At 45.7% G+C, this 64,173-nt stretch overlaps 3 protein-coding genes and 1 long non-coding RNA gene across 5 annotated transcripts; 3 read left to right on the forward strand and 1 right to left on the reverse strand.

Moving 5' to 3' along the window:
* The first annotated feature begins 12,092 nt into the window (after positions 1-12,092).
* gpr45 (G protein-coupled receptor 45) lies at positions 12,093-20,000 on the forward strand. Its single transcript, XM_024410152.2, has 2 exons — positions 12,093-12,817; positions 16,682-20,000. The coding sequence occupies exon 2, from the start codon at positions 16,809-16,811 to the stop codon at positions 17,997-17,999; it is 1,191 nt and encodes a 396-aa protein (XP_024265920.1). The 5' UTR covers positions 12,093-12,817; positions 16,682-16,808; the 3' UTR covers positions 18,000-20,000.
* lg03h2orf49 (linkage group 03 C2orf49 homolog) lies at positions 19,823-24,436 on the forward strand. The gene is made up of 4 exons (XM_024410164.2): positions 19,823-20,000; positions 20,701-20,864; positions 22,104-22,410; positions 23,017-24,436. The coding sequence occupies exons 1-4, from the start codon at positions 19,872-19,874 to the stop codon at positions 23,062-23,064; spliced, it is 648 nt and encodes a 215-aa protein (XP_024265932.2). The 5' UTR covers positions 19,823-19,871; the 3' UTR covers positions 23,065-24,436.
* A 2,108-nt stretch (positions 24,437-26,544) lies between these two features.
* Positions 26,545-39,904, reverse strand: fhl2a (four and a half LIM domains 2a). 2 transcript variants are annotated; one of them, XM_042319886.1, is made up of 6 exons: positions 35,239-35,261; positions 32,504-32,679; positions 31,070-31,244; positions 27,894-28,063; positions 27,364-27,550; positions 26,545-26,893 (listed from the first exon to the last, which is right to left on the reverse strand). In XM_042319886.1, exons 2-6 carry the CDS (start codon positions 32,657-32,659, stop codon positions 26,742-26,744), a joined length of 840 nt encoding a protein of 279 aa, XP_042175820.1. In that variant the 5' UTR covers positions 32,660-32,679; positions 35,239-35,261; the 3' UTR covers positions 26,545-26,741. The 2 variants fall into 2 exon arrangements, with proteins under 2 accessions (XP_042175820.1, XP_042175819.1); XM_042319885.1 differs by lacking the exon at positions 35,239-35,261 and adding an exon at positions 39,756-39,904 and having other exon boundaries at positions 26,546-26,893.
* Positions 26,795-48,051, forward strand: LOC121846211. The gene is made up of 4 exons (XR_006083132.1): positions 26,795-26,935; positions 27,026-27,103; positions 47,307-47,481; positions 47,659-48,051. It is a non-coding gene; the product is annotated as an uncharacterized LOC121846211 (long non-coding RNA).
* Positions 48,052-64,173: the final 16,122 nt, after the last annotated feature.

Consider the following 64,173-nt stretch of genomic DNA (forward strand, 5'->3'; position numbering starts at 1 on the left):
ACACACACACGCAAGTCCTTGGTCTGTGGTGTTAATTATTTCCACATTGCAGAGGCAGGTTTACCACCAGAGACTAACACTAATTAACACATTACTGCTCCCTCAGAGGGATCCTCCCATTGGATGAGTCTGAGGCTGAATTCCCTGGCCCAGCCCACCATACCCTGAGGAGAGAGTCTGACTCCCTGGCCCAGCCCCAGCCCACCATACCCTGAGGAGAGAGTCTGACTCCCTGGCCCAGCCCCAGCCCACCATACCCTGAGGAGAGAGTCTGACTCCCTGGCCCAGCCCCAGCCCACCATACCCTGAGGAGAGAGTCTGACTCCTGGCCCAGCCCCAGCCCACCATACCCTGAGGAGAGATGCCTACAGAGGGAAGCAGCAGTCTGACTACCAACATGGTCTGCTTTCACCATCTTGCCCCGTCTGTTGAATGCAGCGGTCATGAGAAGAAAGTGGAAGAGCAACACTGGTCATACAAAAAAACACAGACAGAAGTCCATCCCCGTCCACACAGGAGTACAATAGATGGGAGGAGCGCTAAGTAAAATCTGTAATGTTCTCCCTCCATTAGACAGGAGAAGGAGGTTTCCTAAGACCTGCACTGCTCTGCACTGTGGGATAAATCAAAAGTGTTAGGGATAGAAAAGGGAGGAGATGATATGGGGAAAGATACAGAGGGAGAGAGGAGAGACAGATAAGGATATATAGAGGTAGAGAGTGGTAAGATGTAAGAGAGCAAGAATAGGTTTGCTTTTTATTCTAGTTTTAGCAGCACCACAGGGAGCCTCTCAGTCCTCACGATGGATCCTCGCTTCTGCAGACAGACTGGAGGAAGATGGAAAAGAGAGGGATAGAAAGGGAGGGGGGGTTGAAGGCCTTGAAATAATTTAAATGTGAAATAGAGGCTCACCCTGACTTTGAAAGGCTGAGGTTGTTTGAGCGTAATGCTTCAATGTTGATGTGTGTGTGTCAGTGTGTTATCCTTGACAAACCAGTAAAGAAAGGTTTTTTTCAAACCAATACTCAATTATACTCAATTATTTCAATATATTCAGATTCAGTGTTTAATTTTTTTTCTTCTCTAGCCTACTCGGTTTGCTCTCGTGGTGAGTGATGTCAAGTATCCAGCTCTCTCCATCAGGAGGGAAAGAAGGAATCTAAGCAAACATCTGTGGAATAATGGTGGGGGAAATTAATTCTCTCACTAGTGTGCGAGAAGCGTAACGTGCCGTGTGGGTGCCACGGAACGTGACCAGAATGCATGTGCCCGGCCAACGGCGTGGAACGCGTTTGATGGGTACATTCGACATGTGGGCGCGATGCCAATTTAGACAAGCATGCATGCCCACTTGGTATCTCGCTCTGCATGGCAAGTGTGGGGGGAGGGGGTTGTGTGTGCGTGTCCGTGTGTGTGAGAGAGAGAGACAGAAAGAGAGAGAGAGAGAGAGAGAAAGATAGATAGTCTCTATTCCTTTGGAACTTTTGTGAGTGTAATGTTACTGTACATTTTTTATTGTTATTTCACTTTAGTTTATTATCTATTTCACCTGCTTTGGCAATTTAAACATGATTACCATGCCAATAAAACCCTTTGAACTGAAAAATTGAATTGAATCGAGAGAGACCAAGAGAGAGAGAGAGATTGGCTGTAGTTAAACACTTTAACATCATCCTCAGCTCTCGCGTCTTCCCCAATACTTAGAAGCAAGGACTGATCACCCCAATCCACAAAAGTGGAAACAAAGTCAACCTTAACTTCTCTAGGGTAGGGGGCAGCAATCGGAATTTTGGATGAAAAGCATGTCCAAATTAAATGGCCTGCTACTCGGGCCCAGAATATATGATATGCATATAACTGGTAGATTTGCATAGAAAACACTCTAAAGTTTCCAAAACTGTTACAATAGTGTCTGTGAGTATAACAGAACTGATTTAGCAGGCGAAAACCTGAGAAATATCCATTCAGGAAGTAAGTTTTTTTGTTTGTTTTGTTTAGCATTATTTGTTTACCTTTTATATTGACAACGTCATTGTCCACTTGAAATATTATAGATCATTTAGGCTAAAAAACAACAACCTGAGGATTGAATATAAACATCGTTTGACATGTTTCTATGAACTTTACGGATCCAATTTGGATTTTTTTAGTCTGATTGTTTTGACTGCGTTTGAGCCTGTGGATTACTGAAGAAAACACGCTAACAAAACGGAGGTTTTTGGATATAAAGAGACTTCATCGAACAAAAGGAACATTTATTGAGTAAATGAATGTCTTCTGATTGCCACCATATGAAGATCATCAAAGGTAAGGGATTAATTTGATCTCTATTTCTGAGTTTTGTAACGCTTCTGCTTGGCTGATTACTGTTTGTAATAATTTGTCAACTGGGCTATGATCTGGGCTAGGTATGTTCTGGGCTAGGTATGCTTTTTGCTGAAAAGCATTTTATTTAATATGACACTGTGGTTGGTTTAACAAGAAGATCATCTTTAAACCTATGTCAAATATGTTTTGTTTTCTGAATTTTTATAATGAGCATTTCTGTAATTGAATTTGGCGCTCTGCAATCTCACTGGATGTTGGCCAGATGGGATGCTAGCGTCCCACGTACCCTAGAGAGGTTAATTTAGGGATAGGCGTCCCGCTAGCGGCACACCTCGAGAACACCCTGTGAAATTGCAGAGCGCCAAATTCAAATTACAGATATAGTAATATTTAACATGCATGAAAATACAAAGTGTCATACAGCAAAATTAAGCTTAACTTCTTGTTAATCCAGCCGCTGTGTAAGATTTCAAAAAGGCTTTACGGCGAAAGCATACCCTGCGATTATCTGAGGACAGCTCCCAGCTTACAAAAGCATACAAATATTTTCAAGCTAAGTAGAGGAGTCACAAAAGTCAGAAATAGCGATAAAATGAATCACTTACCTTTGATGTACTTCATCTGGTTGCACTCACAAGAGACTCTGTTACACAATAAATGTTTGTTTTGTTCGATTTGTTGGCGCGTTTTGTTCAGTAATCCACTGGCTCAAAGGTGGTCACAACAGGCAGACGAATACATCCTAATAGTACCGGTAAAGTTTGTCGAAACATGTCAAACGATGTTTATAATTAATCCTCAGGTTGTCTATTGTCTAAATAATCGATCATATTTCAACCGGACAATAGCGTATTCAATAGAAAGGAAAAACAACGAACGGCGCACAATCGGTCATGCGCTCAAACCAGCTCTGGTTCAAATCAAATCAAATCAAATCAAATCAAATCAAATTTTATTTGTCACATACACATGGTTAGCAGATGTTAATGCGAGTGTAGCGAAATGCTTGTGCTTCTAGTTCCGACAATGCAGTAATAACGAGCAAGTAATCTAACTAACAATTCCAAAAAAAAAAAAAACTACTGTCTTATACACAGTGTAAGGGGATAAGAATATGTACATAAGGATATATGAATGAGTGATGGTACAGAGCAGCATAGGCAAGATACAGTAGATGATATCGAGTACAGTATATACATATGAGATAAGTATGTAAACCAAGTGGCATAGTTAAAGTGGCTAGTGATACATGTATTACATAAGGATGCAGTCGATGATATAGAGTACAGTATCAACGTATGCATATGAGATGAACAATGTAGGGTAAGTAACATTATATAAGGTAGCATTGTTTAAAGTGGCTAGTGATATATTTACATAATTTCCCATCAATTCCCATGATTAAAGTGGCTGGAGTAGAGTCAGTGTCATTGACAGTGTGTTGGCAGTAGCCACTCATTGTATAGTCCACTTACAAAATGGTCTCATTCTTCCTCATTGTTCAGAAAACAAGCCTGAAACAATGTCTAAAGACTGTTGACATCTAGTGGAAGCCAAAGGAACTGCAATCTTGACCCATTACATACTGTAAAGGCAGGCAATTGAAAACTACACACATCAAAAATGTCCCACTTCCTGGATGGATTTTCCTCATGTTCTCGCATGCCATATCAGTTCTGTTATACTCACAGACAATATTTTAACAGTTTTGGAAACTTCAGAGTGTTTTCTATACAAATCCAATTATATGCATATCCTAGCTTCTGGGCCTGAGCAACAGGCAGTTTACTTTGGGCACCTCAATCATCCAAACTTCCGAATACTGCCCCCTATCCCAAAAAAGTTTTAATAACTACCATGGGATTTGCGTCAACAGCAACCTCGGGAAAATCCTCTGCATTATCATTAACCTCCGACTCGTACATTTCCTCAGTGAAAACAATGTACTGAGCAAATGCCAAATTGGCTTTTTACCAAATACCAAATGACAGACCACGTGTTCACCCTGCACACCCTAATTGACAAACAAACGTACCAAAAGCAAAGTCTTCTCATGCTTTGTTGATTTCAAAAATCAAAAATTTGACTCAATTTGGCATGAGGGTCTTGCTATAAAAATTGATGGAAAGCGGTGTTGTGGTAAAACATATGACATTATAAAACCCATATACACAAACAACAAGTGAGCAGATGGTTAAAATTGGCTGGATGGTGAGACAGGGATGCAGCTTGAGACCCAACCTCTTCAACATTCATATCAACAAATTGGCAAGGGCGCGAGAACAGTTTGCAGCATACAGCCTCACCCTACAAGAATCTGAAGTCAAATGTTGTCTGTTTTCTGATGATCTGGTGCTTCTATTCCCACCCAAGGAGGTTCTACAGCAGAACCTAGTTCTTCTGTACAGATTCTGTCAGATCTGGGCCCTGACAGGTCATCTCAGTAAGACAGAAATAATGGTGTTCCAAAAAAGGTCCAGTTGCCAGGACCACAAATACAAATTCCACCAAGACATTGTTGCCCTAGAGCGCACAAAAAAATGATACATGCCTCAGACTAAACATCAGCACCACAGATAACTTGTTGCTGCTACCGTCTCTTATGACCAAAAATTGCTTCTGGACATCAGAAACACAATTACTCTGACTGGAAGAAACTTTTTCCTTTAATGAGTCCAATGAGAAGCATATCCTGCTTTCACTGGAACAGGCCCAGATCCACGCCTTTGCATGTAGAAAAGTCGCCAGAAAAGGGGATGCAGATCGGGGATCCTTCTGAGAAGCCAGAGGTGAGCGAGTAAACTCCCAATGCCTTCCATTCTCCTTGCTAATGTGCAATCGTTAGAAAATAAAATTGATGACCTATTATTAAGATTATCCTACCAATGGGACATTAAAAACTGCAACATCTTATGTTTCACCGAGACGTGGCTGAACGAAGAAACGGACAATATAGAGCTGGCGGGATTTTCCATGCACCGGCAGAACAGATACGCTACCTCTGGTAAGACGAGGGGTGAGGGTGTGTGTCTTTTGTCAATAACAGCTGGTGCGTGATGTCTAATATTAACGAAATCTTGAGGTAGATTACCTTATGATAAGGTGTCGACCACACTATCTACCAAGAGAGTTCTCATCTGTATTATTAGTAGCCGTCTATTTACCACCACAAAGTGAAGCTGGCACTGTGACCGCTCTCAACCAACTCTATAAGGCCATAAGCAAAGAAGAAAATGCTCACCCAGAAGTGGCGCTCCTAGTGGCCGGGGACTTTAATGCAGGCAAATTTAAATCAGTTTTACCAAATGTTTACTAGCATGTTACATGTGCAACCAGGGGGGGGGGGAATCCTAGACCTCCTGTACTCCACACACAGAGATGCGTACAAAGCTCTCCCCCGCCCTCCATTTGGCAAATCTGACCACAATTCTATCCTCCTGATTCCTGCTTACAAGCAAAAACTGAAGCAGGAATTACCAGTGACTCGCTCAATACGGAAGTGGTCAGGTGAAGCGGATGCTACATTACAGGACTGTTTTGCTAGCACATACTGGAATATGTTCCAGAATTCATCCAGTTGCATTGACGAATACACCACCTCTGTCATCGGCTTCATCAATAAGTGCATCGATGACGTCGTCCCCCAGTGACTGTATGTACATATCCCAACTAGAAGCCATGGATTACAGGCAACATGCGCATCGAGCTAAAGGCTAGAGCTGCCGCTTTCAAGAAGTGGGAGACTAATCCGGACACTTATAAGAAACACTTAGAAACACGTAGAAACACTTATAAGAACCATCAAACAAGCAAAGTGTAAATGCAGGATTAAGATTGAATCCTACTACACCGGCTCTGACACTCGTCAGATGTGACAGAGTTTGAAAACTATTACGGACTACAAAGGGAAGCCCAGACACGAGCTGCCCAGTGACGTGAGCCTCCAGATGAGCTAAATGCCTTTTATGCTCGCTTTGAGGCAAGCAACACTGAAGCATGTACGAGAGCACCAGCTGTTCTGGATGACTGTGTGATAACACTCTCGTTAGCCAATGTGAACAAAAGCTTTAAACAGGTCAACGTTCACAAAGCAGCTGGGCCAGATAGATTACCAGGACGTGTACTCAAAGCATGATGACCAACTGTCTAGTGTCTTCACTGACATTTTCAACCTCTCCCTGACTGAGTCTGTAATACCTACATGTTTCAAGCAGACCACCATAGTCCCTATGCACAAGGAAGCGAAGGTAACCTGCCTAAATGATTACCGCCCCGTGTCACTCACGTCGGTAGCCAGGAAGTGCTTTGAAAGGCTGGTCATGGCTCATATCAACAGCATCCTCCTGGACACTCTAGACCCATGCCAATTCGCATACCGCCCCAACAGATCCACAGATGATACAATCTCAATCGCACTCCACACCGCCCTTTCTCACCTGGACAAAAGGAACACCTATGTGAGAATGCTGTTCATCGACTACAGCTCAGGGTTCAACACTGTAGTGCCCACGAAGCTCATCACTGAGCTAAGGACTCTGGGACTATACACCTCCCTCTGCAACTGGATCCTAGACTTCCTGACTGGCCGCTCCCAGGTGGTAAGGGTAGGCAACAACACATCTGCACGCTGATCCTTAACATTGGGGCCCCTCAGGGGTGTGTACTTAGGCTGCTCCTATATTCCCTGTTCACCCACGACTGTGTGGCCAAACACGACTCTAACACCATCATTAAGTTTGCTGAAGAAACAACAGTGGTAGGCCTGATTACCGACAATGATGAGATGGCCTATAGGGAGGAGGTTAGAGAACTGGCAGTGTGGCGCCAGGACAACAACCTCTCCTCCAATGTGAGCAAAACAAAGGAGCTGATTGTGGACTACAGGAAAAGGCGGGCTGAACAGGCCCCCATTAACATCTACAGGGCTGTAGTGGAGCGGGTCGAGGGTTTCCTTGGTCACTAATGAACTATCATGGTCCAAACACACCAAGACAGTCGTGAAGAGCGCATGACCAAACCTTTTCCCCCTCAGGAGACTGAAAAGATTTGGCATGGGCCCCCAGATGCTCAAAAGGTTTTACAGCTGCACCATCGAGAGCATCCTGACCGGTTGCATCACCGCCTGGTATGTCAACTGCTCGGCATTTGACCATAAGGCGCTATAGAGGGTAGTGCGAACGGCCCAGTACATCACTGGGGCCAAGCTTCCTGCCATCCAGGACCTATATTATAGGCGGTGTCAGAAGTAAGCCCATAAAATTGTCAGAGACTCCAGTCACCCAAGTCATAGACTGTTTTCTCTGTTACCGCATGGCAAAAGGCTCCTCAACAGCTTCTACCCCCAAGCCATTAGACTGCTAAACAATTCATACAAATCGCCACTGGACAATTAACATTGACCCCCCCTTGTACACTGTTGCTACTCGCTGTTTGTTTGTTACCTATGCATATACACTTCGCCCCCACCTACATGTACAGATTACCTCAACTAGCCTGTACCCCTGCACACTGACTCGGTACCGGTGCCCCCTGTATATAGCCTCCACACCTCCCCCTGTATTTAGCCTCGTTATTTTATTCTTATTGTGTCACTTTTCATTATTACTTTTATTTTAGCCTACTTCGTAAATATTTTCTACTTCTTGAACTGCACTGTTGGTTAAGGGCTTGTAAGTCAGCATTTCACTGTAAGGTCTACACTGTTGGTTAAGGGCTTGTAAGTCAGCATTTCACTGTAAGGTCTACACTGTTGGTTAACAGCTTGTAAGTCAGCATTTCACTGTAAGGTCTACACTGTTGGTTAAGGGCTTGTAAGTCAGCATGTCACGGTAAAGTCTACACTGTATTTGGCACATGTGGCAAATAAAGTTTGATTTGATTTGAATTGATTTGATTTGACTATGTACTGCTTGCTATCAAGAGAGGCCGCTATTGCCCACTGCCCACACAATGAGGTGGAAAGCGAGCTGCACTTCCTAGCCTCCTGCCAAATGTATGAACATATTAGAGACAAGGTATTTCCCTCAGATTACACAGATCCACGAAGAATTTGAAAACAAATCCAATCTTGATAACCTCCTATATCTATTAGGTGAAATACCACAGTGTGCCAACACAGCAGCAATATTTGTGACCTGTTGACACAAGAAAAAGGCAACCAGTGGTGCACAAACACCGTTGTAAATACAACCTTATTTGTTTATTTATTTGCACATTGTTACAATGCTGTACATAGCCAATAATATAACATCTGAAATGTCTATATTATTTCAAACTTCTGTGATTGTAATGTTTACTGTTAACTTTAGATTGTTTATTTCCATTTTGTTCATTGTATATTTCACTTGCTTTGGCCATGTAAACATATGTTTCCCATGCCAATAAAGCTCTTTTAATTGAATTAAATGAGAGAGAGTCAGAGACAGAGTATCTGTTCTTTTGAAACCTTTGTGAGCGTAATGTTGACTGTTCATTTCTGATTGTTTATTTCCCATTTGTTTATTATCTATTTCACTTGCCATGGCAATGTAAACACGTTTCCCTTGCCAATACAACTATTTTAATTTACAGTTTTTCTCAATCGCTAAAACACTAAAACCCATTAGCTGAACAAAATTCTCAGTTACCTGGACTCATTTAGCTAATTATGCAGTCTGTTGTCAATACCTTAAACCATTTCACATGGTAAAACACAATTTGCAGATCTCACTTAAACTTTTCAGCAAAACTCTAAACACATTCTCATTCTCAAAACACATTCTGCACTCTAATGCACATGTCATCCATACTGGTAAACACAAGTGGCAACAATCAAATACAGATAGAGAACATATGTCATTGACTGAACACAACCACCCAAAATTGATTTAACCTGTTTCAAATGATGCGACAACCAATATAAGCCCGTTCAGATAGCAAAAAGGTTGTTGAAGGTGGGAAGGAGAAGTCTGAGAATGGATACTGTAGTACAGAGCATTGTAGGCTGTATACTGTACAATGGACAAATTGTATGGCCCTGAACATTGTGCTTTCCATTTATTAACAGTACTGACTGCTCAATAGATTTTGACTGGTTGCAGGTTCATATCAACAAAGAACAAGAATTACAGTATCACAGAGACAAAGGACAAGTTTGTGAAATGCAGGGTACAGTACTGTAAAAGTAGAGGTACAAGGAGGAGGAAGAACAAAAAACTAAATTGCAAAGAGCAAAGCAGAGTAGTAATTTCTGATCAATTTTGAGCTACTATGATAGAACATGTTTTCGCTCATCAAAAGACAATGATGGAAAAATATGAATATTTTTTTAGATTAAAAATGTACTTCTCCCTGAGGATTGTAGGTTTTGAACAATGTGTTTTCTATTTTTCGGTGTATTGTTTACTGACTGCTTGAGAGTGTATATCATTTTGATCACTTTGTTTATGATTTGAGAGCCGTGTTTGATTTTGAACACAGGTAAAACTGTTTTGAGGCGAATGTTTCATTTTGCAAGAGTCAGAGGTTATGTAAATAGTGCTTGAAGATGAGGTTTTGTGTTGAATGTTTTCAGGAAATGGAGCAAGGTTTCAGAAATTGTGTTTTAGCAATTGAGAGAAACTGTAATTGAATTGAGAGAGAGAGAGAGAGAGAGAGAGAGAGAGAGAGAGAGAGAGAGAGAGAGAGAGACATGGTCAACTAGCTGACATCACTGTGTCAGGTCAGGAGCATGTAAACAGAGTAACACTAGATTGTCATTCAGAAATACCATAGATCAGTGGTATGTCATCAAAGTATCTACATCTCTCAACTACATCTCAAGACGACATACTGTAGATTTCTCCATGAACAGGGAGATGGTGATATAACAACCTTTATACAAAACACATAATGGGATGCCTACTGTATTTGCATTTATTAAGGATCTCCATTAGCTGTTGCCAAGGCAGCAGCTACTCTTCCTGGGGACCAAACAAGATGAAGGCAGTTACATCACACAAATAAAACAGTGCATCATGCAACACCTTGTTACACGACTACTCTGCCATGACATATCTACAATACAACATTACTGTCTGAGGAGCTGTTGCAAATGAACATTTGGATTGTGTGTGTGTGTGTGTGTGTGTGTGTGTGTGTGTGTGTGTGTGTGTGTGTGTGTGTGTGTGTGTGTGTGTGTGTGTGTGTGTGTGTGTGTGTGTGTGTGTGTGTATTTGCACATGTTCTTCCTCTCACATGTGCACATTTGGACTGTGAGAGGCTCCTGAGTGAATCTGCAAATATAGTAAACACTATGACAATGCTGCCATCTACTGGAAGTAATACAGTCTTGCTACATGTCAATTACATTATTATTGTTACAGTTCTCTTCTCTGTCTGTCTGAGTATCCCACAGTATGAATGTCTCTCGTGTGTGTGTGTGTGTGTGTGTGTGTGTGTGTGTGTGTGTGTGTGTGTGTGTGTGTGTGTGTGTGTGTGTGTGTGTGTGTGTGTGTTGGTTCTTCTATCCTTGTGGGGACTTAAAATCCCCAAAATTCTCCCTCGTGGGGATTTTTCCCATTAGGACAAAGGCTATTTTAAGTTTAGGGTTACAATTAAGGTTAGGGTTAGAATTAGGGTTAGGGTAAGAGGTTAGTTAGTTAGGTTTAGGGTTAGGAGTTAGGTTCACGGGTTAAGGTTAGGGTTAGAATTAGGGTTAGGGTAAGAGGTTAGTTAGTTAGGTTTAGGGTTAGGAGTTAGGTTCACGGGTTAAGGTTAGGGTTAGAATTAGGGTTAGGGTAAGAGGTTAGTTAGTTAGGTTTAGGGTTAGGAGTTAGGTTCACGGGTTAAGGTTAGGGTTAGAATTAGGGTTAGGGTAAGAGGTTAGTTAGTTAGGTTTAGGGTTAGGAGTTAGGTTCAAGGGTTAAGGTTAGGGTTAGGGTAAGAGGTTAGTGGTTAGGTTTGTCCATTAGAAGACAGTATATCCAGTCAGACATTGTCTGTTCACCTCCCATAACCATATTTATTCATTCAGGCCTGGTCAAATGCATTCTGATCAGAGTAATAATTTCTGATCAATTTTGAGCTACTATGATAGATCATGTTTTCGTTCGCTTTGCTCTTTGCAATATAGTTTTTTTAGGAGTTAGGTTCACGGGTTAAGGTTAGGGTTAGAATTAGGGTTAGGGTAAGAGGTTAGTAGTTAGGTTTAGAGTTAGGAGTTAGGTTCACGGGTTAAGGTTAGGGTTAGAATTAGGGTTAGGGTAAGAGGTTAGTAGTTAGGTTTAGAGTTAGGAGTTAGGTTCACGGGTTAAGGTTAGGGTTAGAATTAGGGTTAGGGTAAGAGGTTAGTAGTTAGGTTTAGAGTTAGGAGTTAGGTTCACGGGTTAAGATTAGGGTTAGAATTAGGGTTAGAGGTTAGTGGTTAGGTTTGGGGTTACAATTAAGGTTAGGGTTAGAATTAGGGTTAGGGTAAGAGGTTAATGGTTAGGTTTAGGGTTAAGGTTAGGGTTAGAATTAGGGTTAGAGGTTAGTGGTTAGGTTTGGGGTTACAATTAAGGTTAGGGTTAGAATTAGGGTTAGGGTAAGAGGTTAGTTGTTAGGTTTAGGGTTTAGGTTAGGGTTAGAATTAGGGTTAGAGGTTAGTGGTTAGGTTTGGGGTTACAATTAAGGTTAGAATTAGGGTTAGGGTAAGAGGTTAGTTGTTAGGTTTAGGTTTAGGTTAGGGTTAGAATTAGGGTTTAGGGTAAGAGGTTAGTTGTTAGGTTTAGGTTAGGGTTAAGGTGAGGGAAAATAGGATTTTGGTCCACATGAAGGTAGAAGAACATAATGTGTGTATGTGACACAGGCAGGGTACTAATCTCCATACATACAGTTGAAATACACATGAACATGTTCTACATATGGTAGCCTAAGTAGGTAAGCATGTCTAAAGAACGGGCTATTATTGACGTCATGTAGGCTAGGCTATAGTGCTACTGAATGCATTGAATATATTGTAGAGGTGATCGTTAAGATGTGTTTAGGCCCAATTGAGTTGCTTATCCATACAGACTGAGGCCTATATATTTTGACTTTTGCCTAGGTAGAGATAGAACATTGTGGGGAGATCAGTTTCATTCTCACTTTATTCCGTTTCAGATGGTTAGCAAATGAGGGTTAGGCTATATCAGGCTATATCCTTTGGAATTACTTGCTTTATTGTAGGCATGTATCGATTTCGTCTTCGATAAGTTTTTTCAATATAAGGTGTGCTTGCTAACTAAATTAAGAATTCTAATCGACAAATCAACACTTTTAAACCAGCGGACCGGTCCGCGCCTTGCGCGTCAGCAGGCGACTGCACAGCACATGTCTTGATTCCCGATTGAGAAAAGCAAAGTGGTTTGGTTTGGGTGGATCCTGGATGGAAGGAGGCGATGGAATGTGTGTTTGCCGTGGACAGTGCGTCTTCCTATACGTCTTGTAATGATAACAGGACAAGAAACCTGAGACTCAACATCAACGGCATTGTGAGTCGCAGTGATCAAAGGTAGGCTGTTTGATCCGTCATTTTGCACCATTTCTCGATTATAATTATGGCGCTCGAAACAATGCGCATTGTGCTACTCTACTTGACGAGAATGGAGAACAATTTGATCATTGTGTAGACTATATTTTTGCTAAATGTGTAACGTAACGAGACTGTTGTGTCATACAATTCAGTCGAATTAGACAATTGACAAAACACAATCCTTAATCAGCTATAAGGGTATTCAGAATTAATGAGGGATAAAAAAAAATCGGTGGGCATATGATAGGGTGGTGTTTAAATATGAAATGTCGATCAGAATGCATTTGACCAGGCCGGAATTAATTAATATGGTTATGGGGAGGTGAACAGACAATGTCTGACTGGATATACTGTCTTCTAATGGACATTGATGTTCTCTGTTGACCCTATCAGTGAGACGTTTTCACAGCACAAAGGATGCAACAAACGGTTCCATGTATCAATAATGAGATTTCTGGTGACTCAAACACATACTAATTCTCCATAAGCACATACACTGCTACTCTCAAATCATTGCAGGTCTGTGTATCCCAACAACCATATATTGACCTGATGAAGAAGAGGGCTATTCTCTCTCTATTGCCTGAATTGTAATCTGCAATCTCATTGGCTAGCGTGCATTGAAGTGGTCTAAGTACACCAAACAGTATTCTGTTATCTCATTGGATAGAGTGAATCAATGTGAGTATCCTCCACCAATCAGTGGATGTCTAAAAACACAGCTATAGATTTACTACACATTGATTGTGTAGCTAGTACTGAGATGCTCAGATTCAGACTGTTGATGTAGTTGATTTGGATCCCCATTAGCTGTTGCATAAAGCCATAGCTTTTCTTCCTGGGGTCCTGGAAGGAGTGCAGGCTAGCAGCATATAGAGCAAAATCCTGATCTGTATCATATTTTTATTTTATTTTTTATTTCACCTTTATTGGACCGGGTAGGCCAGTTGAGGACAAGTTCTCATTTACAACTGTGACCTGGCAAGACAGTCAGCCAGCCAGCGTGTCTGTCTGTCAGCCAGCCAGCCAGCCAGTCAGCCAGCCAGTCAGAAAGCCAGTCAGACAGATAGTCAGCCAGCCAGCCAGCGTGTCTGTTTGCCAGACAGTTAGTCAGCCAGCCAGTCAGCCAGTCAGTCAATCAGCCAGTCAGTCAATCAGCCAGAGAGTCAGCCAGTGGCCTTGTCATCTCTGTGTGACATCCTCCTGGTCATAAGCCTACTCTGTGCCAATCCAGGCCCTGTGTTGAGTACACTTGTACAAATGAACTGCACAAATCAAGAGTTCAACTGTCCTTTAAATCCATCCATCATTCCTTCCTCCCAGCCTTGAAGTAATCACTGATCTAACACAAGTGGATTGATAAAAGCAAAGTTTCCATTTGAAACTTTACACCTATCCATGCACTTTATATCAGTGATTACTCAAAGGAAGGAAGTATCCCTCACTGGGCACATCAATTCAATATCTATTCCACATTGGTTCAACGTAATGTCATTGAAATGATGTGGAAACAACGTTGATTCAACCAGTGTGTGCCCAGTGGGATTCATTAGAGCCTGACGTCCTGGTTTATGTCACTTTAAGACTTTAATACAGGACCTGTTCATTGTGGAGTGAACATGTCAAATCTAATTCATTTGACTCTATATAGAATTTCTGCTCTGTATGCAACTTATCCATTTAAGTTGATTTGATTGTTGTAACACAGGGCACTATTGAAAAAGAGACCCTGGTATCAATTTGGATTCCCTGTATAAATAAAGGTTAAATAAAAATAAATAAATATACAAATCTAAAGTACCACCTTTCCATCTCTGAACAGATAAAGGGCTTTTGAGGAGCGTAATCAACTGTGAGAATGCACTGCTGTCTCTCTCTCACCCCCTCCCTCTCTCGCTCTCTCTCGCTCCGTCTTTCCCTCTCTCTTTCATCTGTCTGTAACATTGCCTCGTTTATTCTCTCCATCGGGACTATGCGTGCACAGAAGTGGGTGAATTTCATCCAATGAGAGATGGAGGGATGGGGAAATGGGGGAGGCAGCCTGGTAGCAGCATAGCTATGTTTCTTCAGAACAGGCTCTTCTCGTTCCTATCTCATGTATTTATACCAGAGTCATTTTACTCCAACACTGGAGGAAATGGACTAGTTAGTGCCGGTTTGATATGTGGGTCGAAACAGCCCCACTCACAGACAGACAATGTAATGTCACAGACATTTGCAGGGAGCAGAGAGATGGGGATGGGGGTGAAGGGGGGGGTTGCCTTGTTACCATGGATGTGATGACCTGGTTGCCTCAGCAACGATCAGTAACACTTTTGACGCAAGGTCTTGTATATGAATCCACAACAGGGATCATTCATCTAGAATTTTCCTTTGTAAAGCTTGAGGCAGAAATATCCATTTTCAAAAGCTTAAAGCACAAAAGCACCCACACACACAACCTCCATATTGATTGGTTGATGAGATCCATAATGTTGAGACAGTGGTCCTCTTCCAGGTCGTCACCTGCCTTTCACAGCTGTGTAGCTGGAGGAAGCACTGTGTTGAGAAGGGCTCGTTTACAGGGTTAAAGGAACCACTAGGTGCATCATGATGGTGCTTAAAGCCACAGTATTCCCCATCCCTCCACCCCACCCCCGGAGCGAGAGAAGGGGTTGCAACCATGGCAACAGCTGTGTCCTGTGAGTGAGCTATTCACTTTCATCTGGATTACATTCTGTAGTGGAGCTGCCCCAGCAGATGATATTTTGCCTCGCCAACAAGGTCTGTGTGTATGTGATGCAGCGCTTCCCAAACTCGGTCCTGCCCCCCTCGTTCATAAAACGGGTGACTGCCTGGGTGTGGAAGTGCGCCGCCCAACCTCTCTGGGTTATATAACAGTCTATAAGCGTCAGAGGCACAGGCAAGTCATTCCCCCTCCACTCCTCCACTAAATGTGATCCATCTCTCCTCTGATTCTAATTCACACTTTGAACAGATAATAACCAGAGCATAGGCCCCAGTGTCTGTGACAAGCTGATGATCCTCGCTCCCAGCCAAACACTAGCTTCCCTCCAGAGCATAGGCCCCAGTGTCTGTGACAAGCTGATGAGCCTCGCTCCCAGCCAAACACTAGCTTCCCTCCAGAGCATAGGCCCCAGTGTCTGTGACAAGCTGATGATCCTCGCTACCAGCCAAACACTAGCTTCCCTCCAGAGCATAGGCCCCAGTGTCTGTGACAAGCTGATGATCCTCGCTCCCAGCCAAACACTAGCTTCCCTCCAGAGCATAAGCCCCAGTGTCTGTGACAAGCTGATGAGCCTCGCTCCCAGCCAAACACTAGCTTCCCTCCAGAGCATAGGCCCCAGTGTCTGTGACAAGCTGATGAGCCTCGCTCCCAGCCAAACACTAGCTTCCCTCCAGAGCATAGACCCCAGTGTCTGTGACAAGCTGATGAGCCTCGCTCCCAGCCAAACACTAGCTTCCCTCCAGAGCATAGACCCCAGTGTCTGTGACAAGCTGATGAGCCTCGCTCCCAGCCAAACACTAGCTTCCCTCCAGAGCATAGACCCCAGTGTCTGTGACAAGCTGATGAGCCTCGCTCCCAGCCAAACACTAGCTTCCCTCCAGAGCATAGGCCCCAGTGTCTGTGACAAGCTGATGAGCCTCGCTCCCAGCCAAACACTAGCTTCCCTCCAGAGCATAGACCCCAGTGTCTGTGACAAGCTGATGAGCCTCGCTCCCAGCCAAACACTAGCTTCCCTCCAGAGCATAGGCCCCAGTGTCTGTGACAAACTGCTGTTTCTAGGATGCAGGTTTTGTTCCAGCATGTATTTGACATGTCAAATGTTGCTTCTGTTTCAGACCTGGCCATGAATGAGGAGACCAGGACGTGTGACTGACGAAGGAAGCTTTGACAACACAACTTTAGACTAAAGAAAAATGATGTGTATCCAGGGTGGAACTGACTGTTAGCCTGATAACCATCGCTATGGCGTTTTGCAACGGCAGCCTGCTGGCTAGGTGTGCCCCCCTGATGGAGCTGGAAGAAGAGGAAGGGGTGGTGATTTCACCACCGCCGCCTCCGCCGCCAGGGGTTGGGACTACTAGTCCCCTGATGCCTGTCACCCTGCGTGTGACGCTGGCCGCTATCATGATCTTCATGATCGCCATCGGTTTCCTGGGCAATGCCATCGTGTGTCTGATCGTCTACCAGAAGCCCGCCATGCGTTCTGCCATCAACCTGCTCCTCGCTACGCTGGCATTCTCTGACATCATGCTCTCGCTGCTCTGCATGCCCTTCACTGCCGTCACCGTGGCTACCGCCGACTGGCGCTTCGGGGGCGGGTTCTGCCGTGCTTCCGTCATGCTCTATTGGCTCTTTGTCCTGGAGGGCGTGTCCATCCTCCTCATCATCAGCGTAGACCGTTTCCTCATTATCGTTCAGCGGCAGGACAAGCTGACGCCACACCGTGCCAAGCTGCTCATCGGCGCTTCCTGGGCGCTGTCCCTCTGCGTGGCCCTCCCGTCCGTGATCGGCTGGCGGGCGGGCGCGGCGGGTGTGACTGGCATTGGGGGGGCCTGGGCACCACAGTGCGTGCTGGGCTACAGTGAGTCGCTGGCCGACCGCTGCTACACGGTGCTGCTGGCAGTGGCTGTATTCTTTGTGCCGTTCGGCATCATGCTCTACTCCTACCTGTGCATCCTTAACACTGTCCGACGCAACGCCCTGCGCATCCACAACCACACCTCCGACCAGGCCAGCCTCCCGGTCCTCAACCAGGTCAGCAAGCTGGGCCTGACTGGCCTGCAACGTCCCCCGCAGGTCAATGTGGACATGAGCTTCAAGACACGGGCCTTCACCACCATCCTCATCCTCTTCATCGGCTTCTCTGTGTGCTGGCTGCCCCACACAGTGGTCAGTTTGCTGGCCGTGTTCAGCCGGAGGTTCTACTTCAGCCCTGCCTTCTATCCGGTCAGTGTGGGGGCTCTGTGGCTCAGCTATCTGAAGACCGTGTTTAACCCAGTCATCTACTGCTGGAGGATCAGGAAGTTCCGGGAGGCGTGTCTGGAGTTCATGCCCAAGAGCTGCAGGCTGTGTCCCAGGGTGCCGGGCCGGAGCCACAGGAGGGTGAGGCCCAGTAACATCTACGTGTGCAGTGAGACCCAGTCAGCTGTGTGACAGTAACATCTACGTGTGCAGTGAGACCCAGTCGGCTGTGTGACAGTAACATCTACGTGTGCAGTGAGACCCAGTCGGCTGTGTGACAGTAACATCTACGTGTGCAGTGAGACCCAGTCGGCTGTGTGACAGTAACATCTACGTGTGCAGTGAGACCCAGTCGGCTGTGTGACAGTAACATCTACGTGTGCAGTGAGACCCAGTCGGCTGTGTGACAGTAACATCTACGTGTGCAGTGAGACCCAGTCGGCTGTGTGACAGTAACATCTACGTGTGCAGTGAGACCCAGTCGGCTGTGTGACAGTAACATCTACGTGTGCAGTGAGACCCAGTCGGCTGTGTGACAGTAACATCTACGTGTGCAGTGAGACCCAGTCAGCTGTGTGGAACTAACGGTCACTCTTGAGGACACGCCATGGTAACCGTGGAAAGCAGTGGTCACCATCTCTGGTCTTGAAGCTACAGGGTGCTCCACTGGTGTAAAGGACATGCTATACTCTATACGATTTGTTAAGACATCAACATGTCAGCAGTATAGACGGCTTGCTGCTGAAACATTGCTGTCTTTTAACAAATTATTTGCATTGGCGCAATAGTGGTGAGGACAGTACATTCTTGTGTTTTGTCTAAAGTGCTGTGGACACTGGACAGCCATGAACAGAGCCACTCAAAAGTCTTTGTGTGACTGTCTTTATTTCCCTTCTCCTAAAAAAAAGACCTGAAGAGAAATGATGTACAACTGGGAACAGTGTTTTCTAATTAACCGTTTCCATGGTGTTTGTATAATTGGCTGAGTACTGTTGGTGATCGTTTACCCAGATGGTTGTTGTATATGTCTAATTATACTGTATGTAAATGAAAACGTTGGATAAAATTGTAAAGAAATGTTGATCAGTATAAAAGTGTTTCTGTGAATGAATAATTGATTAACTGAATGAACTAACTATCCAATTAACAGGTGTGTTGACGTCATCAACTATGCATATGTAGCCTATAGACTGAGTAGAAATTAAAGATAACAAATGATGTTAAACACAGTTATAACCGTTGTAAGTTGTCTACATGCACTGTAATAGGCTGGCATTGTACCTTAAACCTAATACTGGAACTAAAATATATGTTGGGCCATGCTGGTTGACAAAGGTGGAACATGTTGTCGAACACAAACCACGTACAGCCATCCCCTGCCTCTACAATGTCAATACAATGGTTGTGTTGCTGGGATACTAAAGACCTCTATTGGTTGTCGGATGCGGAGTGCATTTATGTGTGGAAGACCCATATCTTCCACTGCAGAACACACAGTCTGTGTTGTAGGTAATGCATCTCCATATGTACCGTGGTTAAACAGTTTACTGAGAGAAGTTCAAATCTAGGGCACACCATGTCAACTCATACACTTTGCGTACGGTGTGATTATCTCAATTCTACTGCTTGAATGAACAAAGAAAGATGTGTACTATGTACACATCAATGCCCAGGTAGAAGTGACCTTTAGACACAGATCTAGCATAAGTTTGCCTTACCCTATCTCATAATAACCTTAGGCAAGACCCACATATATCACAAAACAGGCTTTAGATCTAAGGGACAGGCAAAGGTTGCTTCATCTTCTCAGCACACTGAGCTGCAAGAACTGACAAGAGAAAACATCCCTACAGATCCTTTTTATGCAACATGAAAATAAAGTATCTACATTAAGTGCATCACTTGCTTACTTAAAGTGAATGATACATAGGCATAAGGAGAGGAAGCCATTATAATTGATTGAGACGTAGCCCATTTGAGCCCTACTTTGATGATGTATGATTGATGGGACAGATGAAATACGTCACAACCAGTCGTAGAGGATGCTGGGGCGAGAGGGCAAAGATGGCGCGCTCCACCAACATGGGACGTGAAGGGAAAGACACATCTCAGGATAGAGGCGCTTCTAACGCAGATCTCTTACTACACCCCGAGCTCCTGTCTCAGGAGTTTATCCAGTTGGTTCTGAATGAGGTAAGAGACGAATCAGGGTTGAATTTCAACAAGGAGAGGGTTGATTTTGCGCTAGTCAGCTAGGTCCCAGCTAGCTAGCTAGCCACCGGTAGTTAACGTCAGCCAGCTTGTATTCTAGCCAAAATGGTCCGCTGATTTAGCTAGTTATTTATACCAGCGTCCGAACACTAAAGAGGCCATGCAAACCCAGCATGTTGAAAATATCGTCAGGAAAATATTATTAAACCAGCTTGTAAAAATGTGTGAATCGTGGTTTGTTCAGAGTCAGGCGTGTTTTTTTGTGTTTTTTTGCGCATGCGTCAGGTGAAATAAGGGAGTACCTGGGGTGTATTTATTATTATTATTAACTGGGTGTTTCGAGCCCTGACTGCTGGCAGCTGTGGTATATCAGACGTATACCATAGGTATGACACAACATTTATTTTTACTGCTCTAATTATGTTGGTAACCAGTTTATAATAGTAATAAGGGTTTGTGGTGTATGGCCAATATACCACGGCTAAGGGCTTTATCCAGGCACTCTGCGTTGTGCATAAGAACAGCCCTTAGCTGTGGTATATTGACCATATGCCACAAACCCCTGAGGTGCCTTATTGCTCCAGAGCACACTGTAGCAAAACGTTTGTCTAGTTCATGAGTGTCAACTGGTGGTTTTAATGAGGCTCTAGCTAACACTTGTTTTGGCCCCTGTCCTGGACAGAAAAAGATAACCAGTGGAGACGATGGGAGCCGCGACCAGCTCACGGCTCTCTACCTCCGGCACGTCATCCCACTCCCGCAGAGAGCGCTGCCAAATAACCGCTGGGGAAAGCGGATGGAGCAGACTCGAGCGCGACAGAGCACAGCCAGCGGACAGTCTCGTAGGTGGGGAGAGGATATGTTTCTCTAAAACGTGAAATCACCAAGGTGTCTGGACCGATCTAAAACATTTACATAACAAAGAGATTTGGTTGATAAAAAAAGAAAACAATACTCCTTTAACTCTGTTACATTGACAATACAAAAATACCACTGAGTCAGACGTTACTTAAAGGTAAACTCAGCATTCGAACAAAGAGATTTGAAAACCATACATATTGAAATGCGTGTGATGCAAGACTTTGCTCTGAGTATTTGTGCATGGGTGTGCTTCACGCTGCTACAACATGGGTGTGCTTCACGCTGCTACAACATGGGTGTGCTTCACGCTGCTACAACATGGGTGTGCTTCACGCTGCTACAACATGGGTGTGCTTCACGCTGCTACAACATGGGTGTGCTTCACGCTGCTACAACATGGGTGTGCTTCACGCTGCTACAACATGGGTGTGCTTCACGCTGCTACAACATGGGTGTGCTTCACGCTGCTACAACATGGGTGTGCTTCACGCTGCTACAACATGGGTGTGCTTCACGCTGCTACAACATGGGTGTGCTTCACGCTGCTACAACATGGGTGTGCTTCACGCTGCTACAACATGGGTGTGCTTCACGCTGCTACAACATGGGTGTGCTTCACGCTGCTACAACATGGGTGTGCTTCACGCTGCTACAACATGGGTGTGCTTCACGCTGCTACAACATGGGTGTCCTTCACGCTGCTACAACATGGGTGTGCTTCACGCTGCTACAACATGGGTGTGCTTCACGCTGCTACAACATGGGTGTGCTTCACGCTGCTACAACATGGGTGTCCTTCACGCTGCTACAACATGGGTGTGCTTCACGCTGCTACAACATGGTAGCTACTGGACCAACTCTTAGTAGTTGAGGAAATCAGCCTGATATTAAAGAATGTCTCTCTGCAGTTTGATGGCCACAGATACCAAACAAAAAAAAATTGATTTCCAAGGATAATAAACCATACAACTCTTCGCAAAACCCCATTTACAGGTGGAACTGTGCAGATAAAGTTTAACAGTAAATCTAATGGTGGTGATAGTTTTTTAGTTTTTTACTGTGTACATTGTTTAAAGTAGTCTTGTGCACACAGTTGTATGATTTGTTTAACTTTCAATGTTTTTTTTTTGATGGGCATACATTTTGAAGTTGAAAAATCTGAGTCCCTGTGGAATTGCCTTAATCCTACTGTAGCCTCAGTCAATGTCCTGTTTTGTCTTACAGCTTCAGTGACGACCACAACAGGAAGAGGCCTCTGATCGTGTTCGATGGCAGCTCCTCTAAAAGTGGCCCCGTCAGACTGAAAAAGCCAGAGGGTCAGACCTCGGGGGCTGGCGTGACCGACAGATTCAAGCACCCTCCCTCCATGAACCTCTTCAGCCCCATACGCAAGCTGTCCAGCACCACCCCTACCCCCTCGTCCTCCCACAGCCCAGGAGGCCCCCATAGAAGTCCCACTGGGAATAAGGGTCTGGGGAGCCCCCCCTCCTCCCCCAAGTCAGTTAATCTCAAACGGGATGCAGACAGCTCGGTATGGAACCTCAGTATCTACTGGTCTATGCAAAATATTTTTCTAAAGATGATTTTCTGGTCACCAACCGTGGTCCTGGATAGCTGCAGGATTTAGTTCCAACCAAAACAATGAATTCAGCTAATGGTATACTTAAGCAATAAGGCCCGAGGAGGTGTGGTATATGGCCAATATACCTTGGCTAAGGGCTGTTCTTAGGCACGATGCAATGTGGAGTGTCTGGATATTGGCCAAATACCACAAACCCCCGAGGTGCCTTATTGCTATTATAAACTGATTACCAATGTAATTAGAACAGTACAAATGCATTTTTGTATACCTGTGGTATACAATCTGTTTTACCACTGCTTTTATCCAATCAGCATTTAGTGTTCAAACCACCCGGTTTATAAATAATATATTATAATCCAATAAATCTGATTTAGATGAAACAGGTTTTTTATAGTTGCACTGGACCAGATGTTTTCACATTCAGAAGCTCTCCAGAACCAGGGTTGGTGACTGCTTTCATGGGCTATTTGACTGACTTGGAGAGGTTTGGGAATGTTGATGTTATTAGCGAAGCAGATCTGTGAATGTTGTCAGTGATCGTCTCTGTCTCCTCAGGGTGAACTCAAAGAAAAGAAAAAGATCCAGAAAGTGACATGGCCTTGACCCTGGACCGTACCCAGAGACCCACCACTCCACTGTAGAGCAGTGATGAGCCACCTCGCACTGGGGCATTCTCTGCCAGAGTCGGGACAATCACAGAACGGGTGGTGACATCCGTCCTCATTTACCTAACTGACCCCAGAACTACTCTCTGACCCTTTACCTGACCCTCAAGTGTCCTTACAGTGAGTACTCTGCTCCTGGGACTTTACTGACTCTTAATGCAGACATGGCACCACAATATTTCTACGTTCATAAGTATTTTGTGGAATAAGCAGTTTAACCCTAAATTCTGCTCTATGCATTACAGAATTATAATGTGACCTACCTGAAATCCTCTTAGAACAGTTAGAGTTCAGCCTTTCAGTGCTGTTAGAACTTGAGTTGAGGAGGTTGATGGTGTTTAACTTTATAGGAAAGCATTGTAGACCCAAAGTTAAGTTGTTATGCATCTTCATACGTCTGTGTGGCTGTACCATATCCACAGTGGGGCATGATGGGTAAGGGATTTCTCTGGGTTTTGATACTGATTCTTCCTACTGATTCTCAGTAGGAGGAACATTGCCACTGGCCGCCCCACCACCGTTATTGTTGCCGAGGTGAGGTGCATCGTAATTGTAAAACTCATTGCAGTACATATAGCTTGTGCAATGATGTCGGGCGGGGGGGCAGTGTTTTGTTGTTTGCAGGAACTTCTTTGTTGCTGTTTTTCAATTGAAGGATTCCATTGGTACTGTGACACTTGTATTTGTAATGGGATGTTTAGCTAGTGTGCCTTGCCTTGAGTGGGGGTGCATTTGAATTAAATGGAAGTGAACCACCAGATGGTGCCAGAGACTCAGTCCTGCATGATTTACAAGCGCCTGAGAAAGACTTTGCTCCTGGTCTAGGATCAGATTAGCCAACCTTGAATCCTACTCTTTACCATTAAGGCATCAAAGTATACCTGACCCAGGACCAGCAGTTAGGGGCAACTTGTACCAACTCAAAGGCATTGTAGAAGATTTTCCCCAAATGTATTTAGCCGCCTCTACGTTCCTATAATGTAGATGTATAGAGGGAAGTGCCCATCAACTGCCCCTTGTTGGACCCCATCCTCTAACTGCCACCGCAGCTAAAGAAAATCCTAGGGGAAACACTTAACTTCATGTCACTTCCTTAGTCATACAAGGTGTACAGCAGTTGGTGCATTTTTATACGTCTTTATTTGGACTTCAGACACTGACTTCCTGTCAGAGCCCTTGTGACTGATAAGAGACATGTCTGTTGGCTCTCACCTTAATAGGCATGGCTCATCGTTACCAAGCATTTGCACCAGTGTCAGTCAAATGTATACGTGTTGGGGGTGATAAATAAACAGAGCTTAAAAACCAAACTGTCATTATTTACACTTTGGTTAATGTTTTCTTTTCTTTTAGTTGTAGCTTTTGTTTTATTCCCATCTGAATAACATTACAAACTTTGCACCAGTGTAAATGCCCGGTAAATCTGTGAGTTAGTTCACATTTTTGCAACTTTGGGACTTATGCTCCCTCATACACACCAGTAGATAGCCTTTACAATCTTAAATGTATTTGGCACCCAAATTACACAATGACTGCAATAATTGTGTAGTTCAGGGGAAATAGTCCTTTCAATACATAAACTCTGAATATATGAATCTTTATAGTTATGACAGACATTCATGCGTAAAACCTCAAACTGTGATGTATCAAGCCAGGGCATGCAGAAAGCAAAATTTGCTGTTGCACTCCAAAAAACATTGTAATGTATATTTTTGAACTCATATAGTGTATATGGGGTTAGTAGCCTAATAACGAGTGTGTTCCTCTGCCCAGGTGTTGCTGATGCATGCAAGATCTTGCAACGCCCGGATAGGTATTTTACATATTAGCAAACCACATGATGTTAAGGCAACCTGATGCCGGACTGCCCAGTCGATGATGTGGCACCCAATCATTGGTTGATGCATGCGACGTCTGAGAAGGGGAACGCGACCAGTATCTTGTGTTCATATGTTATATATATATATACACACAGTTGAAGTCGGAAGTTTGCATAGACTTAGACTTTTCAACTACTCCACAAATGTCTTGTTAACAAACTATAGGTTTGGCAAGTCTGTTAGGACGTCTACTTTGTGCATGACACAATACACTCTTCCAACAGTTGTTGACAGATTATTTCACTTATAATTCACTGTATTACAATTCCAGTGGGTCAGAAGTTTACATACACAAAGTTGACTGTGTTGTCATAGCTTTAGAAGCTTCTGATAGGCTAATTGACATTTGAGTCAATTGGAGGTGTACCTGTGGATGTATTTCAAGGCCTACCTTCAAACTCAGAGCCTCTTTGAAAAATCATAAATCAGCCAAGACCTCAGAAAATAATTGTAGACCTCCACAAGTCTGGTTCATCCTTGGGAGACATTTCCAAATGCCTGAAGGTACCACTTTCATCTATACAAACAACAGTACGCAAGTATAAACACCATGGGACCACGAAACAGTCATACCGCTCAGGAAGGAGACGCGTTCTGTTTCCTAGAGATGAACGTACTTTGGTGTGAAAAGTGCAAATCAATCCAAGAACAACAGCAAAGGACTTTGTGAAGATGCTGGAGGAAACAGGTACAAAAGTATATCCACATTAAAACGAGTCCTATATTGACATAACCTGAAAGGCTGCTCAGCAAGGAAGAAGCCACTGTTCCAAAACTGCCATAAAAATGCCAGACTACGGTTTGCAACTGCACATGGGGACAAAGATCGTCATTTTTGGAGAAATGTCCTCTGGTCTGATTAAACAAAAATAGAACTATTTGGGCATAATGACCATTGTTATGTTTCGAGGAAAAGGGGGAGGCTTGCAAACCGAAGAACACCATCCCAACCGTGAAGCACGGTGGTGGCAGCTTTGCTGCAGGAGGGAGGGACTGGTGTCCTTCCCAAAATAGATGGCATCATGAGGTAGGGAAATTATGTGGATATATTGATATATATATATATATATATATATATCTCAAGACATCAGTCAGAAAGTTAAAGCTTGGTCGCAAATGGGTCTTCCAAATGCACAATGTTCCCAAGACTACTTCCAAAATTGTGGTAAAATGGCTTAAGGACAACAAAGTCAAGATATTGGAGTGGCAGAACTGAATTTGTGGGCAGAACTGAAAAAGTGTGTGTGAGCAAGGAGGCCTACAAACCTGACTCAGTTACACCAGCTCTGTCAGGAGGAATGGGCCAAAATTCACCCAACTTACTGTGGGAAGCTACCCGAAACGCTAGACCCAAGTTAAACAATTTAAAGGCAATGCTACCAAATACTAATTGAGTGTATGTAAACTTCTGAACCACTGGGAATGTGATGAAAGAAATAAAAGCTGAAATAAATCATTCTCTCTACCATTAGTCTGACATTTCACATTCTTAAAATAAAGTGGTGAACCTAACTGACTTAAGACAGGGAATCTTTACTAGGATTTAAATGTCAGGAATGGTAAAAAACTGAGTGTAAATGTATTAGGCTAAGATGTATGTAAACTTCATACTTCAATTGTGTATATATATATATATACAGTGATACTCAGTTGTGCTCTGATAGGTCGTTGTTACTTCCTGGTTGTTTCGTTAATTTCCAATCAGACGTGTCGGCCACTCGCTGCCTGCCAGATGTCAGATGTCTTTGCCACACTCGGGGCACAGGATGTCGTCACGCTCGGTGAGGAAACCCCGGCCCACCAGGGAGACGGAGCACTTCTTACAGTTGAAACAGTCGTTGTGCCACTGGCGCTCTTCAAACGAGATGTACTTACTGCCACCCAGACCTGAGAGAACGGGGAGAGATGAACACATGCTGTTATCAAAAGGTGAAGGATGTCTCTGCATCCTAAAACATAAATGAAGGAAACCATAGAGCAGTTATACTGTATCTTGCTTTCTCTTATCCATTTCCACAGATCAGTGATTGGGGAAGGAGGAAAGGTGGAGAACTTTAGTAAGGATTCAAACAGGGCCACAGTGTACAGCGTGATGGGGTGAGTAAGTGACTGACTTCCTGATTTACAAGTTAGATCTGATTTAAAAGTGGCTATCTAACTGGCTGACTGACTCATTCTGTTAGAGACGGGTATACAATTTCCTCGCAGGTGATGATCGGATCGTTCTGTCATGTTCCCTTTAGTTCCTGATACACTAAGCACTGTTCCACGTGTCGTAAAGATCTGATAATCAGTGCGTGACCTGAGCAGAAAATGTGTATCCGTAACACACCCAGATGGATGGATAGATAGTTTACCGCTGATGGGGGTGGTGCAGGAAGCACACTTCTTGGCATACAGGTTGCAGAAACAGTTGAGGCAGTAGGCAAAGTCGTCACGGGAGGTGAAGCGTTGGCCAGACAGCTGCTGCTTGCAGCCGGTGCACAGGAAGCAGTCCTTATGCCAGGGCTGGTCGCGATAGGTCACCCCGCCAGTAGTGATGGGCTATTATGGAGAGAGAGTTAGGTCAAATGTGACTGCACACAAATAAGCACATACACACCAACCAAGTGCTACACACCAGGCACCAACAGATACCAGATTTTAGCGGTTAAGCGATCCATTCAATAAATTGCCACGTGAATGGATACTGAGGACATTTGTGGACATGTAAAGTACTAATCGTTCTTGCTCTAGTCTAGCCTGCCAGATTCACAGCCAGTCTTTCAGTAGTTGTAGAAAGAACCCTGTTTTCTATCTCTCTGATGTATACGCCACTTTAGAGGACAGAAAAAGTGAGGAAGAGATACTACAGTATTTACACTTAATATTATGACCTTAGACCTACCTTCTTGCAGTGCACACACTGCATGGCAAACTGTTTCTCGTAGCAGGGCACACAGAAGTTGTGGTTCTCCTTGGGGATGAAGCTCTTGGTGCCGATGGGCTGCTGGCAACGCTGGCAGGTGAAGCAGGTCTCATGCCAGCTGTTACCCTTATGCTCCATCTTCCTGGAGCCTGAATGAAGGGGAGTGAGAGAGAGAGAGGGAGGGAGGGGAAAGTGGAGGAAGGAGGGATGGATGGGTAGGTAAAGGAATTAAGAAGTATAGAGAATGGAGAGTGCGAAAGAGGACACACATGCTACTCATTCCTTGGGTTACACACAGTCCCTCACTGTCTGCCCCCTCAGAGCTGCTCTCTAAAATACTTCCTGGGTTTTAAACAATTTATTAAATTCAAATTTTATTGGTCACATACACATGGTTAGCAGATGTAAATGCGAGTGTAGCAAAATGCTTATACTTCTAGTATAGTTCTTCTGTAATATCTAACAAGTCCTAAAGGCCCTAAACGATATCAGAATCGCCGTCGATAAGAGACAATACTGTGCAGCTGTATTCATTAAAGTGACTAGTGATCGATTTATTAAAGTGTCCAGTGATTGGGTCTCAATGTAGGTAGCAGCTTCTCTGAGTTAGTGATTGCTGTTTAACAGTCTGATGGCCTTGAGATTGAATCTGTTTTTCAATCTCTCGGTCTTTGTATACAAACACAGTGGGTACAGAGGGGCATTGTTGTGTTCAAGGAAGTCTGGAGCAAATGTATTCAGTATCTACAGTACATTCAGTGTTTCTGCTCTGCTGCACCCCAGACCTCACCAGAGTAGAGTTACACTGACTGTCTGTCTGTTTGTCTGAGAGAAGCATCCCAAGGAATTATGGAAATTATGATATTTAAAGACATAGATTTGTTAGAATCATCCAAAACTTTCTACTACCACCACTACTACTACCATTGGTACTACTACTACTACTACTACTACTACTGGTACTACTACTACTGGTACTACTACTACTGACACTACTACTACTGACACTACTACTACTGGTACTACAACTACTGGTATTGGTACTACTACTACTACTGGTACTACTACTACGACTACTGGTACTACGATTTCTGCTACTACTACTGGTACTACTACTACTACTACTGGTACTGGCACTACTACTACTGGTACTACTACGACTACTACTGGTATTGGTATTACTACTACTGGTACTACTACTACTACTACTGGTACTACGACTACTACTGGTACTGGTACGACTACTACTGGTATTGGTACTACTGCTACTACTACTGGCACTACTATTACTACTACTGGTACTGGTACTACTACTACTGGTACTACTACGCCTGGTACTACTGGCACTACTACTGCTGGTACTGGTACAACTATTACTACTACTACTATTACTACTACTGGTACTACTACTACTACTACTACTGCTGGCACTACTACTACTAATACTTGTACTGGTACTACTAATCCTGGTACTGCTACTGGTACTACTACTACTACTACTACTACTGGTACTGGTATTACTACTACTGGTACTACTATGCCTACTGGCACTACTACTACTAATACTGGTACTGGTACTACTAATTATGGTACTACTACTACTGGTACTACTACGCCTGGTACTTCTGGTACTACTACTACTACTGGCACTACTACTACTACTACTGGTACTACTAATACTACTACTACTACTACTACTGCTGGCACTACTACTACTAATGTTGGAACTGGTACTACTAATCCTGGTACTACTACTACTACTGGCACTACTACTACTGCTACTGGTACTACTAATACTACTACTACTGGTACTGGCACTACTACTACTGGTACTACTACTACTACTGGTACTGGTACTACTACTACTGGTACTACTACGCCTACTGGCACTACTACTACTAATACTGGTACTGGTACTACTAATTCTGGTACTATTACTATTACTACTACTACTGGCACTACTACTACTACTGGTACTACTACTACTACTGCTACTACTACTGGGTACTACTACTACTACTACTACTACTACTACTGGCACTACTACTACTACTACTGGCACTACTACTACTGGTACTACTACGACTACTACTACTACTGACACTGCTACTACTGCTGATACTGGTACTACTACTACTACTACTACTACTACTACTACTATGGGTACTATTACTACTGGTATTACTACCACTACTGGTACTACTACTACTACTACTTTTACTGGTACTGGCACTACTACTACTGGTACTACTACTACTACTGACACTGCTACTACTACTACTACTGGTACTACTACTACTACTACTACTACTACTATTACTATGGGTACTATTACTACTGGTATTACTACCACTGCTGGTACTGGTACTACTACTACTTCTATTTTTACTGGTACTGGCACTACTACTACTGGTACTACTACTACTACTATGGGTACTATTACTACTGGTATTACTACCACTGCTGGTACTGGTACTACTACTAGTTCTATTTTTACGGGTACTGGCACTACTACTACTGGTACTACTACTACTACTACTACTACTGACACTACTACTACTACTACTACTACTACTACTACTACTACTACTACTAATACTACTACTATGGGTACTACTACTACTGGTATTACTACCACTGCTGGTACTGGTACTACTACTACTGGTACTACTACTTCTATTTTTACTGGTACTACTACTACTACTACTGGCACTACTACTACTGGTACTACTACTACTACTACTACTACTACTACTACTGGTACTACTACTGGTACTACTACCACTGGTACTACTACTACTACTGGTACTGGTACTACTACTACTGGTACTACTACTCCTATTTTTACTGGTACTACTACTACTACTACTACTACTGCTTAAACAAATCAACTCAAAATGTCAGGTCTGTAAAATAACGTAACTTCCTGAAGATTCATGGTAAGCTATGTTTGTTGGTATTTAATTTCCTTTTATAAGTGCAGATCTAAATTGTGTTTGCAACCATTATGAAGGTTTGTGTACATTGTGATAGTCCAAGATTAGTCTTTGTACATGCCTGTGTGCACGTCCGTGTGTGCATGCCCACGTGCATGCAAATGCCTGTGTGTGTGTGTGTGTTTACTATATGTAGATTAGATGAATGTAGGTTCTCACCAGGCATGATGGTCTTCTTGCACTCGTGGCACTTGGAGGAGTACTCATTGGAGTAGCACTCAGTGCAGAGCAGCTGGTCATCCTTGGTGGAGAAGGGCTTGTCCACCAGAGAGCGTTTACACTGGAAGCACTGGAAACACTCCTCGTGCCAGTGGCGGTCCTTATAGGACAGGTCCTACGGAGGCATCAGAGGGACAATTTCAGTCTTTATATCAGACAGCATGCTTCGACCATGTTCTTGGATGGAAGGTAAACAAAATGAGAGAGAGTGCTAGTGGTTCATCCCTATTTGTATGTGTCATGCAATGCATACGTGTGTGTGTGTTCCTATCCTGGTGTACGTGTGTGTGTGTGTTCCGACCCTGGTGCGCGCGTGTGTGTGTGTTCCTACCCTGGTGTACGTGTGTGTGTGTTCCTACCCTGGTGTGTACGTGTGTGTGTGTTCCTACCCTGGTGTACGTGTGTGTTCCTACCCTGGTGTACGTGTGTGTGTTCCTACCCTGGTGTACGTGTGTGTGTGTTTCCTACCCTGGTGTGCGTGTGTGTGTGTGTGTGTTCCTACCCTGGTGTGTGTGTGTGTGTTCCTACCCTGGAGTGTGTGTGTTGTGTTCCTACCCTGGTGTGTGTGTGTGTGTTCCTACCCTGGTGTGCGTGTGTGTGTTCCTACCCTGGTGTGCGTGTGTGTGTTCCTACCCTGGTGTGTGTGTGTGTTCCTACCCTGGTGTGCGTGTGTGTGTGTTCCTACCCTGGTGTGCGTGTGTGTGTGTTCCTACCCTGGTGTGTGTGTGTTCCTACCCTGGTGTGCGTGTGTGTGTGTTCCTACCCTGGTGTGCGTGTGTGTGTGTTCCTACCCTGGTGTACGTGTGTGTTCCTACCCTGGTGTGTGTTCCTACCCTGGTGTGTGTGTGTGTTCTACCCTGGTGTGTGTGTGTGTGTTCCTACCCTGGTGTGCGTGTGGGTGTGTGTGTGTTCCCACCCTGGTGTGTGTGTGATCCTACCCTGGTGTACGTGTGTGTTCCTACCCTGGTGTGTGTGTGTGTGTGTGTGTGTTCCTACCCTGGTGTGTGTGTGTTCCTACCCTGGTGTGTGTGTGTGTCCTACCCTGGTGTGTGTGTGTGTGTTCATACCCTGGTGTGCGTGTTTGTGTGTTCATACCCTGGTGTGCGTGTTTGTGTTCCTACCCTGGTGTGTGTGTGTGTTCCTACCCTGGTGTGTGTGTGTGTTCCTACCCTGGTGTGTGTGTGTGTTCCTACCCTGGTGTATGTGTGTGTGTGTTCCTACCCTGGTGTGTGTGTGTGTGTCCTACCCTGGTGTGCGTGTGTGTGTGTTCCTACCCTGGTGTGCGTGTGTGTTCCTACCCTGGTGTGCGTGTGTGTGTGTTCCTACCCTGGTGTGTGTGTGTTCCTACCCTGGTGTGCGTGTGTGTGTTCCTACCCTGGTGTTGCAGCCGATGGGTTTCTTGCAGTCCTCACAGGTGTTTGAGTACAGGCTCTCGTAGCATTTGACACAGTATGGGTTTTCCTCTCTCAGGACGTATTTCTTCCCGAACAGGGATTCCTTACAGTAGTGGCAGTCATAGCGCTCCGTCATCTTTGCACCGGGAATCCCAACTGAGGCAAGGGGAGAGAGAGAGTTTGAAAATATTATTTGTCCTACTACTGTAGAACCCATAACAGTCTAAGCTATGTCTAAGCGCCTTACTTTTTCAATAAAAATATCTGATAAAAAATCAAAGTGGACCTTACAACCCATACGAACACATTGAATAACATATTCACTACATGGAACAACAGACAGTCCCCCAAAACATCTAAAGAGAGTTTGTTCTGAAGTGTCTGTCCTATATCTGAGAGAGAGAAGAAAGATCAGGATATATATTATTTCCTCCTTATTTCTGGCACTAAACCATCTCCATATATACTTCCATAATTATTTTCAACTGGTACCAGGGGGACCTTCAGACAAGTATTGTGAGGCCTGTGGGAAACCTAGAGCAAAACAGTAACAGACACATCTCAACATCACCTCTTCAGAGGAGACTGTGTGAATCAGGCATTCATGGTCGAATTGCTGCAATGTAACCACTACTAAAGGACACCAATAAGAAGAAGAGACTTTCTTGGGCTGTTGAGTCCAAATTTGAGATTTTTGGTTCCAACCGCTGTGTCTTTGTGAAACGCAGAGTAGGTGAACAGATGATCTCTGCATGTGTGGTTCCCACCGTGAAGCATGGAGGAGGAGGTGTGATGGTGTGGGGGTGCTTTGTTGGTGACACTGTCTGTGATTTATTTACAATTCAAGGCACACTTAACCAGCATGGCTACCATAGCAGTCTGCAGCGATACACCATCCCATCTGGGTTGCGCTTAGTGGGACTATCATTTGTTGTTCAAAGGACAAGGACCCAACACACCTCCAGGCTGTGTAAGGGCTATTTGACCAAGAAGGAGAGTAATGGAGTGCTGCATCAGATGACATGGCCTCGACAATCAGCCAACCTCAACCCAATTGAGTTGGACCGCAGAGTGAAGGAAAAGCAGCCAACAAGTGCTCAGCATATGTGGGAACTCCTTCAAGCCTGTTGGAAAACCATTCCAAGTGAAGCTGATTTCAGAGAATGCTAAGAGTGTACCAAACTGTCATCAAGGCAAAGGGTGGTTACTTTGAAAAATCTCAAATGTAAAATATATTTTGATTTGTTTGACACTTTTTTGATTACTACGTGATTCCATATGTAATATTTCATAGTTGTGATGTCTTCACTATTATTCTATAATGTAGAAAATACTGGCAACTTTTGACTGGTACTGCATGTGTTCTATATTCGTGTGTAGCCCAAACTGTTGGGATGCTACAGACAGAAGTTGGCAGATCGGCTGTACCGACTTCAGACGAGTCCCAAGACTCTTATGTTGTGAGAGTCTCATCTTTCCATAGAGGGGACGTTAGGACACTACGGACAATTTTGTAAGAAGACTGATTTTCGGGATGTCTGATGAACACCGCTTTAGATGCGGAAGTGCAACATCAGAGGATGAGGTGAATTGAGATGCATCCAATTTGGTTTTAACAGATATCTCTAGTTTAACAGATATCTCTAGTTTAACATATATCTCTAGTTTAACAGATATCTCTAGTTTATCAGATATCTCTAGTTTAACATATATCTCTAGTTTATCAGATATCTCTAGTTTAACACTGGTTTAACAGATATCTCTAATTTATCAGATATCTCTGGTTTATCAGATATCTCTGGTTTAACAGATATCTCTGGTTTAACACATCTCTGGTTTAACAGATATCTCTTGTTTAACAGATATCTCTGGTTTAACAGATATCTCTAGTTTAAACTGTCAGATTTTTATGGGGTTTTATGGGATATTTTAATTATGCTAATTGATTTCTATGGGATATTTTAATTATGCTAATTGAATTTCCGCGGGCATCGACTCTAGGGGGATAAATGGCTCATTCAAGTTATGGTCAAGAACCTTGATCCATGACCTGCATACTTTTGTAAGTAGGTTTTTTAAGAGTCCAACGAGATGAACAGAAGCCAGCTTGTAAAAGTCAAGTGTGTCTGTACAGAGATATCCGCTTCCTGACATTGAGTAGGAACAGAGAGGATACATCCTTCTCACAATCAGTCTGTTAAAGTAAATGAGAACTGGATCTCAATTCACTTGCCTGTCACTGCAATGAATATAATATCCACAAAGTGCATTTCAAATTCAAGCAAAGTGGAGGCAATGCAATATAGCACAATAGAGATCACTGACAAGACATTGAGGAAATCACAATACACATCTACCTGTCATCTTTTAGCCAGTGTTATATTGCCGACAGTTGTAGTATCATGTTGTACTTTTGTGTACAGTATGTCTCTCTAGAGGGTTTAGTCTTTGACCTCTGTGTGTCAGTCTTTTGTCTGTTGGTGTGACAGCTGCAGGGTGACAGATGAGAGGAACATTATTAATAGCTCTATCTATCAATCGTACTTAGAGAGAGACAGGGGACCTTCGCCACTGCGCATACCGACACTCACTATGTCACCATGCAGTCAGTCATCCATCCCACCACCTCCGGCTGTCAGCATCACAACGCACCACAACACAGCTCAGATTCCCACAGTGTGTGTGACACGGCACACTGGAAAAATGTCTACTCACGCTTTGCAGCTGTCAGCAGTCCAGCCCCTGATAAACCTCTGGTTATCCCTCTGTGTTTGGCCTGTCACTCTGCTGACCTGTGTGTGTGTGTGTGTGTGTGTGTGTTTGTTTGTACGCGTGTGTGGCCGGCTGCCTCTGGAAGTCCCCAGTGTCCCAAGCACACGACGCTGCATACCTCTCTCCTCTACACGTCTCACCACTTCCCTCTTTCTTTCTGAGTTCTGACCTACTCCCCTCTTGTCCACTGATTCCACCGTCATGGTTTGACCATATAAGGAGACAAAGGAAAAACAGGAGAACTTGAGAATGTCCCACCTCACTTTCTTAATAAATTCCTTCTCTCTTTCCCTCTTATTCTTATTCACCCTCTCATCTCTCGCTAGATCTCTCTTCTTCCCTCTCTCCCTGTCCCCAACCCCCTCTCTCTCTGTATTTGCTTTCCCTTGTTTTTCCAACCCGATACTGTCTATTTTTCTGTTTGCATTTCCTCATTACCTCGTTCGGTCCCCCTTTCTCTGGACTAAATCCCCTGTAATATCATGGTATGTTCTTCATGTGTTACAGCCTTTGTGTATGAGATCCTCAGATATACCACTTCTTACTCAAGAATAGGGGTCCAAACAAGAATCGAAACTAAGACTGCATATGTTAAAGGGCTAGAGAAGGGTCTTGGTACTGGTCCAAATTAGATTGAAACAGGAAGTCAGAGGAATTTTCTGTTCTCTGTCTTCAATAGATTTACTATCCTATCTACCGGTAATAATGACTCTCCCTCTCTCTAATCCCTTTTCCCAGTCTCTCCATCGCTGTTGCTCTTCCTCTACTCTACTTCCCCTCATCCATTCATTCATCCATCCATCCATCCATCATCTCTCGCTCTCTCGTTCTCTCGTTCTCTCTCGCTGTCTGGCTGTCTCTCTCTCTTACTCACTTAAATCAGGGTTCAACTTGGTCCTAAAATAAAAGAGAAACTGAGCCCTAATAAAATCTCCAGCTATTTAAACGGTGAACAGCTGTTGGAGACAGGGCTCTGTGTTCTCTTCGATGTCACCCATACCAGCGAAGCTAACGACAGACACCAACCGCCTGACTAATACACACACACACACACACACGCGTGCACAGAATGAACACCTCAATGTGGAGGAATAGAGGGTATTTCTTAACTTTTGTCAGACATGTACAGTACTTTGCTTCTACTTGTAATACAAGTGTCATACAATGTAAGTACAAGTGTGCTGAACTCCTTGTAAGTACATGCTGTGTCATGGTTCGACCCTTGGCTCTGAGGTATGATGAAATTCAGGTTTTGTCTAGTTAGGCAATGATTTTCTGAGTGGATGATTGAATCGAGTATTTTTCTGTCAATGATTGGATCATATGTCTGTGATGGGATTGAGTGCTGTCTGTGTTGTTGTCACATGTGTGCGTTTGCCCTAATTGTGTTATGCAATGCTGGAGAACCCATCTGAATCTCACACACGCGCACACAAACACACTAAATTATGAAGATTTCTTATGACTTTCACAAACCTGAGCAGTTAAACTCTCATTACGCTATCACCTTAAGTTAAAAGGTCTTTTGTTTTTCACTATCATAATTAAACCTGTAATTAACTTGACTTGAGATAAGTTTAATATATTTACTGAGCAAGACAAAGATCCCACATCCATCCTCTCAACACCACAACCCTCCCTCCTCACCTGTCATCTTCCTTCCCCTCCCCTCCCCTCAACACCATAACCCTCCGTCCTCACCCATCCATCCTCTCTCCTCCCCTCAACACCATAACCCTCCGTCCTCACCCATCCATCCTCTCTCCTCCCCTCAACACCACAACCCTCCGTCCTCACCCATCCATCCTCTCCCTCCCCCCTCAACACCATAACCCTCCCCCTCCTCCTCACCCATCCACCCTCTCTCAACTCCCCTCAACACCATAACCCTCCCTCCTCACCCATCCACCCTCTCTCCTCCCCTCAACACCACAACGCTCCCTCCTCACCTGTCATCTCCTCTCCCTTCCCCTCCCCTCAACACCACAAACCTCCCTCCTCACCCATCCATCCTCTCTCCTCCCCTCAACACCATAACCCTCCCTCCTCACCCATCCATCCTCTCCTCCCCTCAACACCATAACCCTCCCTCCTCACCCATCCATCCTCTCAACACCACAACCCTCCCTCCTCACCTGCCATCTCCCTTCCCCTCCCCTCAACACCATAACCCTCCGTCCTCACCCATCCATCCTCTCTCCTCCCCTCAACACCACAACCCTCCCTCCTCATCCATCCATGCTCTCAACACCACAACCCTCCCTCCTCACCCATCCATCCTCTCATCCTCCCCTCCCCTCAACACCACAACCCTCCCTCCTCACCCATCCATCCTCTCTCCTCCCCTCAACACCACAATCCTCCCTCCTCACCCATCCATCCTCTCTCCTCCCCTCAACACCACAACCCTCCCTCCTCACCCATCATCCTCTCTCCTCCCCTCAACACCATAACCCTCCCTCCTCACCCATCCATCCTCTCTCCTCCCCTCAACACCACAACCCTCCCTCCTCACCTGTCATCCCCTCTCCCTTCCCTTCCCCTCAACACCACAACCCTCCCTCCTCATCCATCCATCATCTCAACACCACAACCCTCCCTCCTCATCCATCCATCCTCTCTCCTCCCCTCAACACCACAACCCTCCCTCCTCATCCATCCATCCTCTCAACACCACAACCCTCCCTCCTCATCCATCCATCCTCTCAACACCACAACCCTCCCTCCTCACCCATCCATCCTCTCTCCTCCCCTCAACACCACAACCCTCCCTCCTCACCTGTCATCCCCTCTCCCTTCCCTTCCCCTCAACACCACAACCCTCCCTCCTTATCCATCCATCCTCTCTCCTCCCTTCTTTTCCACTACAAATCGCCTACCTCCCAATTTACCCCTGGAGTACCCACACCTGACCCCTGCTCTCTCTCTCAGCAGGGCATCCATCTCACTCAGTTGGAGGCTTGAGCCACAATGGCAGGAGTGGCCCACAGTGACACGAGTCTCTAATGATAGCCAGTACCCTCAGAGGAAACTGGAATGCTTTTAAGAGCCACGATAGAGGGGCTAGACAGGTGCTCAAAAAAGCTCAATGTTTCAACGACAAACTACTACAGAAATGCACCATCCCTCAAACATACAGGCCTCATATTTAGCATACCCAATGAGCTGAGTGAGCACTTTTGGGACTATTCTATTGGATCCATCCAGCCAGGACAGCACTGAACGCTATCTCTCAGTCTCAAGGGGTGGAACTCTGTTTCGCCAAATGTACCCCCCTAACCATAACTATAGGGTATAGATTGGGGCGGCAGCGTAGCCTAGTGGTTAGAGCGTTGGACTAGTAACCGGAAGGTTGCGAGTTCAAACCCCCGAGCTGACAAGGTACAGATCTGTCGTTCTGCCCCTGAACAGGCAGTTAACCCACTGTTCCTAGGCCGTCATTGAAAATAAGAATGTGTTCTTAACTGACTTGCCTGGTTAAATAAAGGTGAAAAAAATAAAATAATTAAAAGATAACTGGCAGATAGGCACAGAGCATATTAGACACTGTCTGTCTGCCTTGTCTGTCTGCCTTGTCTGTCTGCCTTGTCTGTCTGCCTTGTCTGTCTGCCTTGTCTGTCTGCCTTGTCTGTCAGCACATTATCCAGGCACACTGATAACACCTACACTTATCCTCTTGCATTAGATATTACAGCATAGCATAGACAGGCTCTGCCACACACACACACGCACACACACACACACACACACACACACACATTCACACACACATGCATACATTGACTGATGGATCTTGTATCTGCATTGTGACAATGTAAATCTGCTGAAATTATTACCTTACCTTGCCTTGCTAAATAATAGCATTTAAAACAAAGTCCTCTACATCCAAAATAATTTCCTCTCCAAGGCACAGTGAATGCAGGACAGTAGGGTCAGGCTTTTCAAGGACACAGAAACACATCTTTAAGATACCTAGTTTGATCATGCATGTAATCTGTATCATAGAGAAGTAGTTGATACTGACTGAAGCTCAACTGATTACCTCTAATTCAAAGTGACAGTGGCACATTTCTTTAACAAAATAAGTCTATCAAGCTAAAGTTGAGTTAGTCAGTGGAGAAATTAGGTCAAATGTCAAGCATCAAAGCCGAAGTTCAGTCATAGTGTTCAAGGCCTGAATAACCGTAATCAGAGAGAGAGTTGTGGAGATTTAGGAGGAGGTTGGGAGTTATTGTTTGAGCTGAGTGGAGGGTGATTGTTTCAGCTGGTAGAGAAGAAGAGGTAATCAGATGTATGAATGGTGGAATGATGGAAAGAGAGGGAACATGGTTAAGTAGAGGGATAAGAGCTCAGGTGGAGAGAGGGAATGGGCGTGAGAGAGGATGAGTCCCAGAAAAGGAGAAAGAAGAGGAGTGAAGAAGGGATGGATGGGTAGAGGAGTGGACAGTGCTGAGTCCTACCTTTCTGTCTGTGGAGGGTGTGTGTCTGTGAGGAGTCTGCTCAGACTGAGACCGGTGAACAGAGGGCGAGCTGTAGTCACTCCTGATTGGATTACCCCACCCATAGACAACTAATTGTGGAGCGGGTGAGGAGGGGGTTGGGGGGTGAGGAGGGGGGGTTTGAAATGGGCTATAAATACAATGGCCCTACAGAGATAAAACTCTCTCTCTCTTTCTCCCCCTCTCTCTCACTCTCTCTCCCCCTCTCTCTCTCTCTCTCTCTCTCCCCCTCTCTCTCACTCTCTCTTTCTCTCTCTCGACATACACACACACACTGTCACTCTGCCACACCAACTGCCCTTTGGCCTTGTAAGGCATTGCATTGTAGTTCACTAACCACACACAACTACTAACTACGCGGATGAGGAGATCAACTACTAATTTCTGTGTCTGTAGTTTCCTCTCCCTCCCTGTAGACCCCTCTCTCTCCCTGTAGACCCCTCTCTCTCCCTGTAGGCCCCTCTCTCTCCCTGTAGGCCCCTCTCTCTCCCTGTAGGCCCCTCTCTCTCCCTGTAGGCCCCTCTCTCTCCCTGTAGACCCCTCTCTCTCCCTGTAGCCCCTCTCTCTCCCTGTAGCCCCTCTCTCTCCCTGTAGACCCCTCTCCCTGTACACCCCTCTTTCTCTCTCTCCTCTCTCTCTATCCCTGCATCCTCCTATCTCTCTTTCTCTCTCTCTCTCTCTAGACTCTCTCTCTCTCTCTCTCACTCCTCTCACTCTCTTTCTCTCTCCTCTCTCTCTCTGTCCCTCTCTCTCTCTCTCTCCCTCTCTCTCTCTCTCTCCCTCTCTCTCTCTCTCTCTCTCTCTCTCTCTCTCTCTCTCTCTCTCTCTCTCTCTCTCTCTCTCTCTCTCACTCACTCACTCACTCACTCACTCACTCACTCACTCACTCACTCACTCACTCACTCACTCACTCACTCACTCACTCACTCACTCACTCACTCACTCACTCACTCACTCACTCACTCACTCACTCACTCACTCACTCACTCACTCACTCACTCACTCACTCACTCACTCTCTCTCTCTCTCTCTCTCTCTCTCTCTATCCCTGTATATATCAGATCCAGCCCTACCATTCCCTCCCTTTTTAATATTCTGATTGATTAACCCTCTCCATCCCTCCCTCAATCCATCCCTTTTCCCTGCCTCAATCTAATCCCAAAATCATTTCATCCCTCCACTAACTCTGTATCCCATTTTTCACAGAGAGGAAAGCCAGGAACAACACATCTCCCAGGATTGTTCCAGAATCCCAGTTCACAGACCTTCCTCCATTTTTGTTAGTTTGTGTTGTCTTCACAAAGAACAATCCTGTCATGAGACATTTTTTATTAGTTTTGAGCCCAGATTGCAACAGTACAGTCATTTAAACAGTTGAATCATTGAAACAGTTTAGTCTTGCGTCTAATGTTGTATGATATACCACCTACACACACACTTGTACTGTTGTGTACCTCATGACATTATGGCTCTTTGACGTGAGGCTAAGGTGGAAAGTATGCCGTGAGTTAAATGTTATAGAGCACTGTCCTCCTCTGAGATAGAGAGATTCTCTGAAAGCTATGTCCTGCCCTGTCTCTCCCTATCCATCCATCTCGATCATCCTCTCTCACATTCCCTGCCTCTCTCTCTCTCTCTCTCTCATATGATGATGATGATGATGATAGCAGGTTTTCCTGGTCACTGTCCAGAAGGGAAGGAATGGGATCCCCTTGTGTGACTCAAGTGCTATATTTGTAAACTACTTGTGGTGCTTATAGATGTTAATCAACAGGAGGTGTGTGTGTGTGTGTGTTAATTATGGCCAACAGTACCCCTGATTGACCGTGGGAGTGTATCGGGGAGGTAATGTGGTGTGTGATCAAATTTGATTTGTCACATGTGCTGAATACAACAGGTGTAGTAGACCTTACAGTGAAATGATTACTTACAAGACCTTAACCAACAATGCAGTTTTAAGAAAAATATGTGATAAGTAAAAAATAAGAAATAAAAGTAACAAATAATTAAAGAGCAGCAGTAAAGTAACAATAGCGAGGCTATATACAGGGGGTACCGGTACAGAGTCAATGTGCGGGGCACCGGTGTAGAGGTAATTGAGGTAATATGTACATGTAGGTAGAATTAGAGTGACCATGCATAGATAATAAACAAAGAATAGCAGCAGTATAAAAGGGGGGCAGGCAATGCAAATAGTCTGGGTAGCCATTTGATTAGCTGTTCAGGAGTCTTATGGCTTGGGGGTAGAAGCTGTTGAGAAGCCTCTTGGACCTAGACTTGGCGCTCCGGTACTGCTTGCCGTGCAGTAGCAGAGAGAACAGTCTATGACTGGGGTGGCTGGAGTCTTTGCCAATTTTTAGGGCCTTCCTCTGACACTGCCTGGTATAGAGGTCCTGGATGGTAGGAAGCTTGGCCCCACGGATGTACTGGGTCGTACGCACTACACCACCGTGTTGAGGATCAGCGTGGCGGATGTGTTGTTACCTACCCTTACCACCTAGGGGCGGCCGGTCAGGAAGTCCAGGATCCAGTTGCAGAGGGAGGTGATTTGTCCCAGGGTCCTCAGCTTAGTGATGAGCTTTAAGGGCACTATGGTGTTGAACGCTGAGTTGTAGTCAATGAATAGCATTCTCACATAGGTGTTCCTTTTGTCCAGGTGGGAAAGGACAGTGTGGAGTGCAGTAGAGATTGCATCATCTGTGGATCTGTTGGGGCGGTATGCAAATTGGAAGACACTTGCCAGTTGGTCAGCTCATGCTCAGAGTAATAGTCCTGGTAATCCATCTGGCCCTGCGGCCTTGTGAATGTTGACCTTATTCACAATGGCTATGGAGAACGTGATCACACAGTCGTCTGGAACAGCTGATGCTCTCATGCATGTTTCAGTGTTACTTGCATAGAAGTCATTTAGCTTGTCTGGTAGGCTCGTGTCACTGGGCAGTTCGCGGCTGTGCTTCCCTTTGTAGTCTGTAATAGTTTGCAAGCCCTCCCACATCCCACGAGCGTTGGAGCCGGTGTAGTATGATTCGACCTTAGTCCTGTATTGACGCTTTGCCTGTTTGATGGTTCGTCAGAGGGCATAGCGGGATTTCTTATAAACTTCCAGGTTAGAATCCCGCTCCTTGAAAGCGTCACCTCTACCCTTTAGCTCAGTGTGGATGTTGCCTGTAATCCATGGCTTCTGGTTGGGGTATGTACGTACGGTCTCTGTGGGGACAACATCATCGATGCACTTATTGATGAAGCCAATGACTGATGAGGTGTACTCCTCAATGCCATCGGAAGAATCCCAGAACATGTTCCAGTCTGTGCTAGCAAAACAGTCCTGTAGTTTAACATCTGCTTCATCTGACCACTTTTTTATAGACTGAGTCACTGGTGCTTCCTGCTTTAGTTTTTGCTTGTAAGCAGGAATCAGGAGGATAGAATTATGGTCAAATTTGCCAAATGGAGGGCGAGGGAGAGCTTTGTATATGTCTCTGTGTGTGGAGTAAAGGTGGTCTAGAGTTTTTTCCCTTTGGTTGCACATTTAACATGTTGCTTGAAAAGAGGTCAAATGGATTTAAGTTTCCCTGCATTAAAGTCCCTGGCCACTAGGAGCGCCGCCTCTGGATGAGCATTTTCTTGTTTTCTTATGGCCTTATACAGATCAGTGAGTGTCGTCTTAGTGCATCGGTTTGTGGTGGTAAATACACAGCTACGAAGAATATAGATGTAAATAGTGTGGTTTACAGCTTATCATGAGATAGGAGCGTATCGGTGAGGTAACGGTGGTGTGTGATGGAGTGTATCGGAGAGGTAACGTGGTGTGTGATGGAGCGTATCGGAGAGGTAACGTGGTGTGTGATGGAGCGTATCGGAGAGGTAACGTGGTGTGTGATGGAGCGTATCGGAGAGGTAACGTGGTGTGTGATGGAGCGTATCGGAGAGGTAACGTGGTGTGTGATGGAGCATATCGGAGAGGTAACGTGGTGTGTGTGTGATGGAGAGGTAAAACGTGGTGTGTGATGGAGCGTTCGGAGAGGTAACGTGGTGTGTGATGGAGCGTTCGGAGAGGTAACGTGGTGTGTGTGATGGAGCGTTCGGTGAGGTAACGTGGTGTGTGTGATGGAGCGTCATCGGTGAGGTAACGTGGTGTGTGTGATGGAGCGTATCGGAGAGGCAACGTGGTGTGTGTGATGGAGCGTATCGGAGAGGTAACGTGGTGTGTGTGATGGAGAGGTAACGTGGTGTGTGTGTGGTGGAGAGGTAACGTGGTGTGTGTGTGATGGAGAGGTAACGTGGTGTGTGTGATGGAGAGGTAACGTGGTGTGTGTGATGGAGAGGTAACGTGGTGTGTGTGATGGAGAGGTAACGTGGTGTGTGTGATGGAGAGGTAACGTGGTGTGTGTGATGGAGAGGTAACGTGGTGTGTGTGATGGAGAGGTAACGTGGTGTGTGTGATGGAGAGGTAACGTGGTGTGTGTGATGGAGAGGTAACGTGGTGTGTGTGATGGAGAGGTAACGTGGTGTGTGTGATGGAGAGGTAACGTGGTGTGTGTGATGGAGAGGTAACGTGGTGTGTGTGATGGAGATGTAACGTGGTGTGTGTGATGGAGCGTATCAGAGAGGTAACGTGGTGTGTATGTGATGGAGCGTATCGGTGAGGTAACGTGGTGTGTGATGGAGCGTATCGGAGAGGTAACGTGGTGTGTGTGATGGAGCGTATCGGAGAGGTAACGTGGTGTGTGTGATGGAGCGTGTTCGGTGAGGTAACGTGGTGTGTGTGATGGAGCGTCCTCGGTGAGGTAACGTGGTGTGTGTGATGGAGCGTATCGGAGAGGTAACGTGGTGTGTGTGATGGAGCGTATCGGAGAGGTAACGTGGTGTGTGATGGAGCCGTTCGGAGAGGTAACGTGGTGTGTGATGGAGCGTATCGGTTTGAGGTAACGTGGTGTGTGTGATGGAGCGTATCGGAGAGGTAACGTGGTGTGTGATGGAGCGTGGTCGGTGAGGTAACGTGGTGTGTGATGGAGCGGTTTCGGGTGAGGTAACGTGGTGTGTGATGGAGCGTATCGGTGAGGTAACGTGGTGTGTGATGGAGCGTATCGGAGAGGTAACGTGGTGTGTGTGATGGAGCGTATCGGAGAGGTAACGTGGTGTGTGTGATGGAGCGTATCGGAGAGGTAACGTGGTGTGTGATGGAGCGTATCGGTGAGGTAACGTGGTGTGTGTGATGGAGCGTATCGGAGAGGTAACGTGGTGTGTGTGATGGAGCGTATCGGAGAGGTAACGTGGTGTGTGATGGAGTGTATCGGTGAGGTAACGTGGTGTGTGTGATGGAGCGTATCGGTGAGGTAACGTGGGTGTGTGTGATGGAGTGTATCGGTGAGATAACGTGGTCTGTGTGATGGAGCATAAAATCCCCAGAAGTAACGTGGTGTGTGTGATGGAGAGGTAAATGGTGTGTGATGGAGTGTATCGGAGAGGTAACGTGGTGTGTGTGATGGAGAGGTAACGTGGTGTGTGATGGAGCGTATCGGAGAGGTAACGTTTGATTGTGATGGAGTGTAAATCGGAGAGGTAACGTGGTGTGTGTGATGGAGAGGTCACGTGGTGTGTGATGGAGCCCCGTCTTCGGAGAGGTAACGATGGTTGTGTGATGGAGCGTGCGGAGAGGTAACGTGGTGTGTGATGGAGCGTATCGGAGAATCAACCTTGGTAACGTGGTGTGTGTGATGGAGCGTATCGGAGAGGTAACGTGGTGTGTGATGGAGCGTATCGGAGAGGTAACGTGGTGTGTGATGGAGCGTATCGGTGAGGTAACGTGGTGTGTGATGGAGCGTATCGGTGAGGTAACGTGGTGTGTGTGATGGAGTGTAGTTCTTGAGGTAACGTGGTGTGTGATGGAGATGTATCGGTGAGGTAACGTGGTGTGTGATGGAGCGTATCGGAGAGGTAAAAACTGTGGTGTGTGATGGAGCGTATCGGTGAGGTAACGTGGTGTGTGTGATGGAGCCCTATCGGAGAGGTAACGTGGTGTGTGTGATGGAGAGTATCGGTGAGGTAACGTGGTGTGTGATGGAGCGTATCGGTGAGGTAACGTGGTGTGTGTGATGGAGTGTATCGGTGAGGTAACGTGGTGTGTGATGGAGCGTATCGGTGAGGTAACGTGGTGTGTGTGATGGAGCGTATCGGAGAGGTAACGTGGTGTGTGTGATGGAGCGTATCGGTGAGGTAACGTGGTGTGTGTGATGGAGAGGTAACTGGTTGTGATGGAGCGTGATCGGGAGAGGTAACGTGGTGTGTGATGGAGTGTATCGGAGAGGTAACGTGGTGTGTGTGATGGAGAGGTAACGTGGTGTGTGATGGAGCGTCAAATGGAGAGGTAACGTGGTGTGTGATGGAGCGTATCGGAGAGGTAACGTGGTGTGTGATGGAGCGTATCGGAGAGGTAACGTGGTGTGTGTGATGGAGCGTATCGGAGAGGTAACGTGGTGTGTGATGGAGCGTATCGGAGAGGTGTGGTGTGTGATGGAGCGTATCGGTGAGGTAACGTGGTGTGTGATGGAGCGTATCGGTGAGGTAACGTGGTGTGTGATGGAGTGTATCGGTGAGGTAACGTGGTGTGTGATGGAGTGTATCGGTGAGGTAACGTGGTGTGTGTGATGGAGCGTATCGGAGAGGTAACGTGGTGTGTGATGGAGCGTATCGGTGAGGTAACGTGGTGTGTGTGATGGAGCGTATCGGAGAGGTAACGTGGTGTGTGTGATGGAGAGTATCGGTGAGGTAACGTGGTGTGTGATGGAGCGTATCGGTGAGGTAACGTGGTGTGTGATGGAGCGTATCGGTGAGGTAACGTGGTGTGTGATGGAGCGTATCGGTGAGGTAACGTGGTGTGTGATGGAGCGTATCGGTGAGGTAACGTGGTGTGTGATGGAGCGTATCGGTGAGGTAACGTGGTGTGTGATGGAGTGTATCGGTGAGGTAACGTGGTGTGTGTGTGTGTGCGCTGAGATTCAGCTGTGAATTAGACTGTAATGCTGATAATCACTGTGTGGAATTAAAGTCAACCCAACTACCACACTCACTAATAGATGTTCTGTCATGTTTCATTGCTGCCAATGCCAGGATGCTTATGTTGACATTATATTGACACAATTCATATCGCTGTCACTCCTAGCCCAGCGCTTGGCTCCAGCCCCATTCCCAGCCCCAGCCCTTGACCCCCTCCCCAACCCCTCAATTCCCCGTCCCCACCCCATCTCTTCGCCCAGCTCAATGCGTCCTCGTTCCAGCCCTAATTCCCTCCCCATCCCATCCCTGGCCCCCATGTATCCTCATCCCTGGGCTACTAGCCCAGTCGATAAGCCCAGCCGGGGGGATAACGCTGCAGCTGTCTGGGCACTACCAGGATCCATGGTGCTGTTAAAGCCTGGTGCTTACCGATGCCGCAAATACAGCCAGGACGGAAAGGTCAGGGCGCCCAGCCTCCGTCATCACCAGACCACAGTTAATCATTCCCCCAAACAGGCCCATCCCTGGGTTACACCAGAGCCCAGCTGATCCCCTGGAAGGGGAACCTTTTCAACCTTTGAACCGGCCAGACCTCCAGCACACTGACATGGATCCCTTGATAGAAATTGCTTTGATGGACCGGCCGTGACACAAGGTCACAAGGAGGAGGGACACAAATGAGCAATCAGAGGTAACGGAAATTGAGTCATTTTGGAGAACATTGAGTGAGCTGTTATGGATGCAGGCTTTTGTTCTAGCCAAGCATTAACATATGTACAGTAGCAGTCAAAGCGTTGGACACACCTCCTCATTCAAGGGTTTTTCTTTATTTCTACTGTTTTCTACATGTTCCACATCTCCTCTCCAGGGTTGACCACAACAGAGAGGACATCCATACTGAAATGGGTATACCCAAGAGGATACTCGTATATCATATACACACATCTCCTCTCCAGGGTTGACCACAACAGAGAGGACATCCATACTGAAATGGGTATACCCAAGAGGACACTCGTATATCATATACACACATCTCCTCCCACCAGCCTCCTCTGGTGTCAATGCATACTGAGCATGTTATCCACCTCTCGCTTCATGCCATAGCGGTTGTTCTCTCTGTACAAATGTGTCTCTTAAAAACACTGGGATTAAATGAAATCTACATCAGGCTAGGTATATTAGATTTGATATTATACTGAACAAAAATATAAACGCAACATATAAAGTGTTTGTACCATGTTTCGAGAGCTAAAATAAAATATCCCAGAAGTTTTCCATACGCACAAAAAGCTTATTTCTCTCCAATTTTGTTCAAAAATTTGTTTCCATCCCTGCTAGTGAGCATTTCTCCTTTGCCAAGGTTATCCATCCACCTGATAGGTGTGGCATATCAAGAAGTTGTTTGAACAGCATGATCATTACACTGTAAAATGTGCAGTTTTTTAACAAAACACAATGTCACAGATGTCTTAAGTTTTGAGGGAGTGTGCAATTGGCATGCTGACTGTTGTGCCATTCATCCACCGCCATCAACTTATGTTTCAACATGATAAATCACTGCCCCATGTTTCCCAGTTCTTCCATGGCCTGCATACTCACCAGACATGTCACCCATTAAGCGTGTTTGGGATGCTCTGGAATGACGCGTACCACAGTGTGTTCCCACCAAATATCCAGAAACTTCACACTTCCATTGAAGAGGAGTGGGACAACATTCCACAGGCCACAATCAACAGCCTGATCAACTCTATGCGAAGGAGAGATCGCGCTGAAGGAGAGATCACCCTGAATGAGGCAAATGGTCGTCACACCAGATACAGACTGGTTTTCTGATCCACGCCCCTATCTTTTTTTATAGGAATCTGTAACTAACAGATGCATTATCTGTATTCCCAGTCATGTGAGATCTAAAGATTAGGGCCTAATGAATTTATTTCAATTGACTGATTTCCTCATATGAACTGTACCTGTAAAATCATTGAAATGGTTGAATGTTGAGTTTATGTTTTTTGTCACGATGGAAGCAGTCAATATGGGCATCTCATATGACTGCCTTCATTGAATGTAACTTGATTTAGTTTTATCTGTAAGAATGTGTGCCATATATAAACAATTGAATCACCTTGTTTCCAAGTAGAACTCCTAATCATCTTACAAATACAACACAAACTAATGTATTCTGGAACTTCCTCTAAATGTCCCTGATAGAAATTCTCTAACACTAGATTTGAATGGTATCCTCATCATTGAATGTATGTATGTATGCTGTAAATAAACTGCTTTCCAGGTTGAAATGGGTATACCCAAGAGGATACTCATATATCATATACACACATCTCCATATCTCTTTTCTAGTCAACCTGTTGCTGTGACGATGCAGTAACGTGATGTAGGTCTATGAGGCAACAAAGCCCTGGTCATTTAACCCAGTGTTGTTTCCTGCCTTAAATCCCTGGACAGGTTGGTGGAATGGTTCCCCCAGCCTTCTATCGTTGGTTTGGGTGCTTTATTTGGAAACCACAGGGCTGCTAATTACTGTAGGTTTGTTCCCTTTGTCAGACTCAAGAAAGAGGTCCACGTGTATTAGGACATCTCTCTCTCCTCTGTCTATCTCCCTGTATCGCCTCTCCTCTCATTTTTCTTCTTCCCCTTCTCCCTTCATTTCCTCTCTCATCCAGTCGTCCTCTCTCTCCCCTTCCCCAGTCCTTCTCTCTCTCCCCTTTCCACTGCCCCAGTCCTTCTCTCTCTCCTCTTCCCCAGTCCTTCTCTCTCTCCCCTTTCCCAGTCTGTCTCTCTCTCCCCTTTTCCCTGCCCCAGTCCTCCTCTCTGTCCCCTTTCCCCTGCCTCAGTCCTCCTCTCTCTCCCCCCAGTCCTCCTCTCTCTCCCCTTTCCCCTGCCCCAGTCCTCCTCTCTCTCCTCCAGTCCTCCTCTCTCTCCCCTTTCCCCTGCCCCAGTCCTCCTCTCTCTCCCCTTTCCCCTGCCCCTGTCCTTCTCTCTCTCCCCTTCCCCAGTCCTCCTCTCTCTCCCCTTTCCCCTGTCCCAGTCCTTCTCTCTCTCCCCCCTTCCCCAGTCCTCCTCTCTCTCCCCTTCCCCAGTCCTCCTCTCTATCCCCCTCCAGTCCTTCTCTCTCTCCCCTTCCCAGTCCTTCTCTCTCTCCCCTTCCCCAGTCCTCCTCTCTCTCCCTGCCCCAGTCCTTCTCTCTGTCCCCTTTCCCTGCCCCAGTCCTCCTCTCTCTCCTCCAGTCCTCCTCTCTCTCCCCTTTCCACTGCCCCAGTCCTTCTCTCTCTCCCCCAGTCCTTCTCTCTCTCACTCTTGCCCCAGTCCCTCTCCCCTTTCCCCTGCCCCAGTCCTCCTCTCTCTCCTCTTTCCCCTGCCCCAGTCCTTCTCTCTCTCATCCAGTCCTCCTCTCTGTCCCCTTTCCCCTGCCCCAGTCCTTCTCTCTCTCATCCAGTCCTCCTCTCTCTCCTCTTTCCCCTGCCCCAGTCCTCCTCTCTCTCCTCTTTCCCCTGCCCCAGTCCTCCTCTCTCTCCCCTTTCCCCTGCCCCAGTCCTCCTCTCTCCCCCAGTCCTTCTCTCTCTCCCCCAGTCCTCCTCTCTCTCCCCCAGTCCTCCTCTCTGTCCCCTTTCCCCTGCCCCAGTCCTCCTCTCTCTCCTCCAGTCCTCCTCTCTCTCCCCTTTCCCCTGCCCCAGTCCTCCTCTCTCTCCCCTTTCCCCTGCCCCAGTCCTTCTCTCTCTCCCCTTCCCCAGTCCTCCTCTCTCTCCCCTGCCCCAGTCCTCCTCTCTCTCCCCTTTCCCCTGCCCCAGTCCTTCTCTCTCTCCCCTTCCCCAGTCCTCCTCTCTCTCCCCTGCCCCATTCCTTCTCTCTCTCCCCTTCCCCAGTCCTCCTCTCTCTCCCCTGCCCCAGTCCTTCTCTCTCTCCCCTTTCCACTGCCCCAGTCCTTCTCTCTCTCCCCCAGTCCTTGTCTCTCTCCCCCAGTCCTCCTCTCTCCCCTTTTCCACTGCCCCAGTCCTTCTCTCTCTCCCCCAGTCCTTCTCGATGTCCCCTGCCCCAGTCCTCCTCTCTCTCCTCTTTCCCCTGCCCCAGTCCTCCTCTCTCTTCTCTTTCCCCTGCCCCAGTCCTCCTCTCTCTCCTCTTTCCCCTGCCCCAGTCCTCCTCCCTCTCCTCTTTCCCCTGCCCCAGTCCTCCTCTCTCCCCTCTCCCCCAGTCCTCCTCTCTCTCCCCTTTCCCTGCCCCAGTCCTCTCTCTCCCCTTTCCCCTGCCCCTGTCCTTCTCTCTCTCCCCTTCCCCAGTCCTCCTCTCTCTCCCCTTTCCCCTGTCCCAGTCCTTCTCTCTCTCCCCTTCCCCAGTCCTCCTCTCTCCCCCTTCCCCTGCCTCATCCCCTGCTCCAGTCCTTCTCTCTCTCCCCTTCCCCAGTCCTTCTCTCTCTCCCCCTTCCCCAGTCCTCCTCTTCTCCCCTGCCCCAGTCCTTCTCTCTCCCCTTTCCCTGCCCCAGTCCTCCTCTCTCTCCTCCAGTCCTCCTCTCTCTCCCCTTTCCACTGCCCCAGTCCTTCCCCTCCCCCAGTCCTTCTCTCTCTCACTCTTGCCCCAGTCCTCTCCCCTTTCCCCTGCCCCAGTCCTCCTCTCTCTCCTCTTTCCCTGCCCCAGTCCTTCTCTCTCTCATCCAGTCCTCCTCTCTGTCCCCTTTCCCCTGCCCCAGTCCTTCTCTCTCTCATCCAGTCCTCCTCTCTCTCCTCTTTCCCCTGCCCCAGTCCTCCTCTCTCTCCTCTTTCCCCTGCCCCAGTCCTCCTCTCTCTCCCCTTTCCCCTGCCCCAGTCCTCCTCTCTCCCCCAGTCCTTCTCTCTCTCCCCCAGTCCTCCTCTCTCTCCCCCCCAGTCCTCCTCTCTGTCCCCTTTCCCCTGCCCCAGTCCCTCTCTCTCCTCCAGTCCTCCTCTTCCCCCTTTCCCCTGCCCCAGTCCTCCTCTCTCTCCCCTTTCCCCTGCCCCAGTCCTTCTCTCTCTCCCCTTCCCCAGTCCTCCTCTCTCTCCCTGCCCCAGTCCTCCTCTCTCTCCCCTTTCCCCTGCCCCAGTCCTTCTCTCTCTCCCCTTCCCCAGTCCTCCTCTCTCTCCCCTGCCCCATTCCTTCTCTCTCTCCCCTTCCCCAGTCCTCCTCTCTCTCCCTGCCCCAGTCCTTCTCTCTCTCCCCTTTCCACTGCCCCAGTCCTTCTCTCTCCCCCCCAGTCCTTGTCTCTCTCCCCCAGTCCTCCTCTCTCCCCTTTCCACTGCCCCAGTCCTTCTCTCTCTCCCCAGTCCTTCTCTCCCCTGCCCCAGTCCTCCTCTCTCTCCTCTTTCCCCTGCCCCAGTCCTCCTCTCTCTTCTCTCCCCTGCCCCAGTCCTCCTCTCTCTCCTCTTTCCCCTGCCCCAGTCCTCCTCCCTCTCCTCTTTCCCCTGCCCCAGTCCTCCTCTCCCCTCTTTCCCCCTGCCCCAGTCCTCCTCTCTGTCCCCTTTCCCCTGCCCCAGTCCTCCTCTCTCTCCTCTTTCCCCTGCCCCAGTCCTCTCCTCATCCAGTCCTCCTCTCTCTCCCCAGTCTTTCTCTCTCTCATCCAGTCCTCCTCTCTGTCCCCTTTCCCCTGCCCCAGTCCTCCTCTCTCTCCCCTTTCCCCCTGCCCCAGTCCTCCTCTCTCTCCCCCAGTCCTTCTCTCCCCAGTCCTTCTCTCTGTCCCATTTCCCCTGCCCCAGTCCTCCTCTCTCTCCCCCAGTCCTCCTCTCTCTCCCCCAGTCCTCCTCTCTCTCCCCCAGTCCTCCTCTCTCTCCTCCAGTCCTTCTCTCCTCCCCCAGTCCTTCTCTCTCTCCCCCCCTGCCCCAGTCCTCCTCTCTCTCCTCCAGTCCTCCTCTCCCCCCTGCCACAGTCCTTCTCTCTCTCCCCCAATCCTCCTCTCTCTCCTCCAGTCCTCCTCTCTCTCCCCTTTCCCCTGCCCCAGTCCTCCTCTCTCTCCCCCAGTCCTCCTCTCTATCCCCAGTCCTCCTCTCTCCTCTTTCTCCTGCCCCAGTCCTTCTCCTCTCCCCCAGTCCTTCTCTCTCTCCCCCAGTCCTTCTCTCTCTCCCCCAGTCATTCTCTCTCCCCCCAGTCCTTCTCTCTCTCACCCCTGCCCCAGTCCTCCTCTCTCTCCCCCGTCCTCCTCGCTCTCCTCTTTCTCCTGCCCCAGTCCTCCTCTCTCTCCCCCAGTCCTTCTCTCTCTCCTCTTTCTCCTGCCCCAGTCCTCCTCTCTCTCCCCAGTCCTTCTCTCTCTCCTCTTTCTCCTGCCCCAGTCCTCCTCTCTCTCCCCCAGTCCTTCTCTCTCTCCTCTTTCTCCTGCCCCAGTCCTCCTCTCTCTCCTCTTTCTCCTGCCCCAGTCCTCCTCTCTCTCCCCCAGTCCTTCCCTCTCTCACCCTTGCCCCAGTCCCTCTGTCTTTCCCCTGTCCCAACCCTCTGTCTGGGCCAGCAGGACTACAGCACTGCCGTCCCATCTGACCCATCTGTCTGGTCCAGAGGGTAACCAGGCCCCTTCGCTTAGGCCTGCGTTTATCTAACTAATTCTGTCTGCTGGAGGGCGAGGACAGCTGGTGCGGTGACACGTGGGGAACGGGGTCCAACGCAGAGGATATGGATCCCCCAAAGCTATGGCAGTGATTAGAGAAGGAGGAAGAGGGGTGGATGAGAGAGAGGGGCAGGGAACTGGACAGGGGGTGAGGGGTGCAATTTCTTGTGCCTGTCATCGAACGACTACCCCTCTCAACTCCCCTGCTATTTTAGTAGAGGGTGTGGAAGATAGTCTGGGGGGGGACAGTTTTGGCCTCAGACCACCTCTCATTATTATAATGTTTCTTTGTGTTCTTGTGGTGTGATATCAGCACGTCATTGGAGACTGAAACACTGTATTGTTGTTGCTTGAGAGTCTTACCCAACAGAAAATCAATGACAGATGCGATACTGTGGTCCAGGAGGTCTGCTGCTGATCACATTAAGTCTTCCTCTGCATTGGAGGTAAAAACACCGCCATGAAGGTCACCATTGATTAGGATCACCACCCTAATTATTGGTCAGTCGTGGGGGAGAGCTCAAATGGAAAAGTCACATACAGTAGCATAGCATTTCCCTTTTCCTCAAGTCCTTTACCCTATCCCCATCCCCCTCTCACCAAACAGACACCACGCTTCAAAACATTGTGTGGACTTCACGTCTTGGTGCATGACTGACTGATCCAGTGTAGGGTCTGTTGTGGTGTATTCATGTTGGACCATCGACAGTCTTCAGCCATGTTTCAGTACTTTCAGAAGTCCTTTTTCTTGCTCCCCTCCTGGTTGTTACTGGTCCAACATGATTGAATAGTTGTAAGCAGGGGTTCCAATACATAGTGTTCATGACAGTAGTTGTGGAACTTGTATGGTCAATCCTTGGCTTCTAGAACACGTTCAGGAGCATGTTCAGGAGAAAACATTTCAGACTGAACCTGCTGACTATCCCCTTGACCACAAACGGGTCATTTCAACCCAAAATAAATCTGTGATATCACCTTTTTTTTCGCCCAACTTTCAACCTAAATCCTGTGACATGGTGACATTCTTTGTTGAATTCAGGATAGCTGAAAACTCAAACCAAATGTAAATCAAAACTCGACATTAGGATGTTACTATTGTTCCCCTCCTCAGAACGCCACATTTACTGAGCAGGTGTATCTGAATCCAGTTCCTTCAGGGGCCCAAACTAATTCAAGGTCTAGACAGGTTTGCTGAAAAATAACCCTACCACCTAACTCTCATCAGCTAAATTAGTCTTGTTTTCTTGGAGCTAAAACACCGTCACATTTTTACCAATGCCTTATGCCTTATCACTTCTGAAGAAAAAGTGATCACAAGCGTGGGACAATTTATGTTCTGAAGTCATGTGTCTTTGTTTGCGTGATGCCTAGTTTGTTCAATGCCCTATTGGTGGCCTATATAGATGATTGTCTATTTGATGGTCTCTTTGTTCGATGATCTAGTTGTTTGTTTACTTGTTTTGATGGGAAGCACTCACTCACTGACTAGGGACAGTATTTGGACTCCAATTTTCTTCAGTCTCCCATAGATGTTGATGAATGATTTCCAAGAAAGTCCGAATCAGCCCCCAGGAACATAACAACGGCTGTCTTATAGTTATACAGTTGACTGACAATGCTTTTCCTAACTAAGTAACTTTCCTACTGAGTTCCACTCACTTTGATTTCATGCTTTTCAGAGTCTTCAAGAAAGGCCTGGTCTTGATAATTATATTACAGGTCTCATGTGATTCTCATATGCTTCTCATATACAGTAGCAGTCAAACTTTTGGACACACCTACTCATTCAAGGGTTGTTCTTTCTTTATACTATTTTATACATTGCAGAATAATAGTGAAGACATCAAAACTATGAAATGACACATATGGAATCATGTAGTAACCAAAAAAGTGTTAAACAAATCAAAATATAGTGCTTGAATTTTGCGACAGCACTTGAAGAAACTTTCAAAGTTCTTGACTGACCTCCATGTGTTAAAGTAATGATGTACTGTCGTTGCTCTTGGCTTATTTGACCTGTTTTTTGCAATAACATTCATTTTTTATTATGTTTAACTAGGCATATCGTCATGTGTGATGGACAGATACGGTTTGGACATAGAAAAGACAACCACCTTAACATTATGTAAGTGGGCCAGAATCAACACAGACACATGCACAGCCAGTGAAGTATATCAACTTCCCTTCTTTTCCATTGATTGACTCCAGTCAGTCCCTTCTTGATTTATTAATGTTCTTTGCAGAAATTTTTTCAATTATTGTAGTTGATAACATTGGACTTGGTGTAGTCAGATATGCAATATTATCCATCCTCGAGGACCAATTTTACATAAAGACTTCCATGAATGACTGTTTTGTGTGAGCAACTAGACTTTCAACAGAGCCTTTTACAGTGCACTCTAGATTCCAAATTCCTACATACTTTTATTTACATTTTATTTATCCAGGCGAGTCAATTAAGAACAAATTCTTATTTACAATGATGTCCTGAAACAGACATTCACATGATCCTATTGGTTGCTTCATATGTGTACACAGCCACACTATATTGGCGTAGAGCCTCTGCAACCAGAGGAGCTCACTGACATTAGAGCTCAAAATGAACCGGTATTTTCCATCTGCGCAAGGACAGCCATGGGATCCCCTCCTGATAACCCACAGAGGGGATGGAGACAGGAGGTGATCATTTGAGGCCGTCCCTGGAGATGGGGGTTACAGAATGGGGTGAGTGGGGTGCTGATGGATGGGATTTGGAGGGTTGTGGTTTCATATTGGAGTACATTTCTAAGGAGATCTTATTAAGAGTTCCCCAGAGCAAATCAAATCAAATCCAATTATTTGTCAGATACACATGGTTAGCAGATGTTAATGCGAGTGTAGGAATAGGACTGGGGTAGAACCATAGACCTCAGAACAGGAATAAGACAGGGGTAGACCCATAGACCTCAGAACAGGATAAAGACTGGGGTAGAACCATAGACCTCAGAACAGGAATAAGACAGGGGTAGACCCATAGACCTCAGAACAGGAATAAGACAGGGGTAGACCCATAGACCTCAGAACAGGAGAAAGACTAGGGTAGACCCATAGACCTCAGAACAGGAATACGACTGGGGTAGACCCATAGACCTCAGAACAGGAATAAGACAGGGGTAGACCCATAGACCACAGAACAGGAATAAGACAGGGGTAGACCCATAGACCTGAGAACAGGAATAAGACTGGGGTAGACCCATAGACCTCAGAACAGGAATAGGACTGGGGTAGACCCATAGACCTGAGAACAGGAATAGGACCAGGGTAGACACATTGACCTCAGAAATCCCTTGCAATGGTGGTATTGTAAGATAGAGAAGAGGAGTCTGAGATGAGGGAAAGGGGGGAGAGTGGTTGATGTTTTACTCAAGGAGGTATTTCACACCATTTTATTCTCCTTCATATTAATCCCCATTCTCCATCTCGCTGTACATATAAGTGGAGTGATGACAGGTCTGAGGGTAGGTATGGAGTTACAGAATATTCTGGTCTGTTTTGATGTGTAGCTCATAGTGGATATTGTAGTCAAAGTCCAGGCTGTCACATAGGGCCACAATAATGATCCTCACCTATCTCATGACAGAATGAAACACTCTTATAGTTACAAACTGTTGGCAAACTCTGTTTAAGTGCAGTTTTTCAGTTCCATTTTAATTACATAAACTTAATCTGCTCCTAATAGTGGCACGCTCCAATTTAGTGCACACTATCACATATCCGGACAGTCCCGAGACGTTGCATTGATCACGAGTCAACTTTACTGATAAACGTTTAAAACAAAGAAGAAGAAGAAGAATATCCACTTATTGTCAAACTTCTACAGATGCACAATCGAGAGCATCCTGGCGGGCTGTATCACCGCCTGGTATGGCAACTGCACCGCCCTCAACCGTAAGGCTCTCCAGAGGGTAGTGAGGTCTGCACAACGCATCACCGGGGGCAAACTACCTGCCCTCCAGGACACCTACACCACCCGATGCTACAGGAAGGCCATAAAGATCATCAAGGACATCAACCACCCGAGCCACTGCCTGTTCACCCCGCTGTCATCCAGAAGGCGAGGTCAGTACAGGTGCATCAAAGCTGGGACCGAGAGACTGAAAAACAGCTTCTATCTCAAGGCCATCAGACTGTTAAACAGCCACCACTAACATTGAGTGGCTACTGCCAACACACTGTCAATGACACTGACTCTACTCCAGCCACTTTAATCATGGGAATTGATGGGAAATGATGTAAATATATCACTAGCCACTTTAAACAATGCTACCTTATATAATGTTACTTACCCTACATTGTTCATCTCATATGCATACGTTGATACTGTACTCTATATCATCGACTGCATCCTTATGTAATACATGTATCACTAGCCACTTTAACTATGCCACTTGGTTTACATACTTATCTCATATGTATATACTGTACTCGATATCATCTACTGTATCTTGCCTATGCTGCTCTGTACCATCACTCATTCATATATCTTTATGTACATATTCTTTATCCCCTTACACTGTGTATAAGACAGTAGTTTTTTTTTTTTTTTTGAATTGTTAGTTAGATTACTTGCTTTTTATTACTGCATTGTCGGAACTAGAAGCACAAGCATTTCGCTACACTCGCATTAACATCTGCTAACCATGTGTATGTGACAAATAAAATTTGATTTGATTTGATTTGATTTGATTTGAAGGAACGGCCTAAATCTCTGAATCAGAGCAATCAAGTACAGTATGTTACTAGTCTAAACTTCGCCCAGTAATGTTTTTGTTGTTGAGGGATTGGAAGTACCCCCTTTCATCAATTGGAAGTACCTATCAGATATCAGTCCTATGGTTTTGTTTCCTGAGTTGATGTGGTATGATACCTTATCCAGGAGCATTCACTTGGTGACCTGCCACAAGACATTCTTTAGTTGGAACACTATTCAATTACCACATTAAATCTTGAGCTAAATTTAATTCCAACCAGTCCTTCCCAAACAAATGATTCAGAGAACTGCAGTACCAAGTAATTGTGAGAAGGGTTGTTCCAGGAAATGCCTGCCTTTTGCATCACTTCGATATTGTAGTCCTTTCCTGCAGTCAAATGACCAAATCGCCCTCTAGTGGCCTCATGGGTGTAACGTTATTCAGAATTAATTATTTCATAATGAATCAATTCTTTTTTACAAATAAATGCCCAAAATCTGGTGTTTCTATGTCAAACAGTTTTGTTATATTTCAGTTTTCTGTGATGTAAATAAAGTGTAATATTGGGATGCAAACTCAATGTAATTACATGTCTTCTCTATATCTGACATGGTACAGGTCTCTTCTTTTTGTCAAACCCATAACCATGTGTGTGAGGTGTATACTTTTGTTTCAAAGTACATTTGTTTAAGACTCCCAAGAAACACTCTGTGAGACCCCGATTTACCCCACTGCAGTAAAGGTTAAGTAGAAATTGTACACCAATACTGCATTATAAAAGCCTGTTATATTAAATGGAAGTGTCAATTAGTACCACATGGAGAATTAAATACACGTTAAATATGAATAAAGACTTGCTAAAACACATGTCCCTCCTTGCACCCTCTGTGACTTTTAGGAACTTTTTAACCCACTTCAGCCAAGTTCTCACCATCATTGTAAAGCTCTAGTTTTGTTGTAAGCAGCAGCATACCAGCCTGCATACCACCCAGCATACCATCCAGCATACCACCCAGCATACCACCCTGCATACCACCCTGCATACCAGCCTGCATACCACCCTGCTTACCAGCCTGCATACCACCCTGCATACCAGCCTGCATACCACCCTGCTTACCAGCCTGCATACCACCCTGCATACCAGCCTGCATACCACCCAGCATACCACGCAGCATACCAGCCTGCATACCACCCAGCATACCACCCTGCATACCACCCAGCATACCACCCAGTATACCACCCTGCATACCACCCTGCATACCACCCAGCATACCACCCAGCATACCACCCAGCATACCACCCTGCATCCCACTGCTGGCTTGCCTCAGAAGCTTACCAGGATTGGTTCTGGATGGGAGACCAGATGCTGCTGGAAGGGATGTTGGAGGGCCAGTAGGAGGCACTCTTTCCTCTGGTCTAAAAAGATATCCCAGTGCCCCTTTAATTTTCTGTTTAATTATAACCCATTGAGATTGGGAAACATATGACAGTATGTTATAATTAACTGAAATCTAAGTTTTTTTCTGAATTTGAACTTCTTACTGGACACTTTGTGGCCTTTGTCAGTCCATTGCTCAAATGTTTTACATCAAATATTCTGCCATGTGTCGTTTGTCATTACTGGGAACTGGAGAAGGATCCTCCTCCAGTCCAGTAAATCCTATCATATTCAGTCAGTCGTTCCCATTGGGACAGGGTGTCACCACCCAAAGACATATGGGTGCCTTGGTGCCAAAACAGGTGCCCAGCCTGCCAAAGCAATATGTCTAGCTGTAGTTAACCACTGGACTCCCAGAAGTCAGTGAGGTTTGGAAAAGCTGCTGACTGATTGATGGATCGTTGGTCTGAAATGGAAGACATCCTACTAGAATACAGTCATGAGAAAGCAGGTGTTGACATGGGCCAAATGAGTTATTTAACTATGATTAATTGGTTGATCCCTGACAGGTTCCTCGAGATAGAGGGCTGAGGGGGTGAGAGGGGGGCACCTTTATGACTCACACACACACCAATTACATCAATATTAATTTATGTTCATGAATGTTTCATGTGTTTCGACCTTTCCCAAAATGAACATAGCTGGTTCAGAGCTTGTTTGGACATTTCAACCTGTGTGTCCTGATCGTGTCTGGTGTGGATGGACAGAATCAACAGGTGTGCTTTGGCGCACGCGCATGCCCGGCCTAGTCATCATGTAAGCACACACACCAGCACACACACCAACTACACAGGGTAGTAGTTTGGAGGTGGAGGTGCTGCAATTATTTTAGTCTGGGGGGGAGGACGACTGGAAAAATAGTTTTGCCTGCACTGCAGACATTTGTATCGGTCTACAAATACAGGACTATTAAAGGGCCAGTGCACTACTTTTGTGAGAAAAAAATATATAAATTTAGATTTGTTTGATTTTTCAGGGGGTGCTGTAGCAACCTCTGCACCCCTACTTCCCACGGCTATACATCTACATGAGTATTAGTTTGATAAATCAACCAATTATTTCCTTTAGTTGTCGCTCTATGAAACTATTGTAGTACAAACTTTTGTAATTATGCCTCATTACCTCTAGAAAATATGCAATAGGACATGGAAATGAAAGAACATAGAAACAGCCCAATGATAACAACAAGATCTAATCCTCCTAGCCTTCCCTGTCGGTGATTCTGGTATACCTGTCGGTGATTCTGGTATACCTGTCAGTGATTCTGGTATACCTGTCGGTGATTCTGGTATACCTGTCGGTGATTCTGGCATACCTGTCGGTGATTCTGGTATACCTGTCGGTGATTCTGGTATACCTGTCGGTGATTCTGGTATACCTGTCGGTGATTCTGGCATACCTGTCGGTGATTCTGGCATACCTGTCGGTGATTCTGGCATACCTGTCAGTGATTCTGGTATACCTGTCAGTGATTCTGGTGTACCTGTCGGTGATTCTGGTGTACCTGTCGGTGAGTCTGGTATACCTGTCGGTGATTCTGGTATACCTGTCGGTGATTCTGGTATACCTGTCGGTGATTCTGGTATACCTGTCGGTGATTCTGGTATACCTGTCGGTGATTCTGGTATACCTGTCGGTGATTCTGGTATACCTGTCGGTGATTCTGGTATACCTGTCGGTGTTTCTGGTATACCTGTCGGTGATTCTGGTATACCTGTCGGTGAGTCTGGTATACCTGTCGGTGATTCTGGTATACCTGTCGGTGATTCTGGTATACCTGTCGGTGATCTGGTATACCTGTCTGTGATTCTGGTATACCTGTCGGTGATCTGGTATACCTGTCGGTGAGTCTGGTATACCTGTCGGTGATTCTGGTATACCTGTCGGTGATTCTGGTATACCTGTCGGTGATATCTGGTATACCTGTCGGTGATTCTGGTATACCTGTCGGTGAGTCTGGTATACCTGTCGGTGATTCTGGTATACCTGTCGGTGAGTCTGGCATACCTGTCGGTGATTCTGGCATACCTGTCGGTGATTCTGGTATACCTGTCGGTGATTCTGGTATACCTGTCGGTGATCTGGTATACCTGTCGGTGATTCTGGTATACCTGTCGGTGATTCTGTATACCTGTCGGTGCAGAGTGAGATTCTGGTATACCTGTCGGTGATTCTGTATACCTGTGCAGAGTGAGCTGGTATACCTGTCGGTGATGATATACCTGTCGGTGTAGGTATACCTGTGAGATTCTGGTATACCTGTCGGTGATTCTGGTATACCTGTCGGTGAGTCTGGCATACCTGTCGGTGATTCTAGCATACCTGTCGGTGAGTCTGGCATACCTGTCAGTGATTCTAGCATACCTGTCGGTGATTCTGGTATACCTGTCGGTGATTCTAGCATACCTGTCGGTGATGTATTGTGTGCAGAGTGAGCTGGTATACCTGTCGGTGATGTATTGTGTGCAGAGTGAGCTGGTATACCTGTCGGTGATGTATTGTGTGCAGAGTGAGCTGGTATACCTGTCGGTGATGTATTGTGTGCAGAGTGAGCTGGTATACCTGTCGGTGATGTATTGTGTGCAGAGTGAGCTGGTATACCTGTCGGTGATGTATTGTGTGCAGAGTGAGCTGGTATACCTGTCGGTGATGTATTGTGTGCAGAGTGAGCTGGTATACCTGTCGGTGATGTATTGTGTGCAGAGTGAGCTGGTATACCTGTCGGTGATGTATTGTGTGCAGAGTGAGCTGGTCCCAACTTTGCTTTGTTATGATTTAATTACGTTTACTCTTTCTCTTTTCTTTTTGTATACCCCACCTTGAACAAATAAAATCTCTGTTTAGAGTTAAGAGTACAGTGCACTCTGAAGCCATTGGTTTAAATTATACCAAATATTGTAAATGCTCTTTCTAGTGTGTGTATGTATTATTAAGGTATTCTGCAGTGTCTGAATAATTTTAAAAAGGCATCAGTATGTTTCAAAGGTGCTGAGTTAATTGCATTGAGGTTCAATAGAAACAGAAAAAGTGTTGTGATGTTTTCGAATCATTTGATTATGTGAATATAGCAGGTTCTGGTACATCTCCAGCCATCGCTGGTGTAAAGATGGATTACAAGTCGGGTCTTGAGTTTTTCCTGAGAGGCAAGGGACTCGAAAAAGGAGACAGCGAGCATCACTGCAGGGAGGGGGGAAGGGGGGATGAGTGTGAGTATTTATTACAAACACATGGGGCCGCTTTTGGACAAGAAACATATCGGTAGGTGAGGAGCAAGCGTTGAAAACTCACCTCTTTTTCAATGTAGGCTACTGCAGTGTTATTGTATTATATTTGGTGATAATGCTGTAATTAGAATAACTCCTCAGAACAACTAAAGTGTCATGTCACCCTAGTCAAAAAATTCTATAGGATCAAATTAAAATCTAATTAGAATCCCCCTAAAAATCCTATCAGATTTTGGAGCATATCCTTTAGGATTGTATTCTATAGGATATAATCATATAGGATAGGACCATAAAGGATAGAATCATATAGGATAGCATCATATAGGATAGGACCATATAGGATAGAATCATATAGGATAGCATCCTATAGGATAAAATCATATAGAATAGAATCATATAGAATAGAATCATATAGGATAGCATCATATAGGACAGCATTATATAGGATATAATCATATAGGCTAGAATCCGAGGGGGCATATGTGATGAGGAGTTGGGTGCTTAGACCAGGACACTGATACGATTTGTTCTATCTATTCTTCTTGTATATAAAATCATATAGGATAGAATCCTATAGGAGTCCAATCAGATTGGTTCCAACATCTGATAGGATTTTTCTATTGGAATCATGTATTAGAATCGTATAGAATCCTATAAGATACAACAATGTAGCATAGAATCCCATAGGATTCCAATGGGGAATCCAAATCTGATATGATTTTTCTATTGGATTCGAAATGGATCCTTGTATTGGAATCTTGTAGATATTTACATTACATTCTAAAGGATTTGTCCACCCTTTGAAGACATTTTTTTTGGTTCCAGGTAGAACAGTTTTGGGTTCCAGGTAGAATCCTTTCCACTGAGGATTCTACCTGGAACCAAAAAGTGTTTTCCTTTTTTCTAAGAGTGTAGTTAACATATGGAGCACCCATCCTCCAAACCTCTTAGACAATTACCTATGGAGGTGGACATTGAAATAAGATTGAAATATGACATTTACATAAGGTTTCAGACCCTTTACTTAGTACTTTGTTTAAGCAAGTTTGGCAGCGATTACAGCCTCAAGTCATCTTGGGTATAACGCTACAAGTTTGGCACACCTGTATTTGGGGAGTTTCTCCCATTATTCTCTGCAGATCCTCTCAAGCTCTGTCAGGTTGGATGGGGAGCGTCGCTGCACAGCTATTTTCAGGTCTCTCCAGACAGGTCTCTCCGGGCTCTGCTGGGCCACCTAAGGACATTCAGAGACTTGTCCCGAAGCCACTCCTGCGCTGTCTTAGCTGTGTACTGGGACCTCGCCCCCAGTCTGAGGTCCTGAGTGCTCTGGAGCAGGTTTTCATCAAGAATCTCTCTGTACTTTGCTCCATTCATCTTTCCCTTGATGTTGACTAGTCTCCCAGTACCTGCCGCTGAAAATCCTTCAAGACTGATCAAA

The sequence above is a fragment of the Oncorhynchus tshawytscha genome, linkage group LG03, assembly GCF_018296145.1.
Source record: "Oncorhynchus tshawytscha isolate Ot180627B linkage group LG03, Otsh_v2.0, whole genome shotgun sequence".
Taxonomy (NCBI): domain Eukaryota; kingdom Metazoa; phylum Chordata; class Actinopteri; order Salmoniformes; family Salmonidae; genus Oncorhynchus; species Oncorhynchus tshawytscha.

Coding starts and splice junctions, on each gene's coding strand:
- gpr45 (XM_024410152.2), top strand. CDS start 16,809: ATGGCGTTTTGCAACGGCAGCCTGCTGGCTAGGTGTGCCCCCCTGATG.
- lg03h2orf49 (XM_024410164.2), top strand. CDS start 19,872: ATGGCGCGCTCCACCAACATGGGACGTGAAGGGAAAGACACATCTCAG. Junction 20,001..20,700: donor TCCAGTTGGTTCTGAATGAG/GTAAGAGACGAA, acceptor TGTCCTGGACAG/AAAAAGATAACCAGTGGAGA. Junction 20,865..22,103: donor GCCAGCGGACAGTCTCGTAG/GTGGGGAGAGGA, acceptor TTTGTCTTACAG/CTTCAGTGACGACCACAACA.
- fhl2a (XM_042319886.1), bottom strand. CDS start 32,659: ATGACGGAGCGCTATGACTGCCACTACTGTAAGGAATCCCTGTTCGGG. Junction 28,064..31,069: donor CAAGAAGACCATCATGCCTG/GTGAGAACCTAC, acceptor CCCTTCATTCAG/GCTCCAGGAAGATGGAGCAT. Junction 27,551..27,893: donor AGTGTGTGCACTGCAAGAAG/GTAGGTCTAAGG, acceptor TCTCCATAATAG/CCCATCACTACTGGCGGGGT.